Genomic DNA, 72,089 nt, shown 5'->3' with positions numbered 1-72,089 from the left:
AATGATGACCGAATCTTCATTTTTGGGTGACCTGTTCCTTTAAGAAATAACATACAATTTTCAAATACGACGACATTGTCTTATTATCGTAGGTATCAAAAACCCATTTAGCGGTTTAAGCCTATTTCAACGACAATAGAAGTAACTACGAAATTACAAGCGCTCTTAATTCAACTAATTGCACTTAACATAAATTAATATAAAGTACATTTTCATATGATTGTAAATAGCGCCCAATGAAGTATCTGAAAACATGGCAATCATTTCGCACTCAGTCTAACTGGTATTTTAACATTGCATTGCCATTGGCAATCAGACATAAAGAACAACTTTATTAAAATTAAAAATTCAATTAAAAGCTATTATCACCTGAAGCAAATAGCACATTGTTATTTTTAGCATTACAAAATATTAAAAAGCGTTATTATTTTGAAACGCAGACAACGTATATTTTGTAAGACTACCTCTAATATCTCTATACGGGCTCATTTAAAGCAGATGCTGCACGGCACTGAAAGTCGACCTGCCAGTTGTTGCTAAACTGTGCTTTCTTGAGGAGATTGATGTCATCCGATTAGACGAGCTGTCACTGCTCTTCTCACACCTGTTGTTCAAAGCGGGATACGTGCTTTTGAAACTAATGAGCACTCAAACTACTCCCTGAATATCTTTCACTCCACCCTTTTCTGTGTATATAGATGTGCGTAAGCCCAAATGCTTTATTGATGAGCACACTTAAACGCCGATCTTGCCCAACACACACACACACACACACAGTGTAACGTGAACACTCATTGTCTTGTAAACCGACCGAAGGAGCGTCGTCCTCAAACACGTCGTCAAACTGGCTCTTCAAAATACAGATTGAGATCAGTGATTTATTAGACACTATTCAGAAGTGGATACGAGTCAGAAACAACATGGCACGCTGCAGTACTGTCTGAGTTGTAGAAAAGCAGCAGAGTAACGCTGTGACATTATATTATTTTCACTGAAATCGGAAAAAGCAAAGCAACTGGGATTTATCCCACACCTACCATTTCAGGAAAAATCATTCATTTACAGATTTGTGGATTAGATTTCGCACACGTTTTATATAATAGGCTCAAAAACGTATGTTTTTAGATTTAGGTTAATTAACGTGGACATAAAAACCGCAATGTATAGAAATGTGTGTTGAAGTAACAATGCAATAAAAATATATATTGTTTTACTATTTAGAATGTAAACGTATTCCTTAAGAAAGACAAAGTGCAGATACGGCGATAATAAAAGGTCTGGCACTTAAAACAGCTCCGGTGAACAGCTGACTGATCTAAGCGCTTCTGATTGGGCGATGCCTTCTGAAGATCAGCAGTCACGTGTTTGATTGGTTATAACGCTCAACTCTCCAACAAAAAGACAAAAAAAAAAAAAAAAAAAAAGAGGAAAAAAAATATAATTGCGCAGGTGCAAATCTTTGTTCATTTTGCTGACGTTTTTGCCACAAGCACTAGCTGGTTAATAACATAGAAATATTAGAAATACATAGAAATATCTAAATATAAATAGAAGATAAAAATAAATTTACCACAAAAAGGCTAAAAGTCTAGTTTTCTGAAAAAAAAAAATATTTTAAAAAATAAGATATTTTATAAAATGTCATTATTATTATAGTTGTAGTAGTAGTAGTAGTAGTATGTATTAATATTTATATTTTATTTCATATTTTCAAACATTGATTGTATAAAAATATATATATATATATATATATATATATATATATATATATATATATATATATATATAAAATATTTTATTTTTTATATATTTTTGTGTATAAATATATAAATATATATATATATATATATATATATATATATATATATATATATATACACACACACAAAGCAGGATTTATTAAAATAACATCTACCAGATTTAAGTAAGCATATGTTTAAAGAACATCAGTGGGGTAGTTTTTCATTATTATTAATCTTCTATTAGCAGATTTTCAAAGCACAAACTCAATTTCAATACATTTTATCAGAAAACCTATTCTTCTAGTCAAGTAAATGTTTCTTGATTCAAGAATGTGTGCACATTTCCAAAAAACAAGATAAAAACACAGAGGAGGGGCATCACTTTTTTGCAGCGTATATTTCTCTTTTTTTAAAAAAAAAAAAGTGAATTTTGTCTCTGGGAACCCTAAATTCTGTCCCTATCGCATCTGATGGGCTCTTAAGATTGAGCTCACAGTGTGCTTGTAAGACCATTACGGCCTTCACTGAAGCTCGGCAAAACAAACAGGATCTCCTCTGCGGCAGTGCCGGCCACGTTCACCTCCTCCACAAAGACAGCCTTTGTCAGAGCTGCAATATGCCGTGACAAATTTGTCCAAACTGATAAGACAACGCTCAACAGCACATCCTCCCGATTCTCAAAGTCGACCACAGAAACGGTCCTATCTGAGCTAATAAGAAGACCAAAACCTAAGAAAAGGACGATTCAGATGCACGCAGAAGAATATTTGCTGTGAGCGCACACTTAAGACCTGGACCCTTGACCCGCTTTATTTGCGATGTGGGGATAAGCGCGCGCAGATGAAGCGATTGGGACGGTTACGGGGACATTTCAGCACAGGATGATGAAGGACTATCTTTTTATACCTCCCAGATAAACAACCATCTCAGACAAGAGCAAACAAAAAGGCCAAACGAGGCCCGAGTGGTGTGTGGGGAGTGTGTACGTGTCCTCAGACATGTTGTGTCACAACTGGAGAACAGAGGACGTTGTTTTCCCTCGGAGAGACGCAGACAAACTGACTGAGAGCTTCTGTCCCTCGCCGCCTCCCAGGCTTTCGTCAGGTGAAGGAAACGCGCTTTTGCATCTAAAGACACAGCTGCATGAGTTTATGCCCAATAAAACATTAAAAGCATATGTAACGTTAATTTCTGATTTTAGAATCGAACTTTATGGAAGCCTGTTAAAAAGGCAAAATAATAATAATAAAGCCACTGAAAAATGTTTTATGTAATGTGTGTATATATATATATATATATATATATATATATATATATATATATATATATATATATATATATATATATATATATATTAATATATATAAATATATATATATTAATATATATAAATATATATATATTAATATATATATATATTAATATATATAAATATATAATATAATATTTATATTATTATTATTAATATAGTAATTACATCTTGTTGCCAAAGCAAAAAAATTTTACTCTAGTATACTAAAATAACTATAAGTACATTAACTATAATCATTAAAACTACAATATTATATATATATATATATATATATATATATATAAAACAAAATATTGTGTATATATAACAAAATATTGTGTATATATAAAATATTGTGTATATATATATATATATATATATATATATATATATATATATATATATATATATATATATATATATACATACACACACACACACACACACACACAATATATATATATATATATATATATATATATATATATATATATATTTTTTTTTTTTAGTTTTCACATTGTTTGATTCTTTTAAACTTTTTTTTTTTTTTTTTTTTTTTTTACAAATCAGGACCGTTCAATTTTTTTGACTAATTTTTTTGTAATGTCATATTCTCTGGCCAACAGCGCCCTCTTCAGTCAACAGAGGTTTCTCTCAGAAACACTTTTATAATAACGACATATTATTTAATGTCAGTATTTATTTCCTTAAAAGCCCAATTACGCAAATGTCTTTACACGTATTTTCTTTCGCAGTGGTCAGATGGGTTTTTTTTTTGTTTGTTTGTATAACATTTAACTTAGTTCTAATCAAACCCTACTTAAATTACAATAAATGGAAATGGAAAAAATAAACTACAATTAAATTGAAGCTCTGTCCTATAAAAAAATAAATAAAAATAATAATACAAAAAGTGAACAATAAAACCACACTGACAAACATTCAGGTAAAACTCAGTCATTTATATAATTCAAGTCTATATTATACAATACTTGCCGTTTTAATTGATTAATTTTAATTCATAACACCAATTCATTTATTTAACCAGAATAAGTTAAAACATTTGAAATACTGTCCAAATACCATTTATGCATTTCATAGCTCAAGAGAAGCATCTTAAACAGCTAGTTGCATGAAACACGCAGTTTCTGAATTATTCTTTCATGCTCTTCACGCGTTCATGACAAACACCGAGCGTTACAAACATACAACAAGACGAGTGTCCTTTGATCATTGTGCATTTTATTTCAGCTCCAGTGTTTCAAACTGTAGCAGCATTTCCACCGATCACTTTTAGAGTCTACGTCCTACATCGTTGCAGTAAAAATATGAAAAAACATGACTCGAATACACTAGATGGCACTACTTTTTCTGCACTGTGCGCGCGGAGCGGCGGAGGCGAGGAGTGAAGCGCCGCAGCACTTCTTCCCTGCAGCGAGCAAGTTTTGAGTGTTTTTTTTAAGAGCACGGTACTTAATGATGATCAACAACGGAATGGTGTTAATAATGGACCCGAAGGCAAACCCCACGCTGTTAAAAACGGCCTCGAATACAACGTGTATTTCAAAACGGCTGTAGTTTCGCGGAGCAATTACAGATAGGAAGCGTTTAAAAATGCCGGACCCAGAGGAAGTGAACCCACGGGGTAACGGAAATCAAGTCAGTCCATCAAATTAAATACAATAAAATGAAATAAAAAAAATACCTAATAGGCTGGAATGAGCGAACTATGCATCATAAAAATGAAAATAAAATAAAAAATCGCTATGCATGTCTCAGTACGCCAAACGCTAGCCTCATCCCGAGGGGTTAGTGATTTATAAGCTATACTGTAATGTTGAGTGACTAAGACCACTTCTTTGGTTCCTGGATGCGAGCGACGCGGCAGACCAATAAGCGTTTAATCAGAAGGCAAATAAACAACAATCTCATTCTGGACCGGCGTTAGGAACCGCGTCCAAACCCGCTGAGATGAAATAAACAGAAGAGAGAGGACACGGGAAGTGAGAGAGGACACCGGAAAGGCACGGACCGGACAGAACGGATGAACCGGTCAGCCCAATAAAACCAGAAACTAGTGCTGTCACACCGTTAATCACAGCCAAAGTCAAGGGCTTCTTTAATGTGTACATTTACTAGGTACATAATAACAGACAGACCTGCATATGTTTAAGGAAAAACATTTGTTTATATATAGTTATAGAAATTAAATTATATGAATATAGTGCTGTCAAGCGATTCATTAAATCGAAAAGGTTTTTTTTGCATGATATGTGTTCTGAGATATCTATATCTATATATATATATATATATATATATATATATATAAACATATTCAAAACTTGTATTTTTATATATTAAATATGTTTAGAATGTGTATATATATATATATATATATATATATATATATATATATATATATATATATATATATATATATATATATATATATAATAAACAGTACAGACATATAATGCAAACAAAACTTATTTTGGACGCGACTGATCGCGATAATAATAATTTGGCAGCACTAAAAAAAAAAATCTACATATAATGTATGTGGGTGTATTTACACATGCATAATAAAATATACGTACTGCACAGACTGCACAGGTTTATTTTGGAAGCGATTAATCGATGATATTAGCACTACAGCCTCTGCATAGATCACAAAGGTAACCATATCTAAGGCTTTTGGCGCGCGTTTCATCCGACGGTCCTCTAACGGGACGTCCCGCGTCTTCAAATCAAGAGCCGAAAGGCCGATAAAACAGAAGCAATTCAAATCAAAAGTTGTCGAAACGAGCGACTCTTGTACTGTACACTATTTACAGACCCATTCCTCTCGTCATTTTTGTGCGTGATTCCAGTGCGATTTCACCACAGACCATGAGAGCACGTGATGCGTGTCATCTGATGGGAATGAAAACTAGTTTGTTAAACTACAAGACTGGCACATTGAGAGAACTGTTCCTCCGTAAACCTTTACAAACCCAAAAAATGGGTTTGCTGCGGAAATCGTACGGGTTTATTAAAGATGCACATTCATTCTCTGCCAGCAGGAGGCGCTTAAGAGCAAGAAACTTAGGTTTCCGGTATCGGCTGTAGACGAAGCAGCTCTGAGCTCGCAAAGGCTGCCTTGCATGCAGGATTAAACGAATAGGACATTTTCTAAGCACAAAAAACACCCTCTGTTTGATTTTTAAACGTGCATCACGTGCTCATTTTTTAAAGGAAGGCTTTTGGAAAAACGTGGCAGGTCGCCACAAATAAATAAATGCATGGGAAATAATTCCCACAGCACAATAACCTGAGACCAAGTTTATTCTTCATCATGAGCTGCGTTTGGAGCCGGCGGCACTGACCAGACCGATAAACACAGACCGGAAGTTAACGCGCGCATGCGTCTGATGAAAGTCTACAGAGGCTTATGTGTACTCGTCTGACACGTGACAACTATTTTTGATAAGAAACCATTTGATGCACGTCTGTCGATCAATGTTTATATGCCAATCAAAGCTTAAATCAAATCGGTTCGTTATAAAGCATTTGTGTCTCTTAAGAAGACTTGGCCTTAACCACTTGATGGATATGAATTATCTTTATGACTTTTTTTTTTAAAGCTTGAACGTTCATGTGATTTCAAAAGGATAGACAAAAACTATTACAATTTTAAAACATCATCTGTGTTGTGTAGCAGAACGAAATGTATACCGGTTTGGAGCAACAAAGACGAGTAAGGTATTTAAAAATGAATAGATTTAACTACTGATTTAAGTTTGAGTTTAGTGCAAGAAGCCCAATTAGTTGAACCTGCAAAACACGGAAAAGCCACCTTTCTCGGCTCCCCGATGTCTCATGCGGCCTTATTTTCATTCGTAACAAATTAAATATGCCGTCACCTCTGACTAAGGCCTATTTCTGGAAAACAAGGCGAGCTTTCTTCTGAATGGACGACCGGAGAGCTTCACAGAGAGGCAGAACACAAAAGATGAGTCGGCTGCACGTTCACAAACAGCTCAGAAACCCAATAAATCTGCTCCCAGACTCGCATAAGACTGCCACAGCTATGAAAACTCCTATCGACTTCATTGAGGAATAAAGGTTTGGGATTTAAGCTGCACGCTCTCGGTTCTCAGGGTTTTAACAAGCAGGAAATCTTCAAAACCCACTGCATAGATCACATCTCATAATTATATCACAGGCTTGACTGCTAATATATATATATATAGCATTGTTGACAACTATGTCCTTAAACAGCAAAAGAAAGCTTTCACGCACAAAAAACTAGCTTCTGCTCAGATAAAAATCATTTAGAGTAAATCAGCAGAGCATACACTATGAATTTAGAAATCATAAGCGCTTTAGTGTGGTGAAATCGTTGATTAAATTAGCATCCAATTTCAAATCAAATCTCAATAGGGGATCAGTTCATCTTATATATATATATATATATATATATATATAATAATATATATATAATAATATATATATATATATATATATATATATATATATATATATATATATATATATATATATATATATATATATATATATATATATATATATGGATGGGAGTTTTCATGACGCAAATAATTTAGTCTTGAACTTCTGTCGGGATTTATCAAATTTAATTGAACGTGAATAAAAATGAGGCAGCGTTTGTTCCCTGTCGTACAAATTCCCGAGGCCAAAACCTCAGGAACATTGAAATGTTGATATTACGGCCACATTTTCATTCAAGTCCAATTAAAGACGCCATCTTCCCTGACTGAGATCGATGTGCGTCAATATACTGAAAAAGTATAAGCTCAGGCAGCTTTCATAAATGATTAGGCAATAAAAAATAATATTAATCAAATAAAAATTGGTCTTATTCTTGAGCAGGAATGTCTTCAATTATAAAATACTAATAAAAATAATAAAAGCGAACTCTCCTGAACCTCAAAATATTAAGAAGTCCAGAAAAAGGCAATAAAATAAAAAATATTTCAGCGCACAGGTTTGTTGTGTCATTGAGCCAACGGTGTGTGTGCAAACACAGACATACATGTACATACACGCACACCGTCACGCTCAATCATAAATACATTACGCTAGTGATAATACAAACGAAACATCTACACGTTTTTACCTTCCTGTTTCCGTCATGTTTTACAAGAAGCGTTCTGTAGTGTGCAGCGCCAATACATTCTTGCAACAACATCAAAGTCTTCCAATAAATTAATAGGTTAGCGACAAACTGGAGTGTTTACTGCATAAGAACGGAGCAACTACATTCCCAGTCGATCCTCGCTCTTTGGCTGGTCCGAGCGGATTGGGCGCCGGCCGCCGGGCCTCACGTAGGGCCGGCCTTGTGAGCTTCCTGGATGTGCGGCTCCTGTCGGGTCAGAAAGTATTTGAAGAACTCGTACACGGACCAGGCGATGGCCGTAGACGGCATCTGGTAAATGACCCGCGCCCGGACGCCCTTGAAGAAGGCCGGCACGCCGCCCAGCCGGTACACCGTCCTGAGGGCGTTGACCATGCCCGAGAGATGTCCGCTGACGTGCGCCGAGCTGAGCGCCACGTTCTCCTGCGTGTTGAGGAGCGTCTTGCACACGTCCAGGGGAGTGGTCACGGCGGCAGACACGGCCCCGGCCGCCGCTCCCGACAGGATGTGCGTCTCGGGACGGTACTGCCGCTCGGGGTTGAAGTGTTCCTGCATGAACTCGTAGGTGATGAAGTGGACGGCCTGGAAGGGGATGTTCATGGTCAGTTGAGTGCTGTAGCTGCGGTAGAAGGCGGCTAGTCCTTCTTTGCGGCTGACCGTCAGGACGCAGTCATACAGGCTGCGGTACGGAGAGTTATACATCTGCATCCTCTGCTTCACCACTGAGAGAGAGACAGCGAAGAAGACAATGTATGTAGTTTAGACAGTTCAGACAGTTGCCTCAGGGCTCAGTACTTGGGCCACTGCTTTTTTCCCATCTACATGACATCACAGGGTTCTGTCATCCTGAAACATGGCTTCTCATATCACTGCTATGCTGACGACACTCAACTCCATCTCTCCTTTCAACCAGACGATCCCACTGTTTCTGCATTAATTTTCTGCTGGCCTCCCAGCCTCTACAACCAGACCTCTTCAGATGGTCCAGAATGCAGCGGCAAGGGTGGTCTTCAACGAACCAAGGAGGGCCCACGTCACGCCCCTCTTCATTAGTTTACACTGGCTTCCTATAGATGCCCGCATCAAATTCAAATCCCTGATGCTGGCCTACAGGACAATCACAGACTCCGCTCCCTCGTACTTACACTCACTAATTAAATCATATGTTCCCTCCAGGTGCCTACGCTCTGCAAACGAAAGGAGTCTTGCGCACCTTCACCTGGTCTGTTCCTCGCTGGTGGAACGATCTGCCCGTTGCCACTAGGGCAGCAGAGTCACTAGCAATCTTCAAAAACCAACTCCAAACTCATCTTTTTCGTTTACACTTGACCCAACATCACTAGCACTTTCTTCTTCTACTGCTCTTTCCTATCCTTTCCTTTAAAAAAAAAAAAAAAAAAAAAGCCTCGTGTCTGCGTTAGGTAAGCCAAGACCCCACTCAGAGCAGTTATGCACTACTGCCCTTTTGTTGATATAAATTGCTTCTATTGCCTCTCATTTGTACGTCGCTTTGGATAAAAAGCGTCTGCTAAATGACTAAATGTAAATGTAGACAGAAAATTACGATTTAAGTCATATCGCCCACCCATCTGTTAATATGTGATAAAACTGCTCATTAAAAACCCATATTTTCCAAGGAATTTTTGAACACAAACTCAAGATATTTTCACGCTTTACACAAAATGCATCAGTAAGTGTGTTCAGTTGTGAAGATTACCACAAAGAACACTACATGTGGTAGTCATGCAAGAACTTTTGCTGGTCGTGGAGATTATTTTCAGCAATAATCCAAGAAATTCCTAGTGGATTTTTGTTGAGGGAAGCAGGGTGACGCCAACCTCTGAGGTGGCCCACAAAAACTCAGCACCACTGCAGCGTTATATTGTGATACTTTCTTTACTATTGTGACCTACATCAGTGTCTGACTGTAGAGGCCGCCTTTGCTAACCAGCCAAACTGCCTTTGAAACGATGCACGGTTTGTGTTTTCAAATACTCGGGAGGGCAGAATTGCACAAAGTAAGATGTTTTAATCCAGCAACAATTTTTGCAGCATTTCTGGTAGTATTATACTAAAAATCAACCAATAAAGTAACATCGTTAAAATAATTTTTTCACACTGTAATATTAATTATATATTATACAATAATGACGATAAAGGGGTAATAATAACAACTCACTTGATTTTAAATGACATTTTTGTTTGTATTGTCTAGACCAGGGTTTCCAAACAAAGTTAAAATGTTAGAAATGCAGGAAAATCAGCTGACTAAAAGTTGAATTACCGGCTAAAATGATTGTTGATGAAAAATTTAATTTCTTGGGCGTATTCTGCTACAGTTAGCTTGAAAACCCCAAAACAAACCACTTTACAGTTTTAAAGTAAAAGCTTAATTTTTGACTGGTATTGACAGTAGAAGAATACCTTCTGCTGGGTTCATGATAGCATCGTGGAGGACAGTGGCAACACTTCCCGCCACACCTGAAGTGGAAAAGAGAAGAAAAGTTATGTACGTCCCCGTATCAAGTCACAATATGTTGAAAAAACAGAACAGTATCTCGTATAGTCATATGCTCCATTTACAAAAGAGCACTCCACTTTCTGTTCCTTTTGCACAGAAAAATGGCATAATGGATGCACAACAAACTTGAACCTGACAAAATAAGAGATAAATGATCTTTTACTCCAGTTTTGAAATTGGAAATGAACTTGCTTACTCTCAGCCCTTTCAAGACATAGGTGACTTTCTTCTTCAGTAGAACAATAAAAATATACACATACATACATACATATACACACACATACACATACATATACACACACACACACACACACACACACACACATTTGCTATACATCAGCTTCTTGCACAGACCAATTGCTTTGCTTCATAAGCCCTCTATATTAGTCAGTAGCCACAGAGATGCATTTTGTTTACATTCCCAGATACGTTTTTTTTTTTTTTTTTTTTTAATTCTCAAGTGCAGGAAGCTGCTGATTGCGTTTAACGAATCACCAAGGACGACGGTTTCAGCTAAAAATCTCCTACACCGTTCAAAAAAAAAAAAAAAAAAAAAAGTCTAGTTGGCCTGAGGGCCAGTAAAATAAAAAGTTTTCCATTTAGTTAGATCCATCCCTTTAAGCCCCCGCAGAATAATCCCTTCTCCTACCGTTAGCAATGTGACTGTTGCCTCCGTTCTGTATGACGTCACTAAGGCTGCGCTTGATCCGCTCGTAGCAGGCGAAATACAGTGCATGTGCAGGACCGGCCCCCAGCACAGTGATATTGAGGCCCCTCAAGGGCCGAAGGAGGCCCTCTGTCCGCACAATCCTCTTCAGTGCGCCGTACACGCTGCGGTACTGAGCCTTTGGATCCGGCTGTAAACTCTGCATACGTGTCTGAAAGAAGAAAGACAGCGGTACGTAAGCCTATCGAGTCAAAAAATAAATAAATACTTGATACACAAAACTAAATTTACATTTACGAACAACGTTTAGGAAGCAAATCATGGAAATCAGTTGTGTCAGTTTCGCCTCAAACGCATTTCTGTTGTCGTATTCAATTCCACCAAAAAAATATACATCATTTACAGAGACCCTAAAAATAGATAGATTTTTCCGACACAAAAAGGATGGTTAAATTGTTAACAAAAAAGGGAAGGAAATACTATCAATATGTAGACAGAGATAGAAGCAGTCAATCTTTGTGCTTACCCAACATTTGGGCTCCGTTATAAAAACATGCTTTGTTAAACGTGAATGATTTGGCAAGAGCCCTCATAACATACGCAGACCGAGGGGCACAGGAGGCGATCAGAATCAAGCCTGACCCGCAAACTGAAGCTTATTCTGCCTGAAAACCACCCGATCAGACACGAAGAGACGTCTGAGCAACACCACCAACCAGCTTTTTGCCGCCGATACCTCTGGAGGGAGTATAATTCATACTGGCTTCCCAGGCTTTTTGACCGCGCATGAATATTTCTAGATGTATTAAAAGTCATTCTGATTCAGACAAACTGCCTTAATAGTGATTCTGAACATTTAGGGGAATTTCAAATGATCCACTGAAAAAAAAAATAAATAAATAAAAAAATAAAAAAAATAAAAAAATAGAGTACATACTTGTTACAACATTTTTATCTATACACCTGCGATATCTAACAGTTTACAGTATTATATATATATATAGTTTAATTAGCTCTTCCTTAACTAGACTGACACCCAGATATGTCTGAATTTGCTCAAAACTTCTATCATAAAATCCCTGTCATCAAACAGCTAAAGCTAACTGGAATATCCTGAAATAAGAGAGATCTCCCTGAAAACATTCATCAGAGAGGACCCCGTCTCCTGTAACCTCAACTAATGCTTTACTATAACAACAATTACAGCAATAACTTTACAAACTACCGCAAATACTTTAGGAATAGCCAACATTTCGGTGCATTCTGGAGGGCTTTAGAAAACGAAAAGCAGAAGAGCAGAACAATATGCCACAGGAAACGCTAAGCCAATGTAGTTTCCACAAATGTAGTTAAATAATACATGTGATGCTACGAACATATTTGAAACTTCAAACCTGAATGGGTTACACTTCCCCTGAAAAAAACTTCCTTCAATGAGTCATTTTTTGGGAATGAAAAACTGTCACAAAGCAACATTCTTCTTCTTGCACTGCAATTAAAAACAAAAGTATAAAGTTGCAACTCTGTTGTACCTTTCCTAATGTATTATTACACATGACGCATGAAATACATGTGAGACACACAAAACTAGCACAGATATGTAGGAAATCAGCTGAGCGAAGAGCTATGGAAGTTAGTTTGCTTTAGTTAAGCAGGAAGGTGGAAAGGCCGGCCTAATCTAAATTTGCACCACAGACATTACATGAGCACTTAAAGTGAACGGGTTACTATCAAGCAACTGTCATAGATGAGAGGTGACAGTCATGGCAAGAATGTGAGTGTGTGTGTGTTGTACTTGTGTGTGTGTGTGTGTGTGTGTAAATAACGGCCTGTTAATCAATTTCAAAACGTCCCGCCCAAAATGCAAAAGACACTCTTGCACATCCACACCCTTCTGGACGTGTGAGATTACGACCTCTGCCCTGACCCACCCATCAGCCCTGGTCACACTCTGTAGTTACCACCATCAGGCCCGGCGTTTAAACTAGCGGTCAACCTTCACCTGCTATTGAAACTGCAGTTTATTTAGCCTACATACATAACATAATCGGCTATTGATATAAACAATTCTTATTTATGTTAATGGTTTTTGGCCTGGCAGATTGTAATTTAAACCAATGCTTGTATTACTGAGAGTATAGGTGCGTGCATGTGTGTTATTTGAAGGTCAAGTGCTACTAAAATTGTGTTTTTGTAATAAAGGCATTGAGTATCATGTACATTTAGTGGTACTGGTATACGACTTGGCGTATGGCGCTATTCATTTTTTAATTGCGATTAATTGCTAATGCTTGTACATAGTATTATCACAATATTGAAATTTATTAGCAAAAAATGTATTATGATACAGTTTAACAGGTTAAATACCTTTTTTCTTATAAAAAATAAATATAAATATACACACACACTATATACACACACATTAAATACAAAAACAGTGCACAAAAGTCTACCTTCATAAAGCAGTTTATAAAACACAGTTTATAATGACTTTGATTTTAATATGTTATTAAATATTTGAATTACCTATGATTAATGTTTTCAAGAATCTTTCCTTGGGAGTTTACTTTAATGTTAAATAATAAAGCCCTAATGTGAAGCGTGACAGAATAATAAATAATTTTAAAATAAATAGCCTATTGGCAATAAATACTGAAGTATGAATGCCACTGCGAATACAAACATCTGAATGGATATTTAAATCATTTAAATTTGAAAGTAGCTGCTTTGTTTCTAGTGTTTCCGGGGCAACGGCTCTGTTTCAGCTGTTTAGCGCCCTCTGCTGTCAGAGAGGGAATGTGCGTTTTCATTCAGCGAGTCTCTTTTTTTGTTGTTTTGTTTGACGACATCCCTATACAGTTCAATTTTTGATCTAATAAATCCAGCTCTGCTCAGTATTAGAGGCTTAGTTCAAAATTAACTCCAAACGTCTAACCGCAGTTTATTTTAATTGGAAAAATAAAATTTAAACTTTTTTGTTAGACACTTTAGTTATTTTTTAGTTTAGTAACTAGTTTTTTTACTGGAATCTAATTTCTGACACTGAATAAAATATATATATTAAAAAAAAAAGGTTTTACTTCTCAATTCTTACAAAGCTTTTCTCATCTTGAACTTCCTATTTCCGCTTCAAAAGCCAGCAACAAACACTAAATATTTTAATATCTGTCATATCACTTTAATATCTAAAGAGTGTTCATGTGAGTTTATACATCACTAATGTTGTGAAACGCATAATAATCATCATAATCATGAAACCGCAACCATTCCTCTGAACATAATCGTACCAACAAAATCTAAAATCGTTGCATCCCCAAGTTAGACCATGGAAAAATAACTATGGAAAATATGAACATTTTTCAAAAGGCCAAGTACAAAGTATAATCTATCGCTTTAAAGTCTAAGTTACGTAACAAGCTATTAATTTCCAATTTACAGTATGTTTGGTTCAACTGATATTTCATTGGAGAAATATTTGCATCAAATTCTACAAATTCTAAAAATGTTAAACGTGGGATCAAATAGCAACATCACTGGCCACGGCATTCACTGAAGCAATTAATTCATAATAATATAATTCATATTAATTATCTACATAAACTGTGTGCCGCCAAACATTACACTGGAGCCCTGAAACCTCGAAGTAAACATTAACCACTTCAATTTATGCAACAGATAAAGAGCACAAAGCTTATGTTGTAAGACAGACAAAGCAGTAACTCATTTGCGTCGTTGTAGTCACAGCCCATCTCTAACTGTACAAGCATCACAATATTATCAAACACCGGCACAGAGAACCATGTGATCCATTTCACACGAGTGGGCGTTAGACCACATTAAGTGCATGTATCTCTCACAACGTGACATTTTAGAGAGAAATCAAAGACTCTTTGGGAAACAAAAGGGCTTAACGTGATATTGACTAAACTGAGAAAAGTGGATATTTGCTAAAAAATAAATAAATGGGTTCAGTAAATACGGGAACTGAATTAATGGAAAGCGGTCTGCTAAAAAAGAAGCACCATGTGCACCTTTCTCATCGTAGGGGAGCATGAATGCTTGCAGATGGAGACAGGGAGGTGCGAGTAAAGGTCGTATGGAAAAGCACACCAAGCGTCCTGAAAGAGGTGCTTCTAGGAAGTGACGAACTTCATACGGCTGGCAAGTCCCCCACTCTTTCTCAAACACTGGAAATTCCAGTTTTACCACAGCTTGAATGACGACTACAGACGCGCGTGCGCTCCAGGAACTGAATTGCAACATCACGTTGGGGTAGATGTTTCAACAAGACATTAATTACCAACTATAACACAGTGACGAGGTTTAAGGCGCGCTTAGAAAAGGCAAATACAATTTAAGCAGTCACTAATCAACATCGCCAACAAATCTCAGTTTTCCTCGTTCCTGAAGACGTTTTTTTTTTTTTTTTTTTTTTTTTTTTTACCAAGCCAAAGCTTAGAGGAAGTTTTTTTAGCTAATTTCTTTCTCAGTGTTTGACAAATGATTTACCGGTCTGTCACACAAATCATTAAAAGCCTGACACCTTATCTTCTGCTGGAGGGATAATATAACCTACTTTTATAATTCAACATTAGCTCAACATCAATTAGATGTCCTCTGTTGTATTTCTGATACATGATATAGAGGGGATTTTATTGGAGAGAGAGAGAGAGAGAGAGAGAGAGAGAGAGAGAGAGAGAGAGAGAGAGAGAGAGAGAGAGAGAGAGAGAGAGAAAACCTCGGGAAGGGAATCAAACTCGGGTCGCCGTGAACTATGCAGCAAAAAGGAAGACTCTTTAAAACAGGAAGGAAAGATGCGTTTTAAAATGTTTGCCAAGTTCCTAGAAATGTACGCCATGCGTTTTCTTTATTTGTAAACTTTTATGCTCGTGAGGAAATGCTTGCATTAAACTTACTAAATCCATCAAATAAAAAATAACACTTTTTCCAACACGTTTTAAGTATAGTTTAGAGAGTTTACTGTTATGTTTCTATACAAATATGACAATTCATATGACTATAAATATATACATGCAAATATTTTCACCGTATATAAAAAGTCAATAGAGCCTACACTGTAGATATTGCGCTTCATCACAATTAATCGTTTTCAAATAGTCCCATCAAGCATATTTATGCATTTATTCACTGATTAATTCATTTATTCATATCATGGGAGTATATATTATTAATTAATTTAACTTTTTTGTGAGCGGTACCACATGACATTTTACACCCTTAATTATGTACGAATATCAAAATTGAAGACTGGAATTTTTAGAGACCATTTTTAATACAAATTATCATCATTATTGTTATACAAATTATTATTTAGCCTTTTAAAACCACTTTTCCTGCCTAAAATTATGAATTTATTTTATTTGACAGCAAAAACAATCATTAAAAGTTAAACGTGTCCCCCTTATTAAAGTTAATTTCAGGAAATATATTTCTGCATGTCATGACGAAAAATGACTTAGCGCATCACCGTGAGAAAGATTCACCCTTTGTCCCAGTAACGCCGTATCCCTCTGTGATCTCTGACCAAGTTTCAGTCTCTGTGTCTGCCATCACACACACACACACACACACACACACACACACACACACACACACACACACACACACACAGCCCAGTTCCTTCCAGGTAAAGTCCAGGGGCCTCTGGTTGGTCAGGCATGAGATGCGTCTCTGTGGCTATGTGCTCTCCAGACACGTAGTAGACGAGCAGCACTATGGCGACCAGCAAACGAGTGAAATCTGGCAGCCGCTAAGGAAACAACGACAATAGCCTACGCAAGCCCCACAGAGCAGCTCGATCTGGCACAGCGACAGATCACTTTCACTCACGAGCTCCCAAAAGACTAAGTTAGGACACTTTTGTCCCGCCGCGACGAACTGCGAAAAACCGGTTTGGGAAGAGAGAGCTAGAATTCCTACAGTAAGGAACTGGATGCAAAGGACTGTTGTGTTCGGCGAACGAGCTGACAGGCTTACGTTTGAATGAACTGTTGTTTTAAAGCCGGAGCGAAGATTAGCGCTACGCTCACGCACAAAAACACCATGGCATTTCCACTCAACATCACGAGACGACGCTTTCACTCTGGGTATAACGAGTACAATGGAGAGAAACGGAGATAACCTTTCGTTCGTCCAAAAAATTTGATCAAATACTGACCGAGACAAAGTCACGCCGACTGAACTCCTCCATCGAGGACGCCGCGGCCTAGCGGCCAAAGATCAAGGCAGCTGACTGCAAAGTCATAAGTTCACACCCCAGGAAAAAAAAGTGAGCCATAAACTACCTCCATTATGACCTCGACCCACGAAACCCAAGATTACTCAAAGGTAGATCGGCCTTGTAACAAGTATACTGCAAAAAGGCCACAGGAAGGCCCTCTAGAAAGAGTAGAAGGCTACTTCAAAAAATAATTATGTACTGATAATACACTTTACAATAAATACAAAACTTTTTATTTTTTTTTTTTTTTTTTTGTGAATTGTGAAACCGAAATTTTAAAAAGAAACAAAGTCAGAATTCCAACTTTAGCTTAAAATTTTTTTAATTTATTTATTTTTAATTATTAATTTAAAAAAATAATGACTTTTTTTATATTTATTTAAAACAATATTTAACTAAATTAATTGGATGTAATTTACAATTAAATCAAATTTTGTTGTAGTTTACAATTAAATTAAATTTAGTTATTAAACTGAGCTAGATGTACCGACGAGCATTTTCGGTGAACTGAAATATATTTTAATGTCACTTCTAACAAAATTTGTATGTCACGTAAACAGAAGCATTTGTAAAGATGAAGGTAGTATAAAGTTAACACTTTAAATGTTCTGTCACATCTCAAACAAGACCAAAATAAGTGTCCTCCTTTTAAAAGCGCGTCAATGCTTAATCTAAAAATTATTTAAAATGTGCTTTTAATGTGAGATTATTATTAAGTGTACTTAAAGGAAACACAGCTATGAAAGCATCTCTTTAAGTGCAATTAAGTTTAATTTCAGTAATATTATCTGCAAGCAGTTTTTAACGATTAAGCAGCATTGTTTCACATGAGATTTCTCGGATGACAAATGCACAACTAAAATAAACCACGCGCGATTTGACGATGTGCTCTTTTTGCAAGTGCTGTCCGTTAGTGACCTACAGCGGTTACTATTAGTTTTAAAACACCACCGTAGCAAACTAACGACCTCAGCGCATAGCGTTTCAACTCTCCGAACCATAAACGTGTTGAGGACCTAACAAACTTGAAATGACTGCCTAGAGAGAAATACGAGGTATGGATGTCAAACATTAACAGTCTGACAGCACTAACACGAGGTTAGCAGAAGCGTGGACTTCTGTCAGCGTCCAGACGAACTGAAACACGCCGTAACCGCCGTCTGGAGAGGAAGTACGTTCATTTAAACTCTTAGCACGAGCGGCCGCGCGGGTGAAACTTAGTTACTGTTGTTTCGGAGCAGTTCGAGCCGTCAAGTCATCAACTAGCCTAACTTTGTTTTAAAAGTTAGCTCGACGGCTACGTCGCGCAGGCTGCTAAGCAGCCCGCCGGAGAGCCCGCTGAAGGTCTCCGTGCCGGGCTTACCTTGACCGAGTCCACGGGGTACATGACCGTGTGCTCCAGCACTCCGGCCACGGCGCCCGCTGTCATGTGCGTGCACAGGGACGCGTGAGCGGGCAAACTCTCGTAATCCTCGTCGCCCTCCGACGCTCCGTCGTCGCCTTTCACCTCCGACATCTCCAGACTCGCCAGGACCGCGTCGGTGCGCAACTCCATGCGTGAAGGGCGGCGCTGGGGAGTCTTAAACGCACGGGTGATGTGCGGAGATGTGAGAGCGCAGCGCGAGCCCGCACATTTCTACCAGCGCGAGCGCTGACGGCGTCACCTCGGCGACGACGCGACGTCACCGTGACGCGGCGGCCCCGCGCCGGGCGATGAGAGCGCTAAAGCGTGAAGGGAGGCGGAGCTCGGACTGACGGGACCGTTAGAAAGCGCAGGGCTGTGGGGAAACCCGTCGGTTTTTAGCGCGATGCTTCTTTTAAGAAGTGGTTTAAACTGTTTTTTAATTCTGCTGTGAGTATGAGCAATTCTGTTCCGGTCGGTGTCGTTTAATGGGTTGAAAATGATTCACTGATTCGTTACTGGAAGGTGTTCAAGGAGCACAGGCACACAATTAGCTATGAAATAAATAAGGTAATGCATAAATAAATTATAAACAGCTCGTTTTAATTACTTGTGCTGGCAAAATGAGACACGATAAGCAAATAAAAAGTAGTATTTTGACCATTAGTATTTGTCGAGTTTTTTTCTGCGCAGATTTCATTATTAGGCTATATTCTACTCATCTTTTCACGTTTTATTAACAAGTTATGATTAAATTCTGGGCTGGTTTGTCATTTTTCTAGCAGGTAGGATTCAATCTACCAATTCTGTTCATTTGAGCGGCTTGTTTTAAAATTATCATTAGGCTTTAAGCTACTCAAAAGTGTTGAAAAAGTACCTGCTCGGCATTTGTTAGAAAATAAATATTATAATCACCTTCTTTTTATAATAGCCTACTCTTTATTTTTATATATATATATATATATATATATATATATATATATATATATATATATATATATATATATATATATATATATATATATATAAACAGACCTTTTTTCTCAAATGATCTACGAACTTGCGAATCCTTAAAAAGAACCGACTCAACAGAATGATTCACTCGCGAGTCGAATTCGATTTTTCAAAAGGATTCGTACACAAAGTTGCACAGACATGCACGTTATGGATTAGCTGCGCCTACACCCGCTATTCTCATTGTGATCCACACATACTATCTGTAGATTCGGTCAGATCCGTCTGTGACAGTGTGATAGTTTAGGTGTGTCTTTCTCAGAATGCATCTGAAGTTCAGCAGCGTGCACTTTATCATCTGCTCATTGTGTGACTGCAGACGATACGGAGAATCTGGTTTGGACCAGATGTCCCTCTAACTTACTCCACCTTTCATGCAACAGTGAAAGAAGGTAGACTTTAGAGAGAACTTATTATGCAATAATCTGCTTTAACAAAATAAATAAATAGATTCAAGCGTAATCTGAATGCTTCCAGACATGTCCTTTACAATTAAAAAAAGGATTTTACATTTGAATGAAATAAAATAAGTTGAATTTAAAGGTTATTTTTTTACAGGTTTCATATCTGTTGCGTTATTAAAATCAAGTACTTTATGTTAGTCAACACATCAAAATAAAAGCAAGACTAAGACTAACAAGCACACTTAAAAGAGTACTTAACTGTGTACTTAACACAGCCATGACACATAAGTGGCCTTTTATTTTATTAATATATATATATATATATATATATATATATATATATATATATATATATATATATATATATATTAAGATTTAAAGTAGTATATTTAAAGTGCACTTAATTAAATACTATTAAGTGCACTTCTTTTTCAAAAGGGAAGGCAGAAGTTATTAACGGTGTCTCCAGTGAGGTACCAAAGTATTAAATAACATTTCTGAGCCGTCTCATCCCCCCACACACACACACACACACACACACACAGCTTCATTAGCTCATATCCCACGTGATCCGATCATGAGCTTCCCGAGAGAGAAAACATGAGCCAAACAAGCGGGGCATCTGAGAACCTCGACGGCGTATCAAACCAGTTTCACAGAACAAAGCACTCGTGTGTGAGGTTGGATGCACGTTACACATACAGCACTTCTGTTTTCAATAGACTCTTTTATCATGGAGTCTCCACCAAGAAGTCTGAATTTCACTCAGAGATGCATCTTACGTTCGGCGCTGCCGAGATGTTTGGCTCTAGAAGATCTCGGACGTGCTTTCACATGATCATGATGAAGGCCGTAGCCTCGGTCACGCTCTCTTTATTCACAATTACGTCTGAAGTGTCATCCTTAACAGAGAACATGCTTAACAGCTCGGGAAGCTCAAAGATCAGGAAACTTTTGAAGTCGGGGGAGAAACCATTTTTGATGCTGACTGCTGGTTTGGTCGGAAGTTCCTGAGAGAGCCTGTAAAGAAACGTTCACATCCAGACTCGTTGATGATTTGAGACTAAACTGGGATTAATCCACTCATTTCACAACTATACAACTCTTTTGGCGCATTACGCAATTTAATCCTTTCACTTCATTGCCTTTTGAAAAAAAAAGTGTGAACTGAATGACTACATGTCGTTCACAAATAATTTATTATAGGACTCAAACACATCTTTAACTTGGTTTTGTGATGTTTATTCAGTGTATTGAATAGCAGTTGTTATCAAGTGTGTTTTAATATGATCAAACAAATCAAAATAAACGCTCTTAAAGCATGAAAACATAATTTTCATAATTATTATTCTTTACACACTTGGCAGTGGCTTTTATTTCATTAAATGTATTATTATTCTCAATATATATATATATATATATATATATATATATATATATATATATATATATATATATATATATGTGTGTGTGTGTGTGTGTGTGTGTGTATATATATACATGTAAATACATATACATACATATATATATATATATATATATATATATATATATATATATATATATATATATACATATACATATACATATATATATATATATATATATATATATATACATATATATATATATATATATACATATACATATACATATATATATATATATATACATATATATATATATATATAATAATCTTATAATAAATAAAAATACAAATTCTTGTTACATATATATATATACATATAATTCATATATATATATACATAATATATATGTTATAAATAATATATATATATATATAAATATACATATATATATATATTTGCCCAAAGCATATATATATATAAATATTATATAAAATATAAGAATATATATTTTTCTTTTTTATTAATTTTAGTACTCCAGCTTATTTTTGGATTATTTAATTGCAAAGGCAACATTTCTAATGTTCTTTTCTAAAAAGTGTCCAAACTGCATAGACACCACACATATTATGTATTTCTTTATAAATAACTATTCTAATTTATTTTGTTTTTTTAAGCACGGATTACAAATATTGACTTAAAATCTTACAACGTTTTTTTTTATTACAGGAACTAACAAATCTAATGTTTCCATATATTTGCCTGCAAAGGCGGCTGAAGAGCACATGGTGGGCCGTTTAACATCTTCTCAGGTTTGTTTTGTAACACTAGAACGAGAAAACAGGGGTCAGTCACACTTTACAGCTCAGAGACAAGTGAAAACGAGAAGGGTTTAACCTCTCCGCCCAGAGGACATCGTAAATAAACCAGTCCTCTTGATTGTGAAGAACTCGGCACTTAGTCCCGTACTCTAGTCTAGTCCCTCTTTCAGTAAATATCTACGGGTAGCAAGCAAAGAAAAGAAAAAACACAGAACACTTTTGATTCTTAATTTCTCTTTATCTTTGACAACAGCAATATCGAAGGAACTGATGTTTTGCGTGCAAACTTGTTTTAAGGGTGTTGTGAGAACATGGTACCTGTGCTTGACAAACACCGACATTATACAGCAGTGACTGACTCTTCAAAGAGAGACGTGAACATCAACCCCGCAGCAGAGGGGTTCCTTCGGCGAGCATTCGCACTGAAACACACGGACCCACACATTCGATCGGGACAGCGTACAAATTCAATCCCAAACGGCTTTCAGGTGCAACATCTGTCAACGGCGTCCTGTCACGACGCGTCCTAAATAAGCCCCGAAAACATTTTAAATGCACAGTAATGTTATCTTCACACAACAGAAAATTAATTTAAAGGATAGTTAACCAAAACGTAAAAACGCCGTCATTATTTACTCGCCCTCGAGTTGCTGGTCCCCCATTCACAGCCACAAAAAAAAAAAAAAAAAAAAAAAGCTATTATAGAAGTCGATGGGTACCGGCAACTGTTTGGTTACACGCATTCATCAAAATACATGGGAAAGAAACTCACGGTGAGAAAATGAATTTTTACGTGAACTGTCCCTTTAAGTGATAGTTATCATCATCATGTTATTCCAAACCCATCAGATTTTTTTTTTACTCACTTATTTTCAATACAGCGAATGAGGACTCTTACTCAAACTAAGCTATTGTTTGGCTTCAGAATACAGTACACAAAAAGTTTTGTTTTTTTAACGGTGATCCTAATTCAGCGTAGCTCTATGCAAACGAGTGACTGATACATTCATCACAATTGGTTTTGGCTGCACGGGTTTGGAAGAACATGACCGTTTTTTATGTTTTAGCGAGCTGGAACTCACAGATGTGTTCACCCCCAAATATATTGCACTGATTCTCGTCACAGAGCAAGTTTAAATAATAACATTTACAGCTCCGCCCCCAATGTGAAGTCATAGACAGGAAAAAGAAAAATAACGAAATCAAGGCGCGCATACACACACACACACACACACACACACACACACACACACACACACACACACACACACACACACACTCACAGACAGGAAATAAGCAGTAGCGGTGATAAAGCAGACTCCGTAACACTGTAATATTTACCATCGAAAATATCCACCTTTAACGAGAATAAAAAAAATATGAGCCATACTCTCCTCTCTCTACATGGAGTGCTGTAATGGAAATGTCATTCAAAGAAAGGTGTCTCAGGTGGGGAAAAAGTGAACTTGAATCATCTTAGAAATTCGCCGCAGTCCAACTTCAGTGTCCAAAAATCCCAAGACATGAGTTTCTATTGTATTAAACAACAACAAAAAAAAAAGTTCTGGTGGTAAAAACCATTTAATATTCACCGTTTAAACCAATCTCACTCTGTTTTTCTTTGGCACAACCAAAACATTTAATAAATGTTCAATTATGCGTACAGTCTCGGGCCGAGGCGACGGAACCTTGTCGAATTACGGACACACATAAACCACACTCGGGTCACATTGAAAATCCAAAGGCAGGCTCAGCGTCCCTCAGACAATTAATAAATAAACACCCAAACATCATCAGCTGATCAGAGGCGGTCAGACGGTCCTTCCCGTCTTCACGTTACACCAAAGCTCGTGTGGAAACCCTCGCAAACGAACGCAAAAACCGGCGTGATGATTGTAGGAGACAGACTTGACAGGATCCGAAAGCGTGTTTGTTTGATTGACAGGGTCCCGGCCCTATAGGGTAACGGGGAGGTCCGGCGAACCCAGGCCCTCCTCCAGCCACTGGACGGAAGCGGAGGCCCCGCGGAGGAGCGCGGAGCGGTTGTGTATGCGTCTCAGACGGAGCAGGTAGAGGAGGATGGACAAAACCACCACCAGAAAACAGGCCAGGAACAGATAGTGGTTGTTCATGAAGGAGAAGCTGTGATGCCAGTGAGAGTGAGAGCCCTTCAGACTCTCCTGCTGGATGTCCCTGAAGAACCAGAACACACCTCAGAGATGCACAATGGCAGCATTTATTTGATTTAAAAAAAAAAAAAAGACTGAAATAACTATTCTTTTTATGCGTATGCATATATATATATATATTTTACTTCTACAAACCGAAGATGGCTCAAAGCTATTTCAAAAGGAAAGAATTTATGTATATTGTACCTTAGAGGTAGAAATCGTGTGCGGTACAAAATGGCTCCTAGTGTCCACTGCACTTCTTTGTCATACACCAGCAGGGCTGTCCTGAGATTCTCGTAGGCCGCCGGAAACGCGAAACCTGAGTGGAGCACCTCATGCATCCACGCAGACTTAAAGCATTGATACCTGCAGGAGGAGAGGAGCAAAGACGCCACGTTAGGTACAAACTCTTGGTGTATCATCGTCTAACGAGGCAAGGCAGTTTTCGTATTTGAGACTTACTTGAGTCTATGCTGATCAGCATGCGAGGCGTAAAGTCCTCGATCAAACCGCTCTTTCAAAGTCTTCCACTGGGTGGCACAGTAACTCTGAAATTAAAAAGGTACGGTCAGTAAAAACAAACCCGTTACTGAGAAATTTATAAGCAATTTTTGGAGGCTGGTCATTTCTGACTGGGAACACCACACCACAAAAATAGTTACTTGATACTGGAACAAAAACGTATCAATGAAATGCCTACTTTAACAAAAATCTTCTAATTTTCTTTGAAGCATCACAAAAAGAGCTCTGTTAGGGGCCTCTCTTTTTGTGGCGGGCCCTTTGATCCTACCGAAGAGCCGTATGAACAGTGTGAAAAGTCAAAGAACCTTAGCAGCGTTGGAGTACTTGGTGGAGTTGTAGTCTCCTCCCATTCGCAGAACATCTTCAGTACAGTAGTAGAACTCAGAGAAGCCGTAGAACTGGCTGTTGGTGAAGTCGATGGGGGGCTGGTAGACTCCGTTCAGAGACGTGTTGGTGTCGTTGGTGCGGTTGAGGAACGGCTGGAGCAGCAGACGGCAGCGGTCGAAGTCTCCGATGCCTCTCAGGTGGACTCTCTGGTCCTGAGGACCCACCTCGTCCTGGAGGTCGGCTGGCAGACAGGGGTCGAGGATGGGCGAGTCTGCGCTCTCTCCCTGATGCTGACCCAGCAGCCTAGAGACAGAGAGCCATGAGAACTTCCCAAAGAACGTGGCATTAGATGTTCACAATATAAAAGTGTTTTAATGAAGGTCATTTAAACTTCGACATCATAAAAGGTATGTTACTGCACACGTCGCTTAATAAATGAAGTGTTTTAGGGCAAATAGTTACCATTTTAACATTAGTGTTAGGTAAGATTTTTTAGCAGAGGGTACTTTTTTTAATGAATCAAGGCTGGATTCATTAGATATAAAATACAATAAATACAGTAGTATTTTGGAATATTTTATAAAAATATTTATTGAAATGCATATTCATAATCACAATAAATGTGTGTAAATTTTATTTTATTTTAATTGTGTGAAGCTGAAACATAATATATGTAGGAGATGTTTATCATCGCCATCTTAATTTATACGAAATTTTAACTTTTGATCAATTCATCGCATCTTTGATGAACGAAAATATCCGTTTATACATAAAACAAATAAAACTGTGACTTTTTAAACGCTACTGTACACTGTCTCGTGTTCCAAAATATTTTCTTTAAATATTTGATCTTACTTGTTTTGGATTTGCGTGTTGCTGATGAGGTTTTCCTCGTATCTCTGGCGGGCCGCATTTCCACCGAAACCCAAAAACGTTGATACGTAAACACGGTACACGTGTTCTGTTCGGTGAGCGTCGCAGCCCAGGTTAAACTCCGCCAGCAAATTCTTGGCTATCTCTTCCTGGCAGCACACAGCAAAACACAGACGGAAATATAACACTGCCGTGGAGAACAGATAGTTAACAGAAGCTCGACATTTGAAGCATGGTCTAAAAATGCAGACTGACGGATCTGCTCTGAAGAGAGCTTGAAACGCGCGTTTCTTTAAACTCAAAGGCAGCAAAGCGAGTGGAGTGAGAAGCGGCGTCGTATTTGTACAAAAGACATTTAAAGGAATGTCAGGGTTTCTGAACAACCTGAGCTATAGCAAAAGCATTGCTGATTACCGCAGAAAATTAGTGACCCCATCCCTCAGTAAAAATGACCATTTAGTGGAATGAGCTTACAATGGAAGTCTCAATCTGAAGACAATGTGTTGACCAAAAACATTCCTTTAAAAGGCTCACAAGCTCTAACACAGAAAAATACTAAAGAAGAGGATGAAAACACTGAATGCTGCCGTTATGTTAGGTTAGAGTCCATCAGGATTTGTGCTGAGGACGGACACACACACACACACACACACACACACACACACACACACACACACGATTGCTGATATTAGATTATGAAACTCACCCTAAACTAAATGATCATTATTGTTTAAAGAGGCCATATAAAGTAGTTAGTCTAATAAAACTCATCTAAAAGAATTAATAAAACAATCTGTATGAGACTTCATGAAATAGTCTAAATGAGATTTTACAAATCAGTTTGTGTGAAACTGCATGAATTAGTATGAATTATTCAGAAAGAGACTGCACAAATTAGTCAGATTGAGGCTGTATGACTTAGTCCCAATTAGTCCAATTAAAACTGCACAAATTAGACCGAACGATACTTTATCAGTAGTCTGAATAAGATTGTACAAATGAGTCTGAATGAGACCACTAATTAGTCCAAATGACACCGTACGAATCAGAACAGATCGGACATATAATCAATAAAATCATACAAATTAAGTTTGAAGAAGAAGAAGAAGAAGAGACTGAATAAATTAATCCTAATGAGATTGAAATTTCATTCAGGTTATTCAATACATACTTTAACGTACAATCTCATTTGGACTAATCTGAGTTAGATTTAAGAAACTGGCCCAAATGGGATTGCATGAATTAATCTGAACGAGCCAGAAAATGAATAAACCACCAACTCGAGCTGCGATGCAACAAGCTGCAGTAAGAGCGCATTGTACAACATTTTTGGCATGAGAAACCTTCACCGCTATTGTAAGTGGACCTCAGAATAAGATCTGAATTTGGTCCACTTAAAACTAAATAAAAACTGTTGAAGAGTGATTAGTATTGTTCTCTCAGAGCTCAAGCGCCATGCTGCCATATGAGCATGCAGCAGGCTTATCTCAGTCCAAGGCGTCAGTTCAGCAAATTCACCATGGCCTTGAACTGCACTGGGCCAAGGACCACAGAGTACCAGGAGAACAAGAACGAGAGAATGAGAACGACAGCCAAACTTTCAGCTTTCAAAAATACAGGAAATGGTCATAGATAATAACCTGTTGTGGAGAAGCAAAGCTTACAGTTTTGGGCACTTCGTATGCGATCTGAGTGGAGACGCCGCCCATGTCCAACACGCCGGCCGTACGCTTGCGCACCAGCGTCTCCTGCTGGTCACTCCCGGGAACCTGCACCTCCACCACGGCCTCGTGCTCTGAGAAACCAGAGCGCAGAAGTGGGCCAAATTAAAGCGTAGGCGAAAAGCTACTTTTGCAGGGGACGCATATTTGGCACGAAATAGCGCGGTATCGCTTACCATCCTCAACATGATTGAATCGTCCCAAAACAAAGTTGATGCCTATCCATGCATATACTCCTGCAAAACACGAAAACAATTGAACGACGCTGAATTCAGAAGAAATAATTAAAAGAAATACACTATTATTCAGCAAAGACTCATTCAACTCAACCTAAAAACATGCTTAATTTTACTTAATGGATTTGTGCCCCATTTAAACGAACCCCTGCATTTCTGCACCGATGACTCTAGAGGTGGCCTAGAAGAGGTTCAGAAGTGGATTTTACCTTCCTGTTTGCCTGAGATAACTTCCACGTGGGAGTCAGAGAACAGGAAGTTGAAGTTGACAGGAATGTCAGTCCGCAGATCCTCCAGCAGGGCCTCCTGTTGGCTGCGAACAAACACAATCTCAGCACATGCAGCAGCCGTCCCACAGCGAGCAGCTAATATAAGGTGCGTGATTAAACACCTTTCAGGCAGGACTCGCATGCCTGCGGTGCACAGGATGTAGAGAGGCGTTTCCTGGTGCTTGTTCTTAGGGATGTGCTGAGCGGCGAAGCTCAGCAGAGGGCTGATGTAGTCGCTGGCCTGGTCTGGGGTGGATGCATACTCGGAAATACCTGAACAAACAGAAAGTAGCACCACTTCTATTGCTGATTTCACAAATTTCAGAATTCGATTCACAGTTCACTTGATTTTTATTCATTATACCAATTCATTTGGATATATATCAGATACAGTACATAAAGTCATATTTTAATTTTTATATATAAAACTTTACAATAATAATTTATATATAATTTTACATAACTTTATTCTGATTTTATTTCAAATCATTTTTGAAAAATAAATATTTCGATATTTCGTTAGCATTTAGAGAGTTTCCTTTTGAAAATGACAAATAAAAATCATGTCATGTTGTCAGGCAGGTTTATATTCATTTTTTAGACAGCACTATACCAATGTTTTAACTTCTTGTACATTTTGTGGAATAAACGATTTCCAATCATTTTGACCCCGGATAAACCTTATTTTCAAAGCGTATGCCATTTTCTTTTATTTGATACTTGGATGAAATTTGATCAGATCTTTACAGAATAAAACAAATATTAACATTTTAAATGCAAATCCAGAGAAAATGAGAATTTAAGTGGTCTATTTTTCCCCCCACAGCTGTACACTAAATATTTACATCCCTTAAGAGAAAGTCATTATGACAAATTAGGTAAAATATAATGAATCTGTGATGTAGTGAATATATTTATCAAAAGGCTGCTCTAAAGATTTTTCAAGCTGACTAACGTTTACTGATATTAAATGGCTTTCCTGAGGTAAGTGTAGCATTAAACTACATTAAATAATCTGACATGCCACACTAAACGGCGTATAGATTAGATATCAACCTTCAATACTGTTTACAAAGTCAATATTCCACTGATTTGTGCTTATTTTTGAAAGAGCAATGAAATAGAAATAGAAAAGAAATTAATAACTGATAACATTGCAATAATAATTTTTAGCATTTTAAGCATAATTAAGAGGTAAATATGGAAAATGTGGGTAAGTTTCCACTGACTAAAACCAGACTGAAACACATTTAGTCAAGTCCAAATTAATCTAAAACAGAAGAAGTTGACTAAATATGATAAAAACTAAAAATAACAAATGAGGCAAGACTAAAGCCCCCCCAAACTCCAAACACAGTAACTCTAAAAGTAACATTATATATTAGCATCCACAGCAGTGAACGATATCGTCCGATTAGTGCGTGAGCGTCTGCCGCTTTAAGTTTAGTTCGCTATAGCAGGATGGATTCTGATTGGCTGTCAATATCAGTATGGTTCATCAGCTGAAAAAAATCCTTCCGAAAGCGACTCCAATGATGCGGTTTCTCTGTGCCTTTATCGTTACAGTTGCGGTGTGGACTCTGACATCCTTCCATATTGTTAATTTTAATAACTACATCTTTATCGTTATCTTTATAGTTATCATGCTCGGTGCGAACTAGCCTCAAGCCTAAGGCTAAATTGAAAACAGCCAACAAAAAAAAAAAAAGCTCTTTGCACGCTCCAAATTCTCCAATTCTTGCAAACCAAACCAACTTGCGTCACAAAACAATTCCGATTAGGTTCAATTTTCGGCATTTTAGCACCCATAGCAAGCATTTGGATACGAAAGGATGCCACCACGCAAAAATCTCCGGCCCTTAATTCGCTCCCCGCACTGACCTGGCTTGATCTTCATCACGACCGGCTTCCTGTGCTTGTCTCGCATCTGTTTGATGTCCAGCAGCTCGTGCGGGTTGCCGTTGTGCCGAGGCCAGGTGTACACAAACACGCGGGAGCCACTGCTGCCACAGTCCACCACCAGCCCGTAGTTCAGGTTGGGGTTATTAGTGTCCGTGGCCTCCATGTCCGGCACCCGACCCAAACGCCTAGCGGAGACACATCCATCGGGCCGATTAGATTTCATTAGATGTATGGCAGAAATAAGAGAAGCGATGAGAGCTGTTTTACGTGTGGATGTGCCTGTCCTCTCGTAACCAGCTGTACTGGCCCTTCCCCGTGACCAGCAGCAGGTACAGCAGCCCCATCACACCGGCCAGCAGACCCAGCAGCAGCAGCTGCCTGAAGGAAGGCAACAGGAAGCGCGGCAGAACCACCGGAGACAGGCTGAAGTGCCAGGATGCTGGAAACAGGCAGGAAATGCTAATCCTGTAAAAAATATGAGGAGAAATCTGTCACTATGGTTACTGGATCCTCTTAGCTTGGCTAAAATTAGGAAAGGCACGCGCTAGAAACATTTTTTTTTGGTGCTTGTTCAATGCGCTTTATTAAAACGAGCACGTTCGGGTGAATAAAATGCATAATCTGGGGTCGGACTACATTTATCATTTTTGTCGCATTAACTGAAAATGCATCGGTGGAGTTGTTACCAGCATCCTATGCATAAGATTTAATTGTGAGAACGAAAGCTTAAACTAATTCTTATTTTAAGGCCCGTTAAAGCGTTTTCAGTCACAAAAAAAAACACATAAAGTCACTTTCAAAGCAAGCAGCTTTCTATTGGTCAGTGTGGAAAATTCACACGACCTGCTTACAGAAATCATTCACCCGGGAAAATTCATTTTGATTGCAACTGGAATGACTAGATATCAGCGTGGAAAATTTGCCAAACAACAGCAAACGTCGCGGCACGTTCAGTTACGCTAAAGATTTAAGAGTTTGTGCTGCTGATGTTTTTTGTGGTTATAGCTGTATTGACGAGGTTTTGTCTAGTTGTGGAATAGTCATATGGTGTTTTTTGCTTCGTTAAATGAACTCGATAATTATAAGTGCAGTGACAAGTAGCGACAATGTAAATACATACATTTTCTATTAAAAAAAATGCATTACAATGAGAAATCGATTTATTATGTTCTAATAAACTAAGAATAAAATTAACAAGGTAATTGCAACTCTCTCTCACAATTCCGGCTTTTTATTTATTTTATTTTTGTACTGCCGGCTTAAAAAAAAAAAAGAGATAATTTTAAGAAGATATTCACATTTTCTATTTGAAAAGTGTCTATTTTTTAACTTATCAAAATTGCACAAAAATGTCTGACGCGCGAGATATTTTTTCTGTCGTTTTTTTCAGAATTGTAAGATAAAAATGACAATAATAATAATAATAATCTTCTAAAGATTTTACTTGATGCAACGTGTGAAATTCACTTGAACCTCTAGGTCACCGTTTTAAACAGCTTGAGTATAAAACTAAATCTAAATTACACTAGTCTACACCGACCGTGTGCTCAGAAAGCATAAAACATCTGTTCTTATTTCACGTTGACCCCTAAATGTGTGTCAAGCAGGAGAAACATCATATAACAAATAAGGTAAGGATTTATTTGCCGTTATTATTCCATGCGTCCCATTTCAGACCAAGCACTTTTCTCAGATAGCTTTATTTTGTACTCGCCTTCCCATTGCAGGAGTGGATGAAGATGAAGAGGAAGAGGAAGAGGCGATGCGGACGAATCAGACCTTCACTGGCAGCTGCTTCTCCGTACAGGTGTATTCCTCCATGACGTCATGTTTCAAGGCATCGTCACCTTCGTCATCGTCATCACCATCAGGGGCTTTCACACGTGTTCAGGTGAGCTGAGGAGACGTGGCATGTCCTGACACGAGGAAGAGGAAACAAAACGCTTCACAGTTCACTTGAAGGCAGTCGCTCAAGCCATTGGCCGCAATTAACGTCTCTGACACGATCTGGTTAGCTGCCTACATAGGTAACACTTATCGCGGGTTTTCAGGGCGCATACGAGTCTCGCGATTAACGAATCGAACGTGACCTAGACGTTGTCTATGTAGGCAGCTCGCTGGATTTTGAAACGCGACCACAATTAACGATCAGGCCGAGAACAGCGTCGATGAGAAACGGACGCCCGCCTGCTTAAAAGTAGGTCGTGAGGTTTTGGAGAGGTAGACTCGACCGATTAAATGCTGTCAGAAACGTTATCCTCCGACCGGATAAATATGTATGAACGAAGGAAGACGTTCTCACCGTTCGGCTAGTTACATCTGGGACGAATGCGTCAATGATAGAGCCATCCTCCGTGTTTTATCAGTCGTCCTGCGATTGAAATCCTCTCGGTGAACACATGAATGTTGCGCTTTGACTCCTCTGGCAGTGATTAGCGTTCAAATGTGGTCGAGAAAAGCCGCTAATTCCCGGTAGTTACCGAGCAACAGTTCGGTTCAGTAGTAAAGCGGCCAGTGCGCATGCGTGTCGATTCCGGAAAGTGCGTGTACGCTGCTGCTGTTTTGACGTCATCTTGCGTTTCCAGTTCGTCACTGGTAAACACTGAAAGTTAATTTAAATAATTTCTAGAAACATTATATACGTGATATGTAATATAATATATTTTTATTTATTTAAACATACACACATATATATATATATATATATATATATAGGCCTTGGTTACAACGTCTGGAGTATGGTTGCCTATAATTCAGTATGAATAAATTACATTTCAAAATTACAATTTAAATTTTTTTAACTCTATTCTTTTACACGTAATTGCAGCTTGATTAGAAAATGTCATCTTTTACAAACATCTTACCAACCTCAAATAAATTAAAAATTATTCTAAATATATGTGTGTGTGTGTGTGTGTGTGTGTGTGTATACACTACTACTATTAATAATAATAAAAATGCAAAGACAGATCTGAGTGGGCATCTCACTTCTCAAAACAATGCACACAAAGTATTCTCTATTTGTCATCATAATTTGTAGTTTTATTAGAATATTACATTGTACAGACTTTACAAACTCAAAAAGGCCACTCTTAAAACTATCTTTAAAAAACAAAAATAGACATGCCATTACAAACATGAATAAGGGCTTTTCATAAAGACTTGATAGGACTTATTACAATGCAAGGACACACGAGTACTGTATCTGATGGCTTTCTTTAGTGGACAGCGTTTAACCCATTTTAGTGGCTGCTTGTGCTGAACGCTCGGTCACTGCGCCGCCTCCGGCCTTCTGTGAGCTGAAGAGCAGAGGAAAGGTCATAAGCAATCATGAAATATAGCAGTGAAATGTGTTTATATTCTTTTAAAAAGATTAAAATAAGCACAAATTTAACAAACTGTAAATGTGCACTATAATATACATTTTAAAAAGTCTTGAATTAGTAGTAGATAGCCTCATTGAATTATTTGCCAGTTTGTTTTGACATCTGTCACATGGAGTCTGGGAGATTTATATAAGAAGGGGACGTTTGATTGACGTTTAAAAACCAACACGGTCTGCTTTTTGCATTAACATAACACAAACAACTGGTTTATCAACAAAAACATATTAATATTAAAGCGAACAGTGGTGCCGCATTATACAAAAATAATGTCATCTTATATAGTTAAGCGAAAGAGCCTTAAACCCCTTGAATCAATTCTGTAAAGTCAAATCAATAAACAGCATTTTTTGGGGGTTTTCACAAAGTAAGATACTGGAACTCATTTTGATAATTGTTGAAAAATATTCAATACAATTTCGATACCACAGGAAATAGCGGTCACAACACTGAAACGTAACTAATATATAATAAATATATGATTATTATGTTAAAAGACAGAAAACATCACTTAATTTATATATATATTTTAACAAAATAATTGTTACATTTTATATTTAAATTGGTATATATAATAATATAATTTCATATTTAATATATAATATAATATATAATATTTATCATAATAAATAATAATAAATCATAATAATGTTTATAACATTTGTCTTAATAAACAAATTATAATTTACTTGCAAAGAGGGAAATCAGAAAAATGCATGAAATGAGTGCCGAAGCCTTTTTGAATTGATATTGATATTTACAGAAACCTTTTTAAATTGATATTTACGAAGAAAAAAAAACAAAAAAAACTTTATTTCTGACAACACCACTTGACAACCATTAACTAGTGCCACTCCAGAAATCACGAGAAAAGCGTAAAGGAACCTGTGTCAGAGACTGAAAGTCGACTTAGTTCTCTGTCCAGTTCCTCGTCTGTGATGCCTAGACCGGAATCAGGCACAGAGGGCAGAGACTGGACAAAGTCAGCATCCAGGATACCCGTTTTCCTTGGAGGAGAAAAAGGATGCGTTGGGACCACCGGGAGCACGTCGTTATCTGGGGCGGCTTTCTCCAATAATGACTTCAGCTCCTCCTCCAGCTCCTCTGAATCCTCACCTATAAGCACACGAAGCATTCGTTTTCAAGGCAGCTTGTTTCAATTCCAGCTCAGTTGTGGAAGAGTGACAGTACTGTTATTCACCAATCAACTGTAGTCTGATAAGCAGAAATACCGATCATAGGAAAACGACCTGCACCCATGAAAAGTTCTACAGATGCACAGAATTCAGGAAAAAACGTGAAGTGAGACTCGCGTACCAGAATCCGGCGCTCCACTGGCGAGAGTCTGGCTGACTTCATCCTGAGTGTCGCATAGCTGTGCAAAAAGCATAAATGGAAAATAAAGGACATGTACGATTGCATTCGGCATAAACCATGCATTTGTGATGAACCACCTCCTGTATCTGATCAACCAGGTTTTCTGCTCGCTCCACCGTCACACCCTTCAAGGAGATCCTCAGAGCCGCCACACCTGCCTGGTATGCCTGCATCACCTGTCCACGCACATTAAAACATGTCATTAAGCCATGCATTACGTACAGAGCCCTCCACTAATATTGGCACTCTTGGTAAATATGAGCAAAGGCGGCTGTGTTTTATCCATACATTCAAAAAAAAAAAAAAAAAGTCTTCCTAACATTTCTTATGTTTATTGTAAAGTGTCCTTGAGCTCTGGAAAGGCGTTATATAAATAAAACATTATTATTATTATTATTCATGTCCTCTTCCAGGCAGCTTTGTAACATCTTTAGTTCATTGAAACGTATTAAATATTGCCTTGATGGTGGAGAATGGGGATTTTTCAATGCTTTCTCTTTGAATGATTAAGGGAATTTGGCCATTGTTTTCCTTGTATTTATATTTATATTTAAAGTCACGGCTGAACAATTTCATGCTCCTTGTCACCCTGGTGTACTAAAAAAAAAAAAAAATGTAAATAGGTATGGGAATATACTTCAGAGATATTCTACTCATAAGGATTTCTAGGGGTGCCTATAATTGTGGCCAACATGCACTAAAATGTATAGAAATTTATATTTGCAACATTGGGACTAATTCCACAGTTTTTTGTTCATTGCATATAGAGCCCACTCCGTCTGCCATGTGCTTTTACAATATAGTCGAGATCCACGTCTTGATTTATTACTTCATCACCGAGAAAGCTTGGAAAGGTTGCCAGATTGTAGAGATGAAGTAACATACTTTGCAAAAAACGTGTCCGTTTAAAAGAAAAGTTCTGATTGGAGGATTTAAACGTTTAAAAATGTGGCAACGCTTGATCATGAAAGCTCGCGGAGGCATATTTTCAGGATTAATCTGTGAGGAAATATTGCAGATAATTACACTCAATCGAGAGAAATACGATAAATATGAATTACCGTGCAATCATAATGTCACGCGTTTATTTATTATAAAAGCATTTGCCTCTTTAAGCGGTGTAGACGACACTGTCAGAAAAACGTAAAGAAATGCAAGAAAAAGAAGCGCCGTCTTGTGCGAGTGTGATGCGGCGAAGCGTGGGAGTTGACCAAACAGCATGTGCTAAACCCGGAGCAGACGGTCAGTGCATCTGTGCGCCTCACCAGCCGGTCGGTTTGGGAGTTGGCTATTCTGTCCAGGATCCCCTTCACCGTCTCGAGCTGAGCGAACAGACGGTCCGCTTTCTTCTCCACCCGCTTGCTCCCGCGCAAACACCTCAGGGCCTGTGGCGAGGCAAAGGTAAGGCAATATCATTAAAACCAAATTCCTTGCCTACTGCAACGGGCGCAAAAAGCGCACTCGTACCTGAGATTTCTTCCCCTCTCGAAGCAGCGATTTTGCCTGCTGCTTGCACCTGCGCAGTAGACACACATACTTTAACTGCAGCTCTACTGTAATAACCCATCGTGTCACAGAAATGGCGCTGGTCGGCTCACTTTTCTGCTTCCTGTCCCAACGCCTCCACCCTCTCCTCCAGAAGCTTCTCGCTGCGCTGGAGCTGATAGATGCCCAGGTCCACCTCGCTGACGGGGGATACGCGGCCTTGTCCTGCCTGACTAAATTTCACCAGCTATACACGCACACGGTCAAACGTTTCATTAGGAACAAACAAGTGGTTAAAGAAAATCACAATTAAAAAGAAACATTTTCTATACTTTTTACACTTTCTTTACTTTTCTCTTCAGAAATCATGCTAATATGATTTGCTGCTCAAGAAAAATTTCTCATTATCAATATTAAAAACCTTTCAATAGTCAAATGTTCAAACAAGCAGCATTTATCATTCAATTCAACATCAGCTATAGAAATCTTTTGTAACATTATAAATGTCTTTACTATGGAAGCCTGTTTCCACCACAGAATCATTTTACAAAAAAAATGAATAAAAATGCATAAATTATTTAGAAAAACTTTTACGTAAATTTTTTGCCTTTTATTTCTGTGATATATTTTATGTTATCGAAATTCTGAGGAAAAAAAAAAAGGAATTCTTACCGAAGTGCAAGTAGAAAAGACAGAACTTTAACATAAAAAGTCAATTATTTTTGTGGCAGGAATAAGATTCCATACGTATTTCATGCAAATTAAATGCATAATTGCAGGATACAAATCTAAATAAATTAATTTTAAAACACACTTAAGAAGAATAGTAAAGCAAGGAATAACTGAAAACGGTATAGCTTGCATTATTACCTACAGAGTTGTCAAAATGCATGAATTTTCTTTCCCTAACGCCTGTGCGTCTACGTGCTCAAACGCACCTTCTCTCCTTCATGGAGCGAGACGGTGACGTGTTTCTCTCTCTGCAGCTGCAGCAGGGCCAGGCAGAGCGAGCTTTCATCGGGACAGATGTGAGAGGAGAGAGCACGCAGCTCTTGGAAGGACAACAGAGAATGTGCTGCTAAAGGAGAAGCCCGATACGTCGCCAGGAGCGCCGCAGCCTTTTCCTGCAAGACAAAAAACAGCCCTTTTAAATAATATACAGTGGGGTCCAAAAAAGTTTTTTTTTTTACATAATCATATAAATTTGAGATAAAAATGGAATTTAAGAATGCCTTAGTATTAGGTAGATTGCAGCAGCGATTTGCAGTGTATGAACGTATATATGTTCGGTCCAAAGGGCAATGCAAATCAATACCAGTCATTTTACAACTTTCTCTTGAATTTTTGACAACTGTTTTTCTGTGTATGTGATATATATATATATATATATGGACAGTGAAACTGAAACGCCTGGTTTTAGACCCCAATATTTCATTAGTATGGTTTAGGGCCTCCTTTTGCGACAGATACAGGATAAAAATGACAGATACAGGTCCTGCACAGTGGCCCGAGGGGTTTGAGCCATTAATAGCGTCCAGGTCACTATGTGATGCTGATGGAGGAAAAGTTTCCTGACTCGCTCCTCCAAAACACCCCAAAGTGATCAATGATATTTAGATCCGGTGACTGTGCAGGACATGGGAGATGTTCAGCTTCACTTTCATGTTCATCAAAGAGGCAACGTTTGAACCACTGGGTGCACATGGTCCTTCAGAAGGGTTCCTTGGCATTGACTCGCTCATCTAGCTCAAGTATTGGTCTAGGGAATGACATGATATTACAGCCCGAACCATCACTGATCCACCCCCATGCTTTCAGCAGTCCGGGCGGTACGCTTCTTTGGGGCTTCTCCACACCGTAACTCTGCAGGACGTGGGAAAGACGGTGAAGGTGGACAGAGAACGATACAGGTTTCACACAGTCTATAGCCCACGGTTTTCGCGGCTGGCACCATTGAGCCCTGTGATACCCTGGTTCTTGATAAATCACAAAAACTTGCTTAAAGCTTCACACGCTGCTCTTACTGGTGGAATGTGCGTCAACGAAGACCGGCCACCAGGCTGCTCAAATATAGCCATGAAACACTAAATTGGCCGGTGTTTCGGTTCTATCGTCCAACCCCTGTATGTATCAGAACAATGTAAACAACTGTAACATTTGTATATCTGGCCAGTTTGTTTCATCCTTGCTGAATAAGGGACATAATTACAGCTTGCAGAAATGCACTTCCCTCTTTTAGTCTGGATTTACTAAAGACATGGAGCATTACCTTAATGAGGAAAAGGCCTGGACGGTCATTTGAGTCCGGCTTTATTGTATATCCATTTGTATAGAGTTTCCCCTTTAGACGGGAAACTTCGGAGCATTTAAACGGATCGTGAAAGGTTTCAGTTAACGTACTTTCAAGTAAGGGATCCGCACTTGCTCTATCTTCTTTATAACTTTACAATTGATTTTAATATTGCACCGAGAGACAGTCTGGTTGCTCTTTTGTGAACTGATTGATCTACACATCCAAAACCAAAGACTGTCATTTCACTGCAGTCCGTGCCATTAATTTAACGCCCCAAAATCCATTTTTTGGGCCTGTGGTGTTAGCAGATTACATGCATTGCTCCGTTTATGAATCTGACTCGCTGTTACTTACTTTGACCAGGTCAATCACAACAAACGACTCCTCCAGCGGGACCCTGCCGCTGCCCAGCAGAGCCGACAGAGTCCACTTCAGAGGTCGAACCAGCAAGAGTCCGACCCCCCACGACAACCAGCCCGAGTCCACGTTTGCAGCGAAGTCCGATTCCTTCTGCACCTTCCCGCTTCTAGAAGAACAACAGAAGGAATCAGAGCGGCACGCCGTGATCTGCGCTGGAGGTGACGCCGACTCACCTAACCATGCTCTGAAGAACCGTGCTCAAGCCCAGAGGAACGCAGCCCTTCCTCCTGAAGCTCTCGTTCAGCTCCTGCAGACTCACGCACACCGTCCCGCGCCGCCGGCACTGATCAGCGATCAGAGGGCTCCAGAAGTCGATCTTCCCATCCCAGTCCGTGCTGTCAACATCTCGGTTCTCTTTGAAGGCAGAGAACAAGAAAGCCATTCGCTCGTCGTCCTCCCAGTCCGACGGGAAACACGAAGACCTCTTCTCCACCGACATTGTGCTGTGAATGAGAGTCCGAATGATTACTAAAAGAAGTGCACTTCGGCATACTTTTAAAAAAAGAGCACTAATTATGGAAATAATACACTTTAAAAGGTGTAAAGGAAGTGAACGTATGGTTTTTAGACACTTCACGGCATGTTATTTGCAATTACATTAAATGTACTTAAGTACGACTCAAGAACACTTTTGTTAACGCTTCATTTTAAGGTGTCCGTGTTACATATTCTTACTATTATAAAAATGATTAATTATGCATGCAAGTAACCCTAAACCAAACCTGTATTATTATGCACACACATATAAATATATATAAAAAAAACTTCAAATGCAATATGAGTGTTAGTCAATACATTAAAATAAGTGTAACACTTTAAAGTGCAACAACATATCATTAAAGCAATGATTTAAAATCTTTTAATTTTACATTGTTACAATGTGCACTTTTAAAACGCATAATAAAGTCATGAAAGTGTACACATTTTTCATTTAAGTTTTTTTTTTGAGTAATATGTTATCTGCAAGGACAGATTGTTTGCAGGTATTAAGATTTTTAGTACACTACAACTACATTTAAGAGCAGAAAAAGTGGCAAGTGCAGCCTGCTAACATGATGTGGATTTATTTTATTTTATTTTTAAAGGTTTTAAATTCAAATGAACGTATAAATATTAAACACTGGGCGACCGGTCGCTATTTTAATAGCCCAGGCAAATGATGTTCAACAGCACAAATATTACATTTCTCTAACACGAGCTCATGCGATAATCTTAAAATAATTATTTGTATAAAATAGCGGAAACGAGGCGCGTAAAACAAGGCTGTCACTTCATGCGAGTCACCTTATAAGCTCTCTAACTAGTAAACATGCCTATATTTTGAACGTGACTTAAAACCAAATAAATAACGATCCCTACTACGCTGTGTGTCAAAATCTAGTGAGCTGCAGGGCTTTGATGTCTGATGTATGATACGATGCTGCCTAGGTAGGTAGCTTCTTAGGTTTGATTCTCAGCCAAGCACTGTCTCTCCAACCTCAGGTAAGATTTAGGCTCAGACCTCGAGTTCAAGCAGCTGGATCAGCTAAGATCTCCTCAGTGTTTGTCGAGACATCCATCGGCGGGGACCCGCATGCTGCTTGAATCTTCGGCGGCGGAGGGAGGAAGGCGACCGGCTCCGTGTCACGGTTTAAGAGCACGACGAAGACGACTGCGGCTCACCCGGAAGACAACAACAACAACAACAGCGCTCTTTTCTCTCTGCTCGTCCTGAAAACACCACCGAGGACAACTTACTGCCACCTCGAGGTGGAAACCGGCGACTGGAAAACACTCACCGAAGTGTACTCAGCTTTAGTGAATATGCACTTTTAGCGTACTTCAGATCTTAAAGCGCACGTGCAAAAAAAAAAAAAAAAAAAATACACACAGATCGTTTTTCAATTTTTTTAAGTGCATTACTACATTTCTATTTTGTCTATTAAGGCGTAGTAGATATAATAATTCTGTTTTATATCAATACACTTATTTTGACGTGTTTACTAAGAAGACTTTAGGCTACATTTAACAACATAGGCTAGGCTAGTTGCACGAAGGCTAATGTGTGACAAGGATATATTTTTTTTTTCATTTACATTTAATTTTAAATGATATGAAAGAATTTGCACAAAAATATCACATTGGGTTCAGACTTAAACTTTCTTTTACATCTGCTAAAACTTTCTATTAATTTTTTAAGGCCTGAAGAATAATATTTATCCATTATTGACAAGGGTTCGGTGTTGCATTTTAATAAAGGAGCTGTTTATTGCAATAGTTTCATATGTGACCCGGGACGGCAAAAATGGTCTTAAGGTGCTGGGGTACGTGCAATAGCCAAAAATACTCCGTATCGGTCAAAATTATAAATATAACACACTATAAATATAGTAAAACGTAGTTTTTTAATTACCAAGCATTGCTAAGAACTTCATTGGGACACCTTTAAAAGTGATTTTCTCAGTATTGATTTTTTTTATTCAGCTTCCAGATGTCTTAACAAACCATACATCAATGAAAAGCTTTTTTCAGCTTTCAGATGATGTATAAATCTCAAATGTGAAAAAAAACAATTGGGCCCAGGGTCACATGTACGTTTATAGGATACATGTTTAATTTATGATAACAAAGCCATATATATATATATATATATATATATATATATATATATATATATATATATATATATATATATAAAATTTATATATTCAATTCAATTCAATTCAAGTTTATTTGTATCATTGAGCAACTTCAAATTTTACAAGACAAAAGCAATTGGTCCAAATAGTCACACAACAGGATGCGTTACAAAACAGCTGGATGAATTACAATGTAGAAAGTCCAAGATAGATAAGATTGCACAAGATATCATTGAAACTTCATGTAATAAAAATTGGTAAATATCACAGATAAGGTCAAATAATACTTCCATGAATAAGTCTCCAGTCTCCAGTCTAGAAGAAACGTGTTCCTCAGCTGACTTCTGACTGTTCTGATTGTTCTTGAGAAGATCCGTCAGGATCAGGTCTACTCCCCCAGCAGAGGAAACGGCAGCACAGACGACTTCAGCTGATTTTTGGAGTATCTGGTCTTCTGCAGGTGGCTCTGTTTGGGAGGCCCGATCTTTGGAAGCCTAACATTTTGTCTCGCGCCGGCTCGAAAGCTTTCAGATTTCTTCATCTCCCTTTTCCTTTGCTCTTCTGTACACGCGACCTCCTCGATCGATTCGTCTTCGCTGTCGTTCTCCACCCATGGAGTCAGAGACCACGGCTCCTCGCGCTCCTCCGTGTTCACCGACCTCCTCGTGAAACACACAGTTCTCTGGTGAAACTGTTGGCTCTGCGGCATATGTTTTGGGAGACTTATTAAGGCTTTCTCATAATCTTCTTTGCTCTTCAGCCTCCTGGAAGAACATGCATGCTTCTGGAGCTCCCCGGCACAAGACGGACTCCTCTGAAGATCCTCTACAGACGCACTCTTTTGAAGTTCCTCTACATTGTCCTCATTTGTCCAGAGCATGTTTTCAGGAGAAACATCCTTCTGAAGGATCTGCTCTGTATGCTGGGTTAGGTGTTGGTTCCCTGGTGCTCCTCCTAGAAGTGTCAAACTGGCTCTTACATTACTTTCCTTTCTGTTAAATTCGTCCTCCTTAAGCAACATGCGCTGACAGCCTGGCAAACTGAGATTTTTGTTACTGGCCCAAACCCGCGAGGAGCCTTGGATTTCGCAAGGACCGTAAGAAGCCGCGGGACAGAAGAGTTTGTCTGGACGGGTCCACTGCTTTCTATAATCCAGCCTCGTTCTGTTTATGTCCGGCGATTTGATTGGTGGACGAGGAGCGTGTTTTCCTCGCATCCTCTAAGCTGTAAGTCCATAAATCACGATATAAACAGGAAAAGCAGTTTAAGCCAGTAGCGGCTTTAAAAGTAAACAAGACCGTAGTTCCGCTCCTGGATTCTGATTGGACGAGACGCGTTCGAAGCTGTCGTAAATTACTCCAGAAACACACACCTGGGACCTTTGTGTATAAATAGTTCTTTAATGAAGTATTAGTGACCCCTGCTGGCCTATTATTGTTATTGTTATTATTGTTATTATTATTATCATCATCATCTAAATTTAGCCTACTGTAAACTAGGGCTTGTTTTGTTTTTAAACGCACGTTTAAAATATAGGCTATAAAGAATATATGCTGTGAAAATCAGAAACTGTCAAATGTGGGAAAAGGTTAAAATATTTAAAATATCGTTGTTGCTGCTTTTAACCTCTTAAGACCCGAGAAAAACATTTTAGGATTTTTGTATTTTATTTTATTTTATGTCTTTAATGTTTAGAGCATTAAAAATAATGTACACACACACACACACACACACACACATATATATACATTATATATATATATATATATATTTTTTTTTATTATATTGCATCCATCAGCTATGCTATGTCCTCGGTTGAGCACAGCAGGACTCTTAAGTTTCTTATATAAAAATGAAAAGACATTAATAAAACATGCATAGGCAAAAACAATTGATTTTTAAAATCACGAATACATTTTTAGATTTAATTTTGTTAAATCTTTGTATAAAGATGATTCTCAACTATGTTATAACAGAATCATTCATTATACCATTTTTCTTCATAAACAGGTCTTCTCATTATATACAACTCATTTATAAACTAAATCTAATTTGCATATTAGTGTGTTTTTGGGGCAACATATAAAGAAAGAAGTGCAATAATGGGAGCAATAATTAACAAGATTATGATTATAATATATATTACTTCATAGAATACTGAAATGTCTGAAATCTATTCATTTGCGATGTCTCCCAAAATGCATAATAAACATGAGGACATAAATAAAATTAACATCCCGTTTCTTAAGGCACAGAAAAGTCATGTTTTGATCTGAAACTCCATAACATCTTCCTGAGATGTCGATTTATGACACACAATTAGACAGATTTAAATGATAATTGCAAAATATTATATATTTGTGTCACTATGTTAATTTCAGACATTTTTAAAGACGTCCAATCATTCAGTATCTCTGAAAAGCCTTGAATTTCATTAAAATGTTAACGAATGTGCTATATGATTAATAAAACACTGAAAAAAAATTCGCCTTACCTGCTTTATTTTATACAAATATAATATGTATTTTATATACCTCTCGTAATATGTAGTAAATAAATTATGCAGCTTTGAAGCACGTGAAGAATAAAGTTCAAACTTTAAGCGGTTTAAGTTGATTTCTAAACATGTACAATGTTTGTTTTAAAATGCTGTAAAAATGTCTAAAATTAGTACGAAATATTCATGAAGTTGTTTTTTTTATATTGCTCTAAATTTTATGGCAATATGAACATATATAAATATATAATATAAAATGAACATATCTTAATGTACTGACCTTTATTCAGTCTTGCTTTATTAAACACGGCTAAGAAAACATGACAAAAAAATCCTGTTATACATGTAGCCCCTATTATACATTGTTTTATACATTGTACAGTACTTTTATGCTTGTGCAATGAGTTTGAGATAACTGTATTAATATTTGAGCCTGCAGTAAAGTCAGATTTCTTTTCTTTTTGCTTATGATTTAATTGATCATGCCCAACCATTTCTTGAGCTTCTAAAAACTCACTGAATCTTCTGGTGTATGTTGAATAGGTCAGATACCCAAGTAGTTGAGAGCTGTATGTTGTATTTGTATCTCTCTAATATGCTTGTAATTTACTTTGACCTGACAATTGATCTTTAGGGCCTTTTGGGCCAAGCACACCTTATTCTAAGAAAATGCTGAATTATTGTTTTTTGGACAACAATACATTGCATTTTGATGTCATTATAAATCATGCTATCAGAACTTTTAATTAAATGAGATGACAATTGAAAAAGTAGTTTTGCACAAAAAGTTTAATTTGCGGTCTAAGCCACTTTTGGAGACCGCTTCATCCCTTCACGGGCTGATTCTTTGATCTCCTGTAAAGGTAGATGAGGACAGAATTAGGCCTTCTGTCGCCCAGAAGAAGTGAAACGCCGGTCTTCAGGTTCTTTAAGGGTGAACGCCGGACGGCCCGCTGCGGAGCCACAATCTCCGGCACATGCGCGCTTTTCTTTTGCTCTTTAATCTTCTGGTGAGCCTCGTCTCGCTTCTCCTGCAACCCTGCGCTCGGGTCTTCTGGAAGTTTAAACACGGCGGTTTGACCTTTCCTCACTTTCTCCGAGTGATCTGCGGGAAAAGCACTGCTCTTTTCACAGAGGCTCTGGTCTTTTTCCCCATCTTCCTCGCTCCTTAGCTCCTGCACACAATCAACGTCTGTCTGGAGATCGTCTACAGAAGGATCTTTCACCCGAAGAGCGTCTGCAGAAGATCTCTCCGTCTGAAGGTGCACCGCAGAAGAAGCGTTTCCCAGTAAGACGTTTTGTCTGTTGTGGAGCAGGTATCGGCTCCGGGGCATCTTTTTCTCCTCAGACTCATTTTGAAGCGATGCCAAGCTTGCTGTTACGTTGGTCTCCTCAGGCACGCTTTCTAGAGCACTTTCGCTTTCTTCTTTGTTCTGTTGCTCTTCTTTAAGAGGACAATAAGTCTCGAGGAAGTAGTTTAACAGTCGCCTTTGTTTTGCCGAACTAACAGTCGCCTCTTCTATTGGTGCCATCATTTGGAGCCCCCTGCTGGCACAAGGACTGCTGAACTTTGGATACGGAGCCGAGCTCCTGACCACAGAGTTGGGGATATAGCCATCAGGAGCCACGGGCCAAATTATTTTCTCCAGACGGGTCCACTGCTTTCTAACGCCGCACCTCTTGCTTGTTTCCCGCGGTTTGGTGGAAGCACGAGGAGCGCGTTTTCCCGTCTCTGATGTCATCTTTAAATGTGAGTTAAATCAGCCTGCGATTAACGACCGGTACGGCCAGCACGTCCTTGAAAATGTGCGAGAGATCGACAGCGCTGCAATTCGGCGGGAAAATTAGAACGTCTCACGTTTACGCCGTTGTGACGTCACCGCGCCGAGACGTCAGACGTTCCGAGAGTTTAAATCTTTGAAATAAAAGCCGCTGAAACGTTCTGATCGAGTTCTGTGCCCGGGAAACGTTTTTTTTTAATGTAACAGAATCGTTCAATAAAAAGCCAGCAGGCCTATATATTAGTCTAGTTCCGACTTCACAAAGATACAAAAACATCATTCACGCACCGGAAAGGTTATACACTTCATGCAGTTTTATGGAAGCTGAAGTCACTGACACGCAATTCAGCAAACAGTGTATATTTAGGCTATATAATATACAAACAAATAAATAAGAGCGCAAATAACAAATGAAGACAAGACAAGAACTAATGTTTCAGTGAGGCACCTGAGTGGACGTAAATAGGACCCTAATGTTTAATTGTTTAATAACAGAAAGGCCATGAGTATAATTATTGAATAAATAAGTACTTAAATTAAAAAACCGAGCTGATGAAACACTCTCGTCCCGTTTCTACTACTCAAAAAAAGCTGAAATGTTTAATGAGTTTATTTGCAGGTTATATGCTAATTTTGGCATATTATTTGCGTTTAGATGCTAAATGATTGGCTAGAAGTTTACAAGCAAGGGCTTCGGCTGACGTAGAAATTTGGGAAAAGGTGAAGAGAGGAGCGCGATTTGGAAAAGAAAAGGTCTGTGAGTCGCCCCCTGGAGGAGGAAGAAAGAGAGACGTGTCCTGTGAGAGAGAAACGAGAAAGAAGAAGAAGAAAGAAGCAAAAGTGGTGAAGGACAAGGCTCTGGAGAAGTGTGTGTGAAGTGAGTAGTCGGTAAAGGAAAGGCCAAAAAGCTTACAGCACCTGGTATTCCCAGGCGGTCTCCCATCCAAGTACTAACCAGGCCCGCCCCTGCTTAGCTTCCGAGATCGGACGAGATCGGGCGTGCTCAGGGTGGTGTGGCCGTAAGCGACAGAACTAGAGAGAGAGACACATTTAAAGAAGAAGAAGAAGAAGAAGAAGAAGAAGAAGAAGAAGAAGAAGAAGAAGAAAGACTACGACGACTCCATTCTTTATCTTTTCTCCTCAAGAAAAGTCACGCCTACGTCACTATATGGACTCCGCCCCTTTTGGCGCGCCTTCTTTAATACGCGCGCTTCCTTAATTCCTCATCTCACACATTTTTTTAATTCAATTATTCAATTAACCGCCAAAAATCAAGGTCTCCGTCACGCACTTGACTTCAAGTAAATTTCTCAAACATTTAAAACAACACACTAATGTCATACTTATGTCGGATATCAATTCAATTGTCAAATTATCAAATTATGTTTTTTTTAATGTAAATAAATCAAATAAACCTATGTTGTGCTGAAGAACTTTGAAGTAAATTTGGGCGTATTTTTCAATGATCTGAATGAAAAATGGATTTCCTATGCTTAATGCGAATTAAAACAAGCATAAATAATAAAAATAATAATAATAATAATAATAGTATATTTAAAAAAAAGTTTTAAGAAGTAAACACATTCAAAAGGGCGTTTTGCTTACGATGAAAAAAACAAGCATCATACCTTGTTAATAAATAAAAATAATAATTAAAAAAAATAAAGTGAAAAATTAAACAATGAAATAAAATAGTATAAATTAAATTAAGTTAAAGAAATGGAACTGTATGTACTGGTTTTTAACAGCAACACGAAGAAAATCCGACTAGGGAATTATTCCCAGGGAACACATTTATGATTGGACACAGCTTCGGATCCCTCATATAAAGTTAAGAAGGAGACTTGGGTAACGTATGAAAGTATACATTTATTAATACACAAATTTTAAAATGATAATCACAGAAAAACACCGCTTCAAAACAAAAGAGAACACAAAAATAATTCAATGTTGGGTCCCTAGAATAATCACATTACAACATTGGCCTCAACAAAATATAATATAAACCATGCGTTAAAGCCGCCACACCAACAGGGGTACAAACAGAAAAAAGAAGAGAGAAAACTAAAAGATTTAGGTCAAACAAGAGACAATTCAACTCGAACAACAAGGTCATTTACAAAGCAAACAATTCAATCAAGAAAAAGTAAATAAACTGGGCTCACGTGGAGTTAAATACAACAAAAACAAAAAGAAACGGATTTAACGAATGGGAGCAAGGGAGGCAATCTTAAACTCCCGGGAATAAGGAAAAAATCAATCTGAAGCGTGCGTTAAAACCTCAGCCGAAGCAGACACGAACAGTCCCCTTTAACAGTCTCAATTTTTCTCGATTCTAATGATCTGTAGCCCGCTTACCGTGACAATGTCGCGACAAAATAAAAGCCTATGGGCACAGGTTTGTCCACCGCACCCTCAGATCACAGCGAGGAACCGGAAATCATGCCTGTTCGGCGCGTGACGATTAAAACGGATTAAAAACAACGGCTCGGAAGGATGTACGTTACCTGAAAGGCATCAGTCATCAGCTCCGCTAAGGCCGCGCCAGCCCAACAATGACTGAGAGAAACACTTTAAAAACACATGCGCTCAACGGGCCTTAAAGATAGCGCGTGCTGACCTGCAACACACACACACACACACACACACACACACACACACACACACACACACACACACACAGATACATATATGTGTATATATATATGTATATGTGTGTATATATATCATATATAAAAATAATTATATTTGACTGTGGTAATGCTGTTTAATATCCTGTTCTATAGTTGAATATATTTTACTCGACAGAGATTTGAAGATTTTAAGACGTTTATTCACTAATATATATGATGTAAAGATAGAACCAATCCGTGTGTGAATGCAGATGTAGAAAAGTGTGTAGTTATGTCTTTTTTTATTACTTAAAAATAATTCCCCAATGCTGAAATGTGTAATGAGTTTATTTGCAGGTTATATGCTAAATTTGGCATATTATTTGCGTTTAGACGCTAAATGATTGGCTAGAAGTTTACACGTAAGGGCTTCGGCTGAGGAAAAAAATTGGGAAAAGGTGAAGAGAGGAGCGCGATTTGGAAAAGAAAAAGTCTGTGTGTCGCCCCCTGGAGGAGGAAGAAGAGAGAGACGTGTCCTGTGAGAGAGAAACGAGAGAAGAAGAAGAAGAAGAAGAAGAAGAAAAGTGGTGAAGGACAAGGCTCCGGAGAAGTGTGTGTGAAGTGAGTAGTCGGTAAAGGAAAGGCCAAAAAGCTTACAGCACCTGGTATTCCCAGGCGGTCTCCCATCCAAGTACTAACCAGGCCCGCCCCTGCTTAGCTTCCGAGATCGGACGAGATCGGGCGTGCTCAGGGTGGTGTGGCCGTAAGCGACAGAAAAGAGAGAGAGACACATTTAAAAAGAAGAAGAAGAAGAAGAAGAAGAAGAAGAGAAGAAGAAGACTGTGACTCGACATTTCTTTATCTTTTCTCCTCAAGAAAAGTCACGCCTACGTCACTATATGGACTCCGCCCTTTTGGCGCGCCTTCTTTAATACACGCGCTTCCTTAATTCCTCATCTCACACATTTTTTTAATTAAATTATTCAATTAACCGCCAAAAATCAAGGTCTCCGTCACGCACTTGACTTCAAGTAAATTTCTCAAACATTTAAAACAACACACTAATGTCATACCTATGTCGGATATCAATTCAATATGTCAAATTATCAAATTATGTTTTTAATGTAAATAAATCAAATAAACCTATGTTGTGCTGAAGAACTTTGAAGTAAATTTGGGCGTATTTTTCAATGATCTGAATGGAAAATGGATTTCCTATGCTTAATGCGAATTAAAACAAGCATAAATAATAAAAATAATAATAATAATAATAATAGTATATTTAAAAAAAGTTTTTAAGAAGTAAATACATTCAAAAGGGGCGTTTTGCTTACGATTTAAAAAAAACAAGCATCATACACCATTGTTAATAAATAAAAATAATAATTAAAAAATAAAGTGAAAAATTAAACAATGAAATAAAATAGTATAAATTAAATTAAGTTAAAGAAATGGAACTGTATGTACTGGTTTTTAACAGCAACACGAAGAAAATCCGACTAGGGAATTATTCCCAGGGAACACATTTATGATTGGACACAGCTTCGGATCCCTCATATAAAGTTAAGAAGGAGACTTGGGTAACGTATGAAAGTATACATTTATTAATACACAAATTTTAAAATGATAATCACAGAAAAACACCGCTTCAAAACAAAAGAGAACACAAAAATAATTCAATGTTGGGTCCCTAGAATAATCACATTACAACATTGGCCTCAACAAAATATAATATAAACCATGCGTTAAAGCCGCCACACCAACAGGGGTACAAACAGAAAAAAAGAAGAGAGAAAACTAAAAGATTTAGGTCAAACAAGAGACAATTCAACTCGAACAACAAGGTCATTTACAAAGCAAACAATTCAATCAGAAAAAGTAAATAAACTGGGCTCACGTGGAGTTAAATACAACAAAAACAAAAAGAAACGGATTTAACGAATGGGAGCAAGGGAGGCAATCTTAAACTCCCGGGAATAAGGAAAAAATCAATCTGAAGCGTGCGTTAAAACCTCAGCCGAAGCAGACACGAACAGTCCCCTTTAACAGTCTCAATTTTTCTCGATTCTAATGATCTGTAGCCCGCTTACCGTGACAATGTCGCGACAAAATAAAAGCCTATGGGCACAGGTTTGTCCACCGCACCCTCAGATCACAGCGAGGAACCGGAAATCATGCCTGTTCGGCGCGTGACGATTAAAACGGATTAAAAACAACGGCTCGGAAGGATGTACGTTACCTGAAAGGCATCAGTCATCAGCTCCGCTAAGGCCGCGCCAGCCCAACAATGACTGAGAGAAACACTTTAAAAAACACATGCGCTCAACGGGCCTTAAAGATAGTGCGTGCTGTACACACACACACACACACACACACACACACACACACACACACACACACACACACACACACACACACACAGAACATATATGTGTGTATATATATATATATATATATATATATATTTGTATTACTTACAATAATAATTCAGAATAAATATTTGACTGTGGTAAATTTTTGCTGTTTAATTTAGATCCTGTTCTGCCCCTGCAGTTACTTAATATATTTTACATTTTTATTAAGACTTCACTAAAATGAATTTATTAAAGATGAACCAATCCTGTGAATGCAGATGTAGAAAATGAGTTTATTTGCAGGTTATAAAAAGGACCCTAAATTTGTGTAATAGTTTATTTGCAGGTTTTAGACGCTAAATGATTGGCTAGAAGTTTAGATGCTGAATGATTGGCTAAGTCGGCTGAGGCTAGAAGTTTACAAAAAATTGGGAAAAGGTGAAGAGAGGAGCGCGATTTGGAAAAGAAAAAGTCTGTGTGTCGCCCCCTGGAGGAGGAAGAAAGAGAGACGACTCCGAAGTGTCCTGTGAGAGAGAAAAGAAAAAGAAGAAGAAGAAGAAGAAGAAGCAAGTGGTGAAGGACAAGGCTCCGGAGAAGTGTGTGTGAAGTGAGTAGTCGGTAAAGGAAAGGCCAAAAAGCTTACAGCACCTGGTATTCCCAGGCGGTCTCCCATCCAAGTACTAACCAGGCCCGCCCCTGCTTAGCTTCCGAGATCGGACGAGATCGGGCGTGCTCAGGGTGGTGTGGCCGTAAGCGACAGAACTAGAGAGAGAGACACATTTAAAGAAGAAGAAGAAGGAGAACTACTATGACTCCACTCTTCTGTGTCTTTATCACGCTTTTCTTTCTTTTCTCCTCAAGAAAAGTCACACTTACGCCACTATATGGACTCCGCCCCTTTTGGCGCGCCTTCTTTAATACACGCGCTTCCTTAATTCCTCATCTCACACATTTTTTTTAAATTAAATTATTCAATTAACCGCCAAAAATCAAGGTCTCCGTCACGCACTTGACTTCAAGTAAATTTCTCAAACATTTAAAACAACACACTAATGTCATACCTATGTCGGATATCAATTCAATTATGTTATTTAAAGAAAAATAAAAAAAGGTAAATGTAAATAAATAAATGTACGTTGGGGTGAAGAACTATGAAGTAAATTAGGGTGCATTTCTGAACTAATTAAAATAAGTGATTATTATTATTATTATTAATAATAATAATAATAATAATAATAATAAACAATGGAAGTTTTAAGAAATAAATACGTTTAAACCGAAGTACATTTTGTGGTATGCTGTATACGATTAAAAAAAAAAAAAAAAAAGAAACACCATACCTGGTTAATAGAAATAATAAAATAAAGTGAAACTTTAAACAATAAAATAAAATAGTGTGAATTAAATTAAGTAATATAATTAAATCAGTAAATAAACAAATTAATGAATAAATAATACATGTAATATAATGATATAGTATATTAATAATTTTTATATATATATATATATATATATATATATATATATATATATATATATATATATATATATATATATATATATATATATATATATATATATATATATATATATATATATAATAATAATTATAATTTTTTTACTATCAAGAGATACTTCTAAATAAATATTTGTAGGCTATATGATAGTTGACTGTAATTATTACTTTTTGGTCTTTTAATTTAGATCCTGTTTTGCCCCTGCAGTTGAATATATTATACTCAACAAAGATGAACGATCACACGGAGAAAGGACTAATTTTGGATCCATAGATTGCACTGAAGTCACCAGATGCAGGAAGGGAAAAGCTCTTTTGGCATGAAGGACGTGGAGGCTGTTGACAAAAAGAATTGAGAGGGAGGAGAAGACTAGACAAGGTTATAGACGGGAAGAAAAAAATATTTTTATTTTTTTTTACTTTATATTGTGACATAAATCACATTTCCACCACAGTCATTTACTGCAATGCATGCTGATGACAGCAGATGGGTTATAATGACCTGTCGGTTAGTAAGTGTTGTCCGCTTTCAGAGAATAATCTTCGTAGAAAATCCCTAAAGCAAAGCCTTAACAGTCAAGCTCAACCGAGTAACGGACATGAAGTTTTGCTGTTTTTCCTGAAGTGTTTATATTCCTGTTATGATGATACACGAATCAGGGAGCAACATCTGTCTAAAACTATCATTCACCTTTTGGAAATGAAACTGCTGAACAACGTACATCCTATCAACAAAACTTAATAATTGCAATGCATATGGTTATTTAGGCTAGTGCTGTAAACTGATTAATCACATCTAAATAAAACGTTTTGTTTACATAATATGTGTGTCTACTTTATATATTTATATGTAAATTTGAACTATATTGATGTGATTATATTGATTTATTGTTGTTGTTTTTTTACGTATACTTAAATAGAGACAGTATAGACAGTGCACACATATATTATGTAAAAAAAAAATAAAAATAAAAATTTTGGATGCAATTAATCATTGGACAGCACTGATTTAGGCTACTTAAAGACCTAAACATGGCTAATTGGTTTTAAGATTTTAAGACGTTTATTGAGTTGATGATGGCTTACACAGTCACTAATGTATGAGTATTTAGCAAAGATAGAACCAATCCGTGTGTGAATGCAGATGTAGAAAAGTGTGTGAGTTTTGCACTTCTTGGCATTTACGCACTTACACAAAAACCTCTCCAGCTGCCTATTTGGCGCTGAGATCCACCACTAGATGCTGGTAGGCCATGGTCTTTCCTTTAAAACTGGCCGCTAACAGAATGTCCTTATTGTCCACAGAAAGCAGGCTGAAGCCTCGAGGCGCGAGCATGTTGAGCTCCTGGAAGGGCTGGAATCTCTGAGTGAGCTCGTCCCACAGGTAGATCCGAGAGAAGGAGTAATCGCTGCCGAGCAGGAGGTACTGCCTCACTCCGACGCTGAACGGGTACACGGCCATCGAGCCCCGGGAAGGCAGGGTTTGAATCTCTACGAAGCGCTGGTTGTCCCAGCGCAGGATCTTCGAGTCTCCTATGAAGCGCGTGAGGCAGAGATAAAGCGCTTTCCGGACCCAGAAGTGCTTGACCATCTGCACATCGCCCGAATCGGTGATCTGGGAGTGGTAGGCGAACTGGCGCTGGCTGCGGTTCCACTGATACACCACGGGGGGCTGCGAGGAGCTGGAGAGGATGAGGCGAGGCTTGCCGTCCACCTCCAGGAAGTCGATGTGAGTGTCCCTGTGCCAGGGATGGAGGGACTGGTGGGAGTAAAAGCCGTTGCTGTTCCAGCGGTATAGGCTGGTGGAGCCGGCTTTAGAGCTGTCCACTACCGCGAAATACCAGTCTCCTTCAATCTGGAACGTCTCGACGAAGTTGGGCTTACGCACACGGGTGGTATCGATGTCCTGGATTTTGACGAAGCGCAATGGACCTTCCTCCCATCTGACAACAACAACGACAGAATGTCATAATTGTGATAAGCACATGCAAACATATTCGGAGTGTCTATTCACAATAAGTGCAAAAAGCCCGCCTTATTTCCACTTGCAATAAATAGTATAAATAGCAGAAAATGCTATTTGCACTTCAGTAATGCTGCTATTTTTATATTATAAGTGAGTTTATATTTATATTGTATCAGTAATTCCCAGTAATGTCTCTAATTCACGCTAACTCTAGTTCAAGATTGAATTGATAGAATTTATTAGTTGTGTAATAATCTTAACTGTGAGATGCAAGCTCAGAATTGTACGACGTAAACTCTTGACATTTTTCTCAGAACGGCACATTTACATCTCATAATTCTGACTGTGTGGATAGATTCGATGGCGGAGGAAAGCAGTGAAGCACAAGCTGCTTGATTTTGTTTGGACAGGTAAAGGAATTCATCACTGTGTATATCGCTCTCTAATGTCTTTCCATGTCAATAGATGGCACGGCAGTGACTGCTAATGAAACTGTTCTGGTATCAGCACTTAAAGAACTGCAGTGTTAACGCTAAGGAACACCTATATTAAAAATAAGTACATAAAAGCACATAGAGTCAGTTTAATATATCCACACAATATTCAAGCCTTAGACAGTAGCGCACGTAGACATACTTGTAAATGTGGGATCCTCCAAAAAGCTGAGCCACAACCATGTAGAGAGTGTTGTTGATAACCACGGGTTTACAATACACCGCAGAACGAGCTGGAATACACATACATTAGTTACATTTGTAACTGAATTGAACTACATTTTAAACACGTAACAAAAAACGAATCACGATGCATTGAGTAGTGATTCAATACTTCTGAGCTGGGGTTTCAAACATATTCAGAGCCTTTCTTTGTGAAATTAAAGGAACACTCCACTTTTTTGGCGTAGGCACGTTCTCCGCAAACGTCCTTGATTATTACGCCGGAATGAGAGAATAGCTCTTAGCCATATCGGCCTGGAAAATAGCAGCTTTTCATTTTCTGACGGTCTTAGTACGCGATGTATCTACAAAACTGTCAAGTTTTAAATAGGAAAAATATTGAAACTCTTTGGTTATTTTTTAACTCAATGCTATTGGTCTAATCGGATTCAATCATCTATGCTAAGCTACGCTAAAAGTGCTATCGTCAGACCCGGAAGTCGGACCCGGCTGAACGGATTCAAAAACGGTAAAACTCAACTTATTAACTCAGAGGGAGTTGGCGAATGAGCCTATTTGCTGTGGAGTGTTCCTTTAAGTGTCTGAAAATTAGCTGTCATGGTTGCAAAACACAGGATTCATGAAAAAGGTTTTAAAAAAAACACTTCTTCGGAGAACACCTCCATTGGTATTTTTTTTAATGGAAATCTCCATTTTTATTGGTTCTAATAAACGAAGTCATTAAAAACTCCACTCACAGCTTTGAAGTTGACTTACATGTGATGTTGTAATGTGTCTTGAATAGCATGTTCACGTGATCCCAAATGAACACGGTGCAGATCCCAGTGTTGGGCTGAGCGAAAACGGCGTACTGGTCGTCGTTAAACTCGTACGACTCCACAGACAGCGACTGGAAGGAGTATGTCTCGTATACAGCAAAATCTGGATTAAGAACATTTCACATCAGAGCCAGTGTGTATATTTTAAAGGTGCATGAAAACGTTTTTTGAGGTTTACTTTAATCAACAAAACGTGTGAAAATCGAGAACCAGGATGTAAGTGATATTTTGGGTGAAATGGATATGTATATATATATATATAAATGATTAAAATCAGTACGCAAAGTCATATCAAAGTATGTACATTTTTTTGTTTTGGCTCTCCCGTAAAGGAGAAATGTAAAATGTCTCTTATGCCTTTCTGGTTCTCACCCCTTGTTTTGTTCATTGGCTTTTTTTATTAAAGTCATGCTTACGTCTGGGTTGAGACTGAGATCAGAAGAGAATGCCCACATACTTTTGGTGACGTAGGTTACGTGTTTCACAGATTTAGAAATACGACTATTAGACTTCAACTCATTTTCACTGTTAAGGTCTGAAGTGGTTCACCCGCGCTAATGCAGTTGAAGTCACGGGGTGTGAGGTCATGGATGCGTCGACCCTGGAACTCAAAAGGACTGGCGCAGTATATGGCGGGAACCGAGGTGTTGGTCTTCTCCATCCAGTCCACCAGCCATTTGATCTTACAGTCACAACGGAACGAGTTCCCTCGCAGGTCTCTGCATCGGAGAGAGAGATAAAAAGGCACAAAAGAGACATGAATTTTCCCTTGTTGACTCTGATCCGTGAGTGGTTTTCGTTCTGTGATATATTAGCTACATTTTCATTTCTAAATAAGCTGATTTAGCTTCAGTTAATGCAAAATAAAAGCTCATTTTATTTAAAAAATATTTTTTACCGTATAACACAATGCTTACTGTTTTTTTACCATAAATGGGTCTGTGTACATAAAAAGAAAAAGCTCGGGCATTAACAGAGGAATATTTAGGTACATACAGGTCCGTGAGGATGTCCAGGTGCTTGAAGAGATCTCTGGGAAGAACCTGCAGGTTGTTGTTGGATAGAGACCTGCAATGAAGAAAATTCAAACGAGAGAGACGTAACATGACCCATTTATTCCTCCATTCTTTAACTCAAATGACCTCAAATACTTAAAAACGGACTTTAGCATAGTACATATGACAGGAACGTGTTTGGCGTGAATATAACGCGCAGTTTTCACGCCATTCTTGCGCATCAATACCACAACGTATCGAACTATTTATACACACTTTTTCTAGATCTGGTAGTACATACAGATGTGTTAGAGACTTCAGTCCTCTGAATGTATGCTTTGACAGGGCTTGGATGTCGTTATTCTCAATAAATCTGCAAAGAAGAAAAGAGACAATATGGGAATCAAACGAGCCATTTAAGTCACGTAAACGCGTTCAACCAACAGCTCATTTGTCAGGCAGCTGCAAAATTAAAGATTTGTAAATATGATATTTCCAGGTGAAAATGATTTGTGTGCCATTTGAGAGAGAAGATAAAAGATCAAGACGGGGGTATTAATCAAACGGCGCATTTTCTCCCCCTATGTTTACAGTAATAAACAGTAAGGAAGCGAAGGCTGTTCCCTGATGGATTCATGAGTCACAGGAAGACGAAGCCTGCCTGCCTCCGTCTGCAAACCTTGCCGCATTTGCTTTGTTAATGCTTTTAGCTTAATGACACTGAGGTTGTGGGCGTTTTCATTAATGCTAAAAGCTTTCTGTAATAGCAAGTCCTCCCCCTCTCTCTTTTATCTCATTCACTCTCTTTCTGCGGTCATCGAGCTGCCAATGCTTTCGTCTGAAAGACAACGCTGCCTGAATCTTAAGAAGGACTCTGAAGAGACTGTACAACCTGCATGAAGATGAGAGGCACAGTCTCGCTCAAAGATGTCTTTTTAATACCTGGAGGAAGGTTTTAATATCCCAGTTCATCTCAGTGGCTTTAAAAAAGTATTTGATTTAAATGTTCCTTTTTAAGAGGTGTTATGCTATTATGTAATAAAATGCTGTGTTGGGGAAAGTTGCTTTTAAAAGCAATGCATTACAATATTGAGTTACTCCATACAAAATACACAATTGTATCCAAAAGTCATATTTCTGCCAACTGTAAAGCGTGAAATGAATAAGCCTTAACACAAAGAGAGAGGTCAGTGAATAAATAGAGAAAACCAAACAGCTGGCAAAGTTGGATATTTTTTTATTAACGTAAATTTTTACTTCACTAGTTATAAAAGTAATTTATAACTTGTGTTACTTAGTAATGTGTTACCTTTATCGCTGATGAAATGTTTGCAGATACAATATATGTCGGTAGAAACATTGGTTTAGTTTTTAGTTTTGTTTTTTGCCATCCAAATGACCTTTCATTATTCTGTGAGGGAAAATCGTTTTTTATCAGATGTCTCATTTATAGAAACGACCACAAACTCTTTGGTGAATCAATATGAATTTGGCACACTCTCCAACAGCACTGTAAAATGTGAAACCCAAAAGGGTAATCAAATTCTACAACGGACAGCGAAAGCAAAGTAGAAAGAGTTAGAAACGATGGATAGGAAGACTGTAAGAAAAAACTTATACCGCAGTTCCAGAGGAGGCAAGAGTTTGTTGTTGTTGGGAAAGCTAACGTGCCACATCTCAAATCGATAAGTGTTCTGACGGATAGGCCTATACATGTGCAAATGACTTCTGATCTGTTTTGAACACTGAATTTCTTGGTTTTATAAGAAAAAAAATGGTATAAATCTCACTGTCTGGCTTATAATGAGCGAACACTTTCAAAACCCTGAGGAGATGCTAGAAGCGCTCTCTTATATATTTCTTTGTACTGAAAATGAAAAGAAACTGCTTTTTAAGCTCATTCTTTCATTTATGCAAGCAAAGGCCAGTGTCTAAAAACATCTGAATAAATCAAATTTAGAATGCAACAGAAGACATTCTGAAACATATAATCTGTCCATTTTTTCAGCAAGTGATCAATCCACCCACCCTCCCATCAACCCACTCCTACTCTGTCCAACCATCGATTAGGCAATCCATCCCCCTTCCATTCACCCATGCATTCATCCATCCATCCATCCATCCATCCCCCTTCCATTCACCCATGCATTCATCCATCCATCCCCCTTCCATTCACCCATGCATTCATCCATCCATCCATCCATCCATCCATCCATCCCCCTTCCATTCACCCATGCATTCACCCATCCATCCATCCATCCACCCATCCATTTACCCATGCATTCATCCATCCATCCATCCCCCTTCCATTCACCCATGCATTCATCCATCCATCCATCCATCCATCCATCCATCCATCCATCCATCCATCCATCCACCTTCCATTCACCCATGCATTCACCCATCCATCCACGCATTCATCCATCCATCCACGCATCCATTTACCCATGCATTCATCCATCCATCCACCCATGCATCCATCCATCCATCCACCCATCCACCCACCCATCCATCCTTCCATTCATCCACCCATCCATTCATCCGTCCTTCCATCAAGCAACATGAAAAGATACTCACAGGTACTGCAGATGTCCAAGACCGGCAAAAGCATTATCAGAAATCACTGAGAATGTGTTTGAGTTCAACAGTCTGTGCAGAACACAGAGAAAGAGACAAAGATGAGAGCTTGCACTTTCTTTGATTTGAACATTATTCATACATTTTAGACCTGTTTACATTTTCTTAGTACTATGGGTCAGTACTATTTTACTCACTGTATGAAGTACATTTATTTTGATGTGTTGACTGACATAATAAAGCAGATACGTAGTAGTTGATTAGAAATGTAAAAGGAGCATGATAATCAAAATAATATGTTTTAAATTGTTATATTATAAATTGCAAATGTTTTTATTAATATTTTTATGTAATCTGACTGCTATACGCGAATCACTTCAGCGAGGAACAGAATGAGAAGTATAGATATTACTGACAGCGTCTTTACAGAAAACAACATTTTCACAAAAACAGTCATTTTTATATGTATTATACCGCTATATTTTACAAAGCATTGCATATCTGATATTGCAGGAGCTTTTTCATTTGTTTACTGAGTCGGTGAGTGAAAAACTGGCATGCTGTCATTGGAAAACAAACTTCTCTCTTGTGTCTGAGGGAGGACAGAAACGCTGTTGTTGTGTGAGTGTGGGCAGTCTGTAAATGGAGGGTCTGTCACTGATACACATCACACTACACACCGCTCAGACATGCAGCTGACCAACACTGCAATCCTCACACCTTTTCTGTTTTTTTTTTTCTCTTCGCACACAGGCCGTAATAAGAAAACGCAGAGGAGGATCATTGTGCGGTTGGTACTCACAAGAACTGCAGAAGGTGCATGTGGGAAAAAGCTCCTTCAGGAATCTCTGTGAAAGCAGCGTTCACCATAGTCCTGAAAGAAGAGCAGAAACCAGCATCACAGTCGCTATATAGTTGCTGTTACAGTCATGTTAAAATAAAAACTCAGTTCAGAAATATGCCTTCATAACATCAACATTTTCTAAACACATCATGAATGATGCTTCCTGTGCAAAAAACATATATTAGTGCTGTCAATATATATATATATATATATATATATATATATATATATATATATATATATATATATATATATATATATATATATATATATATATATATATATATATATATATATATATATATATATATATATATATATATATATATATATATATATATATATATATATATATATATATTTATATATATATATATATTATATATATATATATATAAATATATATAATATATTTCAGAAAAATTATATTGTTATTTTAAATGTATATTTATAATTTAAATTATATAAATATAAATACTTAAATATTTTTAAATATATATATATATGTATATATATGTGTATGTGAATAGATTAGCATTATGATAAATTATCACCCCTTTTTCTCAATGTTTATATCATTACTTCATTACACAAGTCATTTAATTCTAACTCTAAGCTGGTATGGCTAGCCTTTTCCTTAAACGGTTGCTCTGCACACCTGAAAGGATCTCACAAATTAATTATTAGAAAGTAGGACACAGATCTTCCTTCCTTCTTATATTCTCAGTCTGAAAATAAGGGCACCGTCAGCGTGCAAAACTCTCTATACTACCCAGCTAACATGAAATCGAAATCAAAGGCCTTTTTCTTCGAAACATATGCACGAATATAAATAAACCTGAATGAATTCCTGCTTAAGTAAGTCTTATAAATGAAAGACTTGCCTGCAGACAGCACCCAGTGAAATACGGTCTAAACTTAATATTGCGCGTAAAACGCAGAGAGAGGTAAAACCTCGACAAATCTTGATGAAATAAATGGTATCTGCGGTTATGTTCTCCCAGAGGATAATAACCGTGTATGTGGTGAGGTTTCTGTGGTCGAGACGTACGCTGGTGGAAGAAGAGCAGCATACAGCTCAGCTTTCTGTTTATCTGTCCCGTCGCTTCACAGTTCACCGACATATATACGAGACTCTCAGAAAGTAGTCCGTTCGACTCTATATTACATAACATGCACTATATATATATTCATGATAGTCTTCTCAAGCCGTAAAACAGATCTGTGTGAAAAAATGAAGGCATTGTTCACCTAAAATTTCCATTCTACCGCAGCTACGACACGCGTCCTACCGAAGGTGAAAATAAATGTCAGTGATTTATGTTGGAGTCATTTATTATGTTTCACAGGCCCGAAACTGTCACCGTATCGCAAGATATGAAGCCACGTTATCAAAATGGCCAAATCCTCGCATAAACCGTTAACTTTAGACAATGTTATGCTGCCGAGAAAATGGTTTATATAGGCAAGACAAAGATCATTTGAACTTTCCCTTATTTGAATATAAAGAAGTAGGTAGATGTGATCTTTCCAGTACTCACAGGGAGATGATTCCCGGCGGGAAACTCTTGGGGATGGCTTTGGTGTCCACGCAGAAGGCACTGTCTTTGGTACAGGAGCAGGTGGCTGGACATCGAGGGGTTTTGGGAGCCCTGCGGCCCGCCGCCGTCCCGAACACGCAGAGAAGCAGCACGCAGACCGACAGCCGCCAACCCGGCCATCGCAGGGTCCATCCGGGCCTCGCTTCCACCATCTTCCACCTTCTCTTCTCCAGCTCGAGCGAGAAACGATCCTGGGCGCTCACTGAGGAAACTGCGAGAGCAGAAGATCCAGGGTGTGAGGGAGCGGGCAGTGACTGGTGCTCCCTGGGTGCGTGTCTGAGGGTGTATTTGATTTCCTCAGTGTTCCCTGCAGTCTCTCTCTCTCTCTCTCTCTCTCTTTCTCTCAGTGGTGCAGCTGTCAGAGCACAGACTGCAGGAGCGTATCAGCACACGGTCTCAGACCAGAGCGCTGCAACGCTGACACTGAATTATTAACAATCGCACACGCTAACACTTAAACTGCAGCAGAGAACACAGCAGAGAAAGTAGCGGGATGGGGAGGCCGAACCAAGATAAAGAGGCGGGGGGCGACGGACCGGTCAGTGAAGGTTATACTAAATAATGTACTAGAAAACACTTGTTTATGCTCAAGCGTCACATCTTATAGAAGTCTTGTGCTTGAAAAAGCAGCTTTTGGAACAGCGTCCTTTCAAAAGGGTAGCTGCAATTCATTACATCCAATGTAAAGCAAAATAAATAAAAGAGAGACGACATGGTAATCGTGCATGGCACGCTGCAGTTATCAATAACTGTACGCAATAACTGTATAAGGGTGAAACGTTTGGGAAGGCAGTGTGCATTAGGTTTACGTTATTGGCATATTTTTATGGGCAGAAGTGCGGCCTTTTACCATCTTTCAAATTTGAGGATTTAAAATGGTTAAGCTTTTGAAATATTAGTGCTGCAGTGTAAAATAATAATAATCGTAATATTTATTATGTTAGTATTATTATAAATTAATTGTCAGCTAATTAGAATTATGTAAAAGAAATAACATGATGATAACAACATTATCATTATTAATCGTCAGCTAATACAGTAGTAAATTACTACGTAAAACAAAAATACCAATTAATAATAATTATGATGATGATTATTGAGCGCCAAAAACATCAGTGTTAATGTGGTGTGAAATGAGAAGCTATCACAACTAAAAAAATATATTTCATATTTCCTCTTCATCAAATTTTTCTGGATTCTCCCTTCATCTCATCTTCAGAAGGTCACGCAACTAGCAGCAAGTAGGATTATAAGTTAATATGGTGATGATTATTCATCTCTTTTCATTAAAACACCCACAAAAAAAAGTGTAATTATTAGCCAACATCGGAGAAATGTGAATATGAAAACGTGGCAATGAGCTATTTGAAATATACCTGTGAATCTAAAAGGAGGTCACATACGTTTTTTACATGTAATATATAATACATATGTTACATGTAGATGTAATGTAGAAATAATTCACATTATTGACACATTGATTAACTTCTTAAGCCTTGTTAACAGATTTTGATGAGACTTATAATGGTAATATTTACTATTACTTCAAAAGTACACACAAAATATCTTTTCTATCTATTGATTTTGTCAAATATATTAGTTCATTTGAGTATAGGAGCATCTTTAATAACTGACTATGATCAAGTGACGCTCTTAAATCAAGTTGTGTTGGGTGAACACTAGAGGACGCTGGAGGATCAGCTTCATCACTGGAGGTTTCCTCTGCTGCTGCTGCTGTGTGGGGTGGCCCTGCGGCGGCAGGCACGGCTGTCACCGGCTGACACCACACACTCCTCAGGTACAGACCCTTCTCTGAGTCAGGCTCTCACTTCCCAGAAGCCCAGGGGTGAGCGTGGAGGTGCCAGGTCACTGATGTGGCCCTTGGGCAGAGAGCTGGAGTCAAACATGTGTTTTATGCTCCTCTCTTTCTCACACTGCAGCGTCAGCAGTTTTCCCACAGGCATAACATTACCAGCTGTGCTTCTGGAGCAGGGCCTTCACTTCACTGGATCTGCTCTTCCGCAATCATTCTGGAGCCAAAGATTTTAGAGTCTTCTTTTCAAATTCAACCAGTATGTGATAAACATGACAGATTCTATCTATCTATCTATCTATCTACCGTAAATTCTGGACTATAAAGCGCACCTGCATATAAGCCGCATCCGCTCTATTTAAAAAGTTTTGCTCTTCCCGCGGCCTCCTCCAGCGTCTCACCACAGACTCATTGACGCTAAGCTTCCGAGCGGCAGCGCGGTTTTCTTCTTGTATAACGAGATCGATGGCCTTCAACTTAAAACTTGCATCATACGAACTTCTTCGTGTGGGTTCCATGATGAAGGGGTGAGGATTTGAAAAGATAGAGTTTGACAGGATTGGTAATTTGTCGTCCTTCTATCCGCTTCTACCGACTTACATCTGCTAAAGAGGAACTAGCGTATTCTTCTTTGCATTTATTTCGTCTTAGTTTTGATTCTAATTCCGGTTAGAGCGCCCCTAGCGGTGGGGAAAAATCTGCAGAATAGCCGCACCTTTGTATGAGCCGCATGGTTCAAAACCTATGAAAAAAGTAGCGGCTTATAGTCCAGAATTTACGGTATCTGTCTGTCTGTCTGTCTGTCTGTCTGTCTGTCTGCCTGTCTTTCTGCCTGCCTGTCTGTCTTTCTGTCTGTCTTTCTGTCTGTCTGTCTCTCTATGTCTGTCTGTCTGTCTGTCTGTCTGTCTATCTATCTGTCTGTCTGTCTGTCTGTCTGTCTGTCTGTCTGTCTGTCTGTCTGTCTATCTATCTATATGTCTGTCTATCTGTCTGTCTGTCTGTCTCTCTATCTATCTATCTATCTATCTCTCTCTATCTATCGGCCTGGTTTGTATACTCTTTCCTCAGTCATCGTGAGTCATGACTTCCGTTCTGTGGAGCAGTAACCTGTCTTGGCTTTAAGCCGTTTAGAAAGCTATCCAAGGCCGTGAATCACTGCCATGTTGATTCATTCCAGAAAAACAGCAGATAAACACACTATTGAGTTTATATCCCAAACCCACTTCCTGAATCCATTCTCTTGCCAGGCTCCTTGAAAGAGTCTCTGTGTGTTTCTCTCACACATCTGTCTGACTTTCTCTGTCTCTACATTTTGGTCAATTTGTAAGACTTGAGCAGGAACATCTATGCAGTATATGTTATGATAATATTAACAACGGCCCTTTATAATGAACTAAATATCAGACATCTGACTTCTTGACACAGCCATTTGTAATTTGTGAGCTTCCGGTGTCATTTGCTTCCATTTATTTTAGCCGTACAGTACAGTCCTTCATGCCGCTGGTCATTACAAACTGGTATTTGTTACCATATTTTACATTATTAATTAATTTTATTGTTTACTGCACCCTGTAATTTTATTGTAGTTATTGTAGCGGCTAACCAATGTGCTTCAAACAGCTTACTTTTGTGATGCATTTACGATATTCATCCATCCATTTTCCATACCTTATCCTCTGCAGGGCTGGAACGTATCCACAGCATCTCGGGCCACAATGGCCGGAAAGATATGTGAAGCTACAATAAAATGCATAAAAAAAAGCATCAGACATGGAATTAAGTCACTGACAAAATAACTAGGTTTTAAAGCATGCATTAAATATGTTGGACTTGTTGGCATGCATTAAATATGTTTTCACAACTGCACTTAGTTTAAAGATTGTTAAGACAGTTTGAAAAAATGTGCCTAAGCAATTGAGAACATCTGTAAGTCCTAAAAGGTCTAATATTGGGGCAGAATGTCTTAAATGGCTAATGTTATTAACATCTTCCTCACTATTTTTGCCTCGTTTTCCAATAAACATCTTTAAATCGATACATTTACTTGAGGTGCAAAATGAATACTGCGAGAAATTAAGTGAGCTTCTGCTGTAAAATAAATAAAAAAATAATAGAGCTCAGTAGGGAGAATCTTACTAAAACAACACAATTGCGTTTGAGAGCATACTGACATATGTTCTATTCAATTCATTGCTTACTTTAGTTTATTCCACCCATTTAGTTGGTTACTTAGCCCAGAAAAAGTCTTTAAAAAGCATGAACTTTACCTCCATATAAAAAAAAAAAGAAGTGCTGAATGTAGACTCCCTCCAAATCACATTTTCCTTTGAGCAGAATGAGGAAAGAGAAAGAGAGCACATATCTGAACTGATTTATGCATTTCATTGACAGTCGGTTCAGCCCTTCGGTCTTACCGAGGAAGAATTGTGTCCCATTTCGAAACTAAACAATAGGAGTGCTGTCATGCAATTTAATCTAAGCCCAATTCAATTACGAAGGATACAAAGACATAAGCTTCAAGGTTCAGTGATATGATTAGAGAGATTGAGGCAGACATCAGTCGACCGAGTCATTTCTCCCTTCATTACACAAAACACGAGGCCCGGATTCGAGTAACCCATCAAAGCCGCCGTCGTTTAGTTTCATCTTCAATCTTGCGATCGAAGCAAAAGATAAAGCAACAGGACTACAATTATTAATAAATTAAGTGGGTCAATATTTCACGCAATGCAAAGTACTGTAGTATTTAAAGGATAAAAAAAAATGGTCAATTAATTAATTGTCTTGACTTCCGTAATTAGCTAAATAACGACGAGAAAATATAGATATATAGATTGATTCTGAGAGAAAACGAAAAGCGTATCGCCACGTCATCGTAGTCACGGCCTGCATTATTAATCCGTTTGAGATTCATAAAGTCTAAATGTGGAACGAGCCTCGAGCCAGAAGTTTCTAAACCGTAATGCGATATAGTGTGTTTTTCTCTCCCAGGTATCGTTTTTGTCTGTTCAGACAAGAAAAAAGTTTAGCCGAAGGGCTAATGCTGTATAACAAGCTGACAAGTCAAGATCTTATAGCCCCACCTAATGCATGCAAGTATGTTACGACCGGCCTGTGGAGGAAATCTGATCCGGTGTGAGCGAGGCAGAGCGCGGCCTCGGGGGAACAGGTGTATTATGGGAGAAGACATGTCTCGAGCAATTTATATCGCTTCTTTTTCCCCAAAGTACGACAATTAAAATTGGAAAAAAGGAGCGTGTTAATTGAAGCGAATGGGTGCCGTCAGAATGAGACTCCAAACAGCTGATAAAAACATCACAATAATCCACAGCAACTATTAGTTAATGTCCTGTGAAACCAAAAGCTTTTTTTAAACGTTAAACTATTTCTTTAATCTAAAACAAGAGTCCTTGAAGCATAACATCGGTCTCTCAGGTGAAAAAAAAGTCACCTCGTCTGAATCAGGAAGGAAATATGCGCCAGGGGATGGACTTTTTTTTTCTCGAGGAAGTGTTATGGATTTTGGACTCGCATTTTAACCAGATGTGACTTTTACAATTTGATATCGTTTAAACGGTCATAGCGTTTCAATCTTTCGTTGATTTCTTTGACAGATTTCTGTTGGTTCATTTTCCGCTCTTGTTTTTCCACTCACCGCTATTCTGAAAAAAACGGGAAATGACACCAATACAGGATTTTAAGATTGATTGACACGCTGAGCGCCCTGTTTGGCCTTTCTGTCATTTCTGCACCAGTGATCGAGCTCCGCATGGACCCCAGTCAGCAGTGCAGTCACACACACACACACACACACACACACACTTAGTCAAGAGGTCACTGACCCAAAACAGGGCCCACCTACGGGTAAAGGTCAAAAACCCTGCTTCCGGCAGAGTGCTTCAAAAAGACTTTCTCATACAGAAACATAGTGGACAACTGACCATTGAAAGCTGTGGACGCTTTCCGTGCGTTTAGAAGTCATGCAGAAACGGTAAATGTGTGTGGGTTTCTCCTCATCTGAAGTATGCGGTGAATCAACAATAAAAAAAAATCTCTCTTTCACGAGGCCTTCATTTAGAGAGCAATCTGGGGCCCTTTGGAGATTAGAGGTCCCTAAATACCCTCTTTATCTCCAAACCCAACATTTTTCCTATTCGGAGAGTAAAGATATCGGAGGCTGTGATAAAGACCCTGCGCTCCACCCAGTAAAGACACTCAGAGCTATCAGATCCTCTTTGGACAGGTGCTCGGATGATGGCCTCGACAGAGGAGAGCTGCTTGTTACGTCTGCTGCTTCCGCTCATCAATGCTGTGAATACAGAAATCACAACTGCTCACCGTTTTGAGAGCGTCCTTGCTTGACCGTATGGAGAAATCTGACCGAGTGAATGATGGCGTGCGAGACGCGATGTCGAGAACGGCCTCACATAAATTAAGCCTCGTGGAAATAAATACAAGTAGGGCAACGAATCTAATTTAGTAGACGACGCTTAGGGCATGAGCAAATATATGTATTTGACGTTCAAACGCACGCTGTAAAAAATGACCGTGGTTTTAACAGAAATGAGAAAATGCTACAGTAAAAATCTGTTAAATGGTTAACGGTAATTTCCTGTAAAATTTATAGGGAATTCCCTGCATTGCATTTCAAATTTAGTTTGAATTTGGTGTTTCTTTTTGTTTTTCGTATCAGTTTATTAAGGCTGTAGGTTGCATCTAATGTTGTTAAATTAATGTGTATTGCATATTTCGGTTTCAACGTGATGGTGTTTAGTGTTTGTGTGAAATATATACGTATGTTCATATTTAAAAGCTGCTTGTGATGGGCTTTGGTTCATCATGTGACTTTCTCATCACCACTTGCATCTGGTGGCTATCAGTCGATTTCGAAGGTATACAGGGAGTGCAGAATTATTAGGGAAGTAGTATTTTTGAGGATTAATTTTATTATTGAACAACAACAACCATGTTCTCAATGAACCCAAAAAACTCAATATCAAAGCTGAATATTTTTGGAAGTAGTTTTTAGTTTCAGCTATTTTAGGAGGATATCTGTGTGTGTGCAGGTGGCTATTACTGTGCATAAGTATTAGGCAACTTAAACAAGTTGAGTCTGAGTCGGACTGGAGCTCTCTGCCCTTTACCCGGGCCCCATCAAGACTCACTCTCATTTCATCAGTCCACAAAACCTTAGAAAAATCTTGAGATATTTCTTGGCCCAGTCTTGACGTTTCAGCTTGTGTGTCTTGTTCAGTGGTGGTTGTTTTTCAGCCTTTCTTACCTTGGCCATGTCTCTGAGTGTTGCACACCTTGTGCTTTTGGGGACTCCAGTGATGGTGCAGCTCTGAAAAATGGCAAAACTGGTGGCAAGTGGCGTCTTGGCAGCTGCACGCTTGACTTTTCTCAGTTCACAGGCGACCCTGTTGACTATTCTGAATGAAACGCTTGATTGTTTGATGAGCACGCTTCAGAAGCTTGCCAATTTTAAGAGTGCTGCATCCCTCTGCAAGATATCTCACTATTTTTGACTTTTCAGAGCCTGTCAAGTCCTTCTTTTGACCCATTCTGCCAAAGGAAAGGAAGCTGCCTAATAATTCTGCACACCTGATATAGGGTGTTGATGTCATTAGACCACACCCCTTCTCATTACTGAGATGCACATCACCTAGTATGATTAATAGGTAGTAGGCTTTGGAGACCATACAGCTTGTAGTAAGACAACATGCAGAAAGAGGACGATGTGATCAAAATACTCATTTGCCTAATAATTCTGCACTCCCTGTAAAACAGATTTCATTACTTTAATAGGAAGGTATATTAACATTATATCAGTTAATGAAATTACGGTATTTAACTGTAAATGTAACTTAAAACCAAACCAAAACCAAAACCACTGTTATTGTATTTTTTATGGTAGAATTCTGGCGACCGCAGCTGCCAGTTTTTTACCATAAATTTTACAGTAAAAATATTAACTGTTTCTGATGTACCACGGATGCATTTATTTCATTACAAATAAAGAACCATTGTGAAATATTATTATGATTTAAAATAACTATTTGCTATTTGGATATGTTTTAACACGCAATCTATTTCTGCTCAAGATGCTCAAGAAACATTTCTAATCGATGTCGAAAATAGTGTAATGTTTTTATGGAAAGTTACAACAGAAAGCTGATTTATTTGAAATCTGATAATATTTACAAAAATTGTAGTATTGACTATTTGTTGCCCATGTTCTTGCTAAAAACAGCAACAACAAAAAAAACATTGTTAATACTTTACAGTAAGGTTCATTAGTTAACATGAACTAATAATGAACAATAATTAATCTTAATGTTAATTTCCACCTTTACTAATGCGTTATTAAAATCACGTTAGTTAATGCACTGTGAACTAATATGAATTAAAAACGAACCACTGTATATTTATTAAAAAACATTAACAAAGATTAATAAAGAGTATAATAAAAAAGTAGTGTTCATTGTCTGTTAATACATTAACTACTGTTATCAAATGACACCTTATTGTAAAGTGTTACCAAAACATTGAAACGTATTATGGAAAAGTTTATCATATCAAACGTATCAATATTTGGTCCCAAACCAGCCTTCTCGTAAACCTCTTAACCAGTTCAACCCCTTTTTATTTGTACATTAAAAAATATAAAATGTAATACACTTGTTTGTGTAACGTCATTTAATTAACTATACACACCTTTTCCCCAAATTTGGTCAAGTTTCACCAAAACATATAGACATAGAAAATGCTTCCTCTGACCCTCAATTGAAAACTCAACCAAAAAGAAATGCGTTTACCGTGTTTAGGGGACAGTCCAGCAAACACACAAGCAGCGTTCCAATATCTGCTCTAAAACACAAACTATTAGGATACTCTGCTTTTACTTGGCCTCTCCGTGACACTTAATGCTTGGAAGTACACAGCTTACATTGGATTCCCTTCAACTTTCTGTGCTGAAGGCTGAAATTCTGCTGACGATGTCGAGTTAACACGTACAGGCTGAAGCACAGCTGTCCCGCTCCCGCCATCTGCCCAATCAAGGCCTTCTTGTCGTAAGAGACAGATGTTCATGTCGTTCCCGTGTAAAGGATCTCGTTTGTGGGACACAGAAGAAGTCGCTCGGTAGAATGTTCACGCTGCCTCTTCCGTACGGTGACAGCGTGACGTCGTCTGAGGATTTTTTTTTTTTTTTTTACTTTTTGTTTTTGCTGCATTTAAGCGACTAGTAAAAATTTTGGTCAACCAAGCCTATTCTGAGCCCGTATTCTTAAAGACTCTACGAATTCTTTCAGAGTGGAATTAAAAGTGATCCGGGAGCAATCTGAAAGAGACAAACAAACAAACAAACCTTTATCTTAGTGAGGAGGCGGGGCTGACCTTGTTGCTGCTCCAGTCTTTCGAAGGCTGTGATTGGTTGGTTACTCAAGAAGGAAATAAAAGAGCGCTTTTACCTTTTACCGTTATCTGTGCAACACATTTCTTCTCTCTCTTCGTGTTCCGTTAATTTAAGATGGTTTCTGAATGACATCTTTCTTTATTAGGATCCTTTTATTTTTTATTTATTTAGTCGACTATTAGAGGGCAGGACTAACCTTTCTGTAGAAGGCGTAGGACCATAAACTGTTTGTCCAATCCAATCTCTTGACCCGAGGCCTATGATAGGCTGATCTACTTACCTGTAAAGGTATGTATTTGCGTACCTCTGAGAAACCTGTTCACACGGACGTGATGCATCATGAGCCATCCATTACACTATTGTAGACCGAGCGAGAATGTAAGGCGTTATTATTTTGGT

The 72,089-nt window shown here is 38.2% G+C and overlaps 4 protein-coding genes and 3 non-coding genes across 9 annotated transcripts; all 7 read right to left on the bottom strand.

Moving 5' to 3' along the window:
* Positions 1–6,215: 6,215 nt before the first annotated feature.
* slc25a37 (solute carrier family 25 member 37) lies at positions 6,216–19,330 on the bottom strand. The gene is made up of 4 exons (XM_043246920.1): positions 18,981–19,330; positions 11,359–11,587; positions 10,613–10,669; positions 6,216–8,910 (listed from the first exon to the last, which is right to left on the bottom strand). Exons 1-4 carry the CDS (start codon positions 19,170–19,172, stop codon positions 8,375–8,377), a joined length of 1,014 nt encoding a protein of 337 aa, XP_043102855.1. The 5' UTR covers positions 19,173–19,330; the 3' UTR covers positions 6,216–8,374.
* A 3,512-nt stretch (positions 19,331–22,842) lies between these two features.
* entpd4 (ectonucleoside triphosphate diphosphohydrolase 4) lies at positions 22,843–33,193 on the bottom strand. Of its 2 annotated transcripts, none has more exons than XM_043246598.1 (13): positions 32,949–33,193; positions 32,361–32,562; positions 30,914–31,111; positions 30,626–30,831; positions 28,867–29,017; positions 28,685–28,788; positions 28,416–28,475; positions 28,159–28,313; positions 26,501–26,667; positions 25,624–25,948; positions 25,259–25,344; positions 25,001–25,162; positions 22,843–24,818 (listed from the first exon to the last, which is right to left on the bottom strand). In XM_043246598.1, exons 2-13 carry the CDS (start codon positions 32,366–32,368, stop codon positions 24,581–24,583), a joined length of 1,860 nt encoding a protein of 619 aa, XP_043102533.1. In that variant the 5' UTR covers positions 32,369–32,562; positions 32,949–33,193; the 3' UTR covers positions 22,843–24,580. The 2 variants fall into 2 exon arrangements, with proteins under 2 accessions (XP_043102533.1, XP_043102534.1); XM_043246599.1 differs by having other exon boundaries at positions 28,183–28,313; positions 32,949–33,191.
* A 466-nt stretch (positions 33,194–33,659) lies between these two features.
* Positions 33,660–41,300, bottom strand: chmp7 (charged multivesicular body protein 7). Its single transcript, XM_043246600.1, has 11 exons — positions 41,106–41,300; positions 39,778–40,047; positions 39,539–39,710; positions 37,830–38,015; positions 37,005–37,138; positions 36,874–36,922; positions 36,672–36,791; positions 35,484–35,582; positions 35,347–35,404; positions 34,915–35,145; positions 33,660–33,945 (listed from the first exon to the last, which is right to left on the bottom strand). Exons 2-11 carry the CDS (start codon positions 40,041–40,043, stop codon positions 33,917–33,919), a joined length of 1,344 nt encoding a protein of 447 aa, XP_043102535.1. The 5' UTR covers positions 40,044–40,047; positions 41,106–41,300; the 3' UTR covers positions 33,660–33,916.
* Positions 41,301–47,406: 6,106 nt separating this feature from the next.
* LOC122351138 lies at positions 47,407–47,525 on the bottom strand. Its single transcript, XR_006251700.1, has one exon. It is a non-coding gene; the product is annotated as a 5S ribosomal RNA (ribosomal RNA).
* A 2,237-nt stretch (positions 47,526–49,762) lies between these two features.
* Positions 49,763–49,881, bottom strand: LOC122351136. Its single transcript, XR_006251699.1, has one exon. It is a non-coding gene; the product is annotated as a 5S ribosomal RNA (ribosomal RNA).
* Positions 49,882–52,102: 2,221 nt separating this feature from the next.
* LOC122351127 lies at positions 52,103–52,221 on the bottom strand. The gene has a single exon (XR_006251690.1). It is a non-coding gene; the product is annotated as a 5S ribosomal RNA (ribosomal RNA).
* A 1,141-nt stretch (positions 52,222–53,362) lies between these two features.
* Positions 53,363–64,863, bottom strand: lgi3 (leucine-rich repeat LGI family, member 3). 2 transcript variants are annotated; one of them, XM_043245992.1, is made up of 10 exons: positions 64,606–64,863; positions 62,401–62,671; positions 60,818–60,889; positions 60,016–60,087; positions 57,740–57,811; positions 57,440–57,511; positions 56,993–57,162; positions 56,382–56,546; positions 55,585–55,675; positions 53,363–54,925 (listed from the first exon to the last, which is right to left on the bottom strand). In XM_043245992.1, exons 2-10 carry the CDS (start codon positions 62,610–62,612, stop codon positions 54,196–54,198), a joined length of 1,656 nt encoding a protein of 551 aa, XP_043101927.1. In that variant the 5' UTR covers positions 62,613–62,671; positions 64,606–64,863; the 3' UTR covers positions 53,363–54,195. The 2 variants fall into 2 exon arrangements, with proteins under 2 accessions (XP_043101927.1, XP_043101926.1); XM_043245991.1 differs by lacking the exon at positions 64,606–64,863 and having other exon boundaries at positions 62,401–63,485.
* Between the last annotated feature and the right edge of the window lie 7,226 nt (positions 64,864–72,089).

Source organism: Puntigrus tetrazona, chromosome 8, assembly GCF_018831695.1.
Source record: "Puntigrus tetrazona isolate hp1 chromosome 8, ASM1883169v1, whole genome shotgun sequence".
Lineage (NCBI taxonomy): Eukaryota > Metazoa > Chordata > Actinopteri > Cypriniformes > Cyprinidae > Puntigrus > Puntigrus tetrazona.
This window is presented reverse-complemented; position numbering and strand designations above follow the sequence as displayed.

Excerpts from the sequence above, each read along its gene's own strand:
- lgi3 (XM_043245992.1), bottom strand. The coding sequence starts at position 62,612 with ATGGTGGAAGCGAGGCCCGGATGGACCCTGCGATGGCCGGGTTGGCGG. Across the intron at positions 56,547-56,992 it reads CTTCAACTGCATTAGCGCGG|ATTTTGCTGTATACGAGACA; the intron begins GTGAACCACTTC and ends TTCTTAATCCAG. Across the intron at positions 54,926-55,584 it reads GGAGGATCCCACATTTACAA|ATGGGAGGAAGGTCCATTGC; the intron begins GTATGTCTACGT and ends TGTTGTTGTCAG.
- entpd4 (XM_043246598.1), bottom strand. Across the intron at positions 26,668-28,158 it reads GCTTTGCTTCTCCACAACAG|GAAGAGATAGCCAAGAATTT; the intron begins GTTATTATCTAT and ends GTGTGCTGCCAG. Across the intron at positions 25,163-25,258 it reads GCTGATCAGCATAGACTCAA|GTATCAATGCTTTAAGTCTG; the intron begins GTAAGTCTCAAA and ends CTCCTCCTGCAG.
- slc25a37 (XM_043246920.1), bottom strand. The coding sequence starts at position 19,172 with ATGGAGTTGCGCACCGACGCGGTCCTGGCGAGTCTGGAGATGTCGGAG. Across the intron at positions 11,588-18,980 it reads ACCCCGTGGACTCGGTCAAG|ACACGTATGCAGAGTTTACA; the intron begins GTAAGCCCGGCA and ends TTCTTCTTTCAG. Across the intron at positions 8,911-10,612 it reads TATCATGAACCCAGCAGAAG|TGGTGAAGCAGAGGATGCAG; the intron begins GTATTCTTCTAC and ends TCTCTCTCTCAG.
- chmp7 (XM_043246600.1), bottom strand. The coding sequence starts at position 40,043 with ATGTCGGTGGAGAAGAGGTCTTCGTGTTTCCCGTCGGACTGGGAGGAC. Across the intron at positions 37,139-37,829 it reads CGCTCCATGAAGGAGAGAAG|CTGGTGAAATTTAGTCAGGC; the intron begins GTGCGTTTGAGC and ends GTGCGTGTATAG. Across the intron at positions 36,923-37,004 it reads TTGGGACAGGAAGCAGAAAA|GTGCAAGCAGCAGGCAAAAT; the intron begins GTGAGCCGACCA and ends TCTACTGCGCAG.